At 41.1% G+C, this 72089-nt stretch overlaps 1 pseudogene; it reads right to left on the bottom strand.

Moving 5' to 3' along the window:
- Positions 1-16490: 16490 nt before the first annotated feature.
- On the bottom strand, positions 16491-50720 carry LOC139015805 (periodic tryptophan protein 1 homolog; annotated as a pseudogene).
- Between the last annotated feature and the right edge of the window lie 21369 nt (positions 50721-72089).

Genomic DNA, 72089 nt, shown 5'->3' with positions numbered 1-72089 from the left:
CATTTTAATTTTTTTTCCCTTTTACCATTCTTTGTTTCTTTACTACATTTCACTTCTCTATATTCAAAGACTTCCATGTTATTTGACATGGAATGTTAAGAGTTACTGTGATGAAAAAGTATCTTGGTAATATGACAAAATTAGATGTTCAGATCCCTGATATTAAGGAGTAGAAAAAAATTGGTAGGGTATCTAAGTAGTGCATTAAAAAGAAGGAGAAGGAGAAGGAGAAGGGGTGGAAGAAGAAGAAGAGAAGAAAAAGAAGAAGATGAAAAGGAAGAAGAAGAAAAACAGAAAAAGAGAGAAATTACTTGTAAAACTGCCATGGACGAGGGGTTGGGAAGAAAATCAATTACTCATTGAAGGTGACACAGGAGAATTAATGACATGAATTCATAGCTTCTCACCATAAAGCTGAATAATGACACAGACACTTAGACTTGGGAATTAGAAGGGAAAAGGTGCATGTAAGGTTCTTCTATTTATACCTGATTGAGATATGAAAAGAAAATGAGAAATGGGATTACTAAAGAAAAATTCCAGACAGTTAAGCAATTTTAGAAATGATTCATTTTAAGATATGGCCATCAATTATTTATGAGGGTTAATAAATAGATTTATAAGCAGAGGTACATGAATTTTAGAAATACATAAATGCCCTACAAATTATTTACAACCTTAACAACTCATAACACATGTAGTACTGCTGAAAACACCACTTACTTGACTTTAAAATGTGCCCCATAAACTATAAAAGAACTGGTTACAGAGCATCAGCCATTTGTAATGAGCTGTGAAATATTTAACATCAACTAAGTGTGTTTTTACTAGCGCTGAGCCGTTGACTCATTTTATAAAATTCCTAGTGCCTAATGATTTGTTTGTAGGTTAAAATAACTAATGATTATAACATCAGAGATATAATTCTGAAATAGAATATAACTTGGATTTAGTACATGCAGTTTATTATCAAGCATCCAAAATATATTAAAAAAATACAATTGCCAGAAATAACTTATAGCACCTATTATTTTTATCCCCATTGGTATCCAGCTCTTCATATTTACTTCTTTCCTTTAATCATTACGTTTAGGTAATCTCCTAACATGCCTTTCATTGGTACATCCTTTCCCATTCTTTGTGCCTATTTGTTCTACTTCTTTAGTCATTTCCCCAAAATCTTTTGGTTCCCAAAGGGAGACATTTTTCTATTACGTGTGGCAGTGAACAAATAGAAACATTCCTTCCTTACCCTGGTTTCTGGAATGAATGGCGACAATCACAGAGTCCCTGTCATCATCTCAGAGACTCTGTCTGTCACGATTCTCATTCTGGTTGGTGCCTTATTATGTCTTAACTCATCCACAATTCACCTCTCCAAATCACAATGTCTAGAAATACCTGTAAGTTGATGATAATAATTTTAGATCAAAACCGAAACTGATTGTGTCTCATGCCCTAGTAGCCGAGGAAATAAAGGTTTGGAGGCTGATAGTAATCTGTCTTTAAAATGCCATGACATCACATTCTGTTCAGATTTTGTTTCATTCCTCAGTTTAGGCTAAGTTATGCTGCAGGAACAAAACAAAATCACGAAGTTGCTGAACTAACTATTGGCTTCCTTCTCGTTCATTCTACAGGCTGGATGTAAGTGGTCAGAGGGCTCTGCTCTGCAGATTGACTCAAACACCAGGGTCCCCAGACACTGGAAAGAAGAGAGCCTGGAACCAGAGATGAAGCTGTAGGTAGGTTCATCAGTTTCTGTTTATATTCATGTTTAAGGCCTTTCCCTAATCCTTGTAAATTTTACAATTTTTAACATGTAAAATGATAGCATAGTTGAAAAGTTAAACCTACATTAAATGAGATATGCCCCAAAAAGCCCCACACATTGTAGATCACCATTTTCATTGATTTTTATTTTATCCTTGCATTCCTTCTTTCAAAATAATAATAATAATAATCCCTTCTCTCTTTCAGGAAATGTAACGTAATTCATTCTATTTTTTCCTCTTCATGTACCCAGGACATTACACCATGTTGACTCTCGGAGGTCTCCTCATCTTATTTCTGCAGCTGCACAATTCTCTGCCGTGAGAATGCACTGTGTCTTTTCATCTGATCCCCTCTGTATGGTGACGCAGGCTGGTTCTCATATTTCACTGGTATATGATGCTGCAATGAATATCTTCTGAATATTTGTTTCCACGTTGTGTGAGGTATATCTTTAGGGTAATCTCCTAGAAGTGGGGTTAGAGAGTCAAATGGTATATATATATGTAGTTCTGTTAGTTATTGCCAAATTCTCCCCTCCAGGGGTCACACCATTTTGCATTCTCCCAACAATGGATAAAGTTTCTGTTTTCCTGTAATTTTGCCAAAGTATATAGTCAAGCATTTTATTTTATGTTTTTTTTTTTGTTTTGGGTTTTTTTTTTTGGGGGGGGGGGGCGGGTTGGTCAATTTGATGATTGAGAAAGATTTTATTATCATTGCCTTCATTCTGAACATATCAGAACATCATTTCATATATTTAGAGAACACAAGCTATTTTTCTGTGAACTCTGTTCATGTCTTTTGCCCATTTCTCAAAAGGATTTGGTTATATTTCCTCATGTATCAGAATCCTTTATATATTAGGACCATATATATTCTCAAATGTCTTCTTCTGGTGTGTTGTTTGCCTTTGGCCTTCACTTATGGTGTGGTTTTATTACACAAACCACACATTTTTCTTCATTTTTATGTTGTCAAATGTATTTCTTTTTTTAAAAAAAATATATTTCTTTATTGATTTCAGAGAGGAAGGGAGAAAGAAAGAGAGATAGAAACATCAATGATGAGAGAGAATCATTGATTGGCTGCCTCCTGCACACCCGCTACTGGAGATTGAGCCTGCAACCCAGGCATGTGCCCTTTGCTGGAATTGAACCTGGGAACCTTCAGTCCACAGGCTGATGCTCCATCCACTGAGCTAAGCCGGCTAGGGCCAAACGTATTTCTTAATCATGTTAGGTGATGGCTCTGTGTTATCACAGTTGGTTGCTGCTAGGCTTCAGGTATTTTTTAAAAATATGTTTTTACTAATTTTTAGAGAGAGTGGAAGGGAAAGGGATAGAGAGATAGGAACATCAATGAGAGAGAAACATCATTGATTGGCTGCCTGCTGCACGCCCCCTACTGGGGATCCAGCCTGCAATCCCGGGCATGTGCCCTGATCAGGAATCAAACCGTAACCTCTTGGTTCTTCATTGATGTTCAACCACTGAGCAACAATGTCCAGGCAGTAAACTCAGTTTCTGCTCTTCCCTCCTTATTCCAGGGTCCAGACAGAAAGAGAAGCACATTCCTGGGTACACCTTTATTTCATACAGAAAATAGAAACTAGAGACCACTAATTGAATCCCACAGTTGCATTATCTACCATCCAAATGCCAAAACACACCAACACATGTCACTGTTACAAACCAAAAGTCAATGAAACAAGTCTTGTAACAGTAGGCAGGAAAGTAGAACCTTGTAAGAGGGAAGGTAAAAATAGCTGAAAAATTACCCTATGTAATGCCTCTATATAGTTCAATAATAAAATAGAAATAGTAGCAAATATATTAGCTTAATAATGTCTCAATTACAAATAAGCAGTGATTTTAGGAAACCTGAAGAATATAAAAGAGAGTAAGTAAGGAAGGAAATATGTATAAACTTGATAGCTAGTTATAAAGGCTATCAATGCTTTATGTATCTTCATGAGTTAATATTACACATTGTTGTTCAAAATATTATCAAATGCTGCTATTAGTAGATAAAATAAAATTTTTATAGTAAATAAGACTATATGTGTGGTATATTAAAAATATACTTTAGCCCTGGCCTGTGTTGCTCAGTGGTTGGAGTGTTGTCCCCTTCACCAAAGGGTTACAGGTCCAATTCCCAGTCAGGGCACATGTATCAGGCAACCAATTAATGTTTCTCTCTCTCTCTCTCTCTCTCTCTCCCTCTCTCTCTCTCTCTCCCTCTGTCCCTCTCTCCCTCTCTCTTCCTGTCTCTGTACAATCAATGAAAAGCATATCCTTGGGTGAGGATTAAAGTATATATATATATATATATATACTTTATCTAAGCAAAAATATGCCACACTTTATTTATTTTTGTTTTATCTTGAGACTTTTAAACTACTATTTCTGTTTTTAAATCTGGCTATGGAAGAAGACTTTTACATGACAGCTCATTTATTTCCTACAAAAGTCACCCAATTAAAGGACCTTTACAAACATTCGTATGCTATCAAATTTACATAATTTGACAGTTGGCTCAATTGAGAGCCTTTACTTTAAGAATGTCATCTTTGCTAGTTGCCTATTTTATTGTTTTACAATTATGCTTATCCTGCTGAAAGCTGTAGAAAGAATGACTCCAGAATCTTAGTCTGAATATGAGGCAATAAGACAAGTAGATGCTGAATTCATTAGTCTGCAGCTTTCCTGAGGACAGGCTTTTCGTATTCCCTACAATCTTGACAGAGAATAGACACTGAATAAATTTTGAAAGACTGCATTAATAAATAGTATCTCTCTCTTCATTGCTCACATTGACCAAAGAAAAACCCAGTTTCATACAAGTCACAGGCATGTTCTGAGGAATTTCTAACCTTTTCAATGAATATGATTTGAGAGTCTTTTATGAGACAGAAACTGTGCTATGTATCAGGCTGAATTGGCAGCAAAGACTTTTTAGCTGGCTATGGACAAATGCCTCCAATGAACAGATATTAGCAATATACTAGAGGCCCGGTGAACGAATTCGTGCACCAGTAGGGTCCCTCAGCCTGGCCTGCGGGATCGGCTCTCTGACATCCCCCGAGGGGTCCCAGATTGCGAGAGGGTGCAAGCCAGACCGAGGGCCCCCACCAGTGCATGATTGGGGCCAAGGAGGGATGCAGGAGGTTGGCCAGCTGGGGAGGGACCACGGGAGGGATCCAGAGTGTGTCTGGTCCATCTCTCTCAGTCCCGATCAGCCAGACCCCAGCAGCAAACTAACCTACCAATTGGAGCGTCTGCCCCTTGGTGGTCAGTGCACATCATAGCAAGTGGTTGAGCAGCCTTAGTGTATGATTAGCATATTACACTTTGATTGGTTGAACTGATGACCAGACTACCGGACCCTTAGCATATTAAGCTTTTATAATATAGGATATTCAGATGTAATATTTAGACAGGTTAGGCTAACCCGGATGTTCCCATTCTTGAATGCACATTAGTTCTGAACCCACATTAGACTAGCCTACACAGTATTTTTTAAAATATATTTTATTGATTTTTTTACAGAGAGGAAGGGATAGGGATAGAGAGTCAGAAGCATCAATGAGAGAGAAACATCAATCAGCTGCCTCCTGCACACCCCCCATTGGGAATGTGCCAGCAACCAAGGTACATGCCCTTGACCGGAATCGAACCTGGGACTCTTCAGTCTGCAGGCTGATGCTCTATCCAAACAGGTTAGAGCAACACACACAGTATGTTTTATAATGTCAATACTAGGCCCCACCCCCAGAAACGCTAATTTAGTTAGTCTGGAAGGGGGATTGTACATAGATGGTATCAAAAGCTCCCCAGATGATTCTAATATACCACCTTCATTCAGAGTCATTAATCTAGTTACTCCAGTACATTGCTACTATAATGTGGTTCTTAGAATAGCATCATTTCTCACATAAGAGGTTGTGAGAAAGGCAGAATCTCAAGGCTCATCTCAAACTTACTGTATTAGAATCAACATTTTGACAAGATCTTCCAGGAGATTTATATGCACATTAGAATTTAATAAGTGCTGTGCTCAGTGTATAAGGTATTATGACAAAATGATGTCTTGGGGATGGTGAGAAAAAGGAGTGGTGTGACACTGTCGTAGGTAGTCAGATAGGCATGAGCAGAGCAGGAACCATAGGTCAGGTTCAGAGGATCACTAGAGCAGGAGCCACAGGTGCCTAGCAACAGGCAAAACTCCAGCCCTTGCCTAACCACTCCCTTAAGCATTAACCCCTGGAGATGACATGTGGGCCTCTGCTGTGTTTCAGCTCCAGGCCCAGAGAAGCAGCAAAGTCAGATGGAGTAACACCATGGCTGACATCTGGACTGGCTGTGATGATTAATGAACCCTGTGCCCTGGCTCCAACCAGTCAGTCCCTGTAGACCATGACCCTGAGGGGGCATACCTGGAAAACTGAAAAAGATTCCATTGAGGTCTTCCCCTAAGACCTCCATATAAAAGCTCTTAAGTCAGGGACCCCTCACATCCTCTCTCTCTCTTTGCTCTCTCAGGCATCTCTCTGTCTCTCTCTCTCTCTGTCTCTCTCTCTCTCTATCCTAAGCTCCCAGAGCCCTTTTTTCCTCTCCGTAACTTGTATCCTGAGCCCGTTTCTTCTATGGCTCACTTCTTCTACCTCAGGGATAAGGCCCACAAAGCACCTAGCTCTGCAAGCAAACAGGGGTTTGCACCCATGAGACCTATGAGACTAAAGCAAACAAAGAGGCAGTTCTTTTTTTTTTTTTTTTCCTAAATGTATACATTTATTAAAACTTTGAAGACATTTAACAATTTATTAAAGCCAGAAATATAAATTCTTAACTCTAAAAACACAAAAATTCAAGTTCAAAGGCTTTAGAAAGAATCCCTTAAAGGGTTAGCACTACATTTTTGTTAGGCTGGTACTTGGAACAATTTTGATATCATTTTGAAATGAAATTTTTGGACTGGAACCCGGATTCTTTGTCCGCCAGAACTGAAGAATGAATCCACGGACAGAAAGTGGTATAGCAAAGGTGGAGATTTATTGAAGAACAAGTACAGACTCCCACATGGGGAGGGGGAAAGGATCCCACCAACTTTCTGTTTTTATGGTTTATAAAGGCTTCAAGTCTCTGTGTCCTGATATCCCCTTTGATTGGTCACTATAGCAACTCCTGAACTCAAAGGTCAAACACCACATGGGACATGTGATGCTCTCCTCCCTCATTGTCCTCTTCTTTCTTCTTATTTTGGGCTTTCTTTCTTCTTATTTTGTAAATATAGACTTTTTGGGCTATTTCCAGTTCCCTTGTCTTATGTAAATACAACAGTGGCTGCTCCCTGCACCTGGCTTCCTTGTGTTATGGAGATGTACCTTCTCCCAATCTGTAGCCCTGTGTTTTTCCATGGACCCCAATTCTAAAAATTCCCTAAGCCTGCCTATATTCCCCTAAAATTCCTGTTTCAATTTCACCTCTGACCCATTGCCGTGATAAACTGACAGGCAGTAGCACATGAAATTGTAGAGAGATGAGAGTCTCATATTTGTATTTGTGTAAATGTAGCAAATAGCACCAGGTTTCCCATTTAACAAACTGCCCTTTCTTTTACAATTCTTTGGAGCAATAAGCCTTTACCTTTTCATTATCCCCAATCAGAGAAGAGCCACTCAGGTGCCTTTGTCCTAACACACCTTTAAGTATTTGTCAGGAGTTAAAACCCTGGCTGAACTATCCTTTATAAGGATGCAGGTAAAAATGTCTCAGACAGTGCTTACTCTGTTCTTTCACATGTCACATTCACTTGGCTGGTCACAGGTAGGCAGGTAGAAATTGATTAAACATTTTGCAACCATGATTTTATCCACAAGTAGGTTAAAATTATTAGTAAAAGGCATGACGTCAGAACCTGAACCAGCAGTCTGCCCCAAGGTGGCTGTTCAGGTATGAAGCTGTAACAAAAGCCATCCCAGCCGCCTTGTGCCTCCATCCCATCCAGGTACCGTGTTTCCCCATGAGCCAACCACACCAGAAGGTCACCAGTGAAAGGGCGAGGGCTATGCCCTCCATCTTGCCTGTATCCTCCATGTTGGGGCCACGTGCGGCCTTCTTCCCGGAAGCCCAGGCCTCTGCAGGCCACGCCCGGGATTTTAAACTAAGCAATGACAATCAAGGGAAGTGTGCGCCATAGATATGACCACATCCTGTGTAACAGGACCCGGCTTGCGCCTGGCCAATCGGCAGAGCACAGTCCTTTCTCCTCCCCTTACTCCGACCCCCCCCTATATAACTGGTCTCTGGGCGGGGTTGGCTCTCTTGGCCACTTGGCTAGCCGATGTGTCGGTGAGTCTGGTGGATGGAGAGCTCAAGTTAGCTTGAAATACAGATTCTTATGCTTTTGCATCGGATTGGATGGCTCCCTGATGTGGTTTCTTGGGAATCTTGAAATCTGGGCATAACAACCAGGCTCTGGCAGTCCTGGTCAACAGTGGCATCCCATGCCTTAAGTGCCTGCGTGTGGCCTGGTGGCGATCTCTCCAGGAAGACACAAGTGCCACCAAGTTGAACCAGTTGGGGTCTGTGCCGTCTGGAACTAGCCACTCCATCTGGTCCACCATCTTCTCGATGCAGTTTCTCTGCCTTTCAGACCAGGAGTACGGGGTACCCAGCCATGAATGAGCAGCCAGGGAGCACATTGAAAGGAGTTTTGGAGGTAAATAGAAATTTTTAGGGGGAAATAGGCAGGTTTAGAAAAATTTTAGAAATTAAGGGCCCCATGGAAAAAACACAGGGCTACAGAGCTGGGAGAGGGACATTTCCATAACACAAGGGAGCCAGGTGCAGTTATATTTCCATAAGACAAGGGAGCAACAACAGTTACATTTACATAAGATAAGGGAACTGGGAGTAACAAAAGGCCTAGATCTACAAAATAAAGAGAAGGAAGAAAGCCCAGAAGGAATGGGAGAACAATGAGGGAGGAGGGCCTGGCATGTCCCATGTGAGGTTTGACCTTTGCTCTCAGGAGTTGCTATATAGTGACCAAATCAAAAGGGGGGGGGGGGGGCGGGCGTAGCTGGTTTGGCTCAGTGGATAGAGCGTCGACCTGCAGACTGAAAGGTCCCCGGTTCGATTCTGGTCAAGGGCATGTACCTTGGTTGCGGGCACATCCCTAGTAGGGGGTGTGCAGGAGGCAGCTGATAGATGTTTCTAACTTTCTATCCCTCTCTCTTCCTCTCTGTAAAAAATCAATAAAATATATATTTTTAAAAAAAGTGGGGGATGATCATGGCCGATCAGAGGGCATTTCAGGACACAGGGACTTGCAGCCTTTATAAACTGTGGAAGAAGGGACTGGTGGGGGTGGAACTCTTTCCTGTGGGAGTCTGCACTGTGAGATTCTTTCTCCTTCCCCACGTGGGAGTCTGTACTTGTTCTTCAGTAAATGTTCACCTTTTCTATACCATCTTCTGTCCTTGGATTCATTCTTTAACTCCGAGAGACAAAGAATCCAGGGAACCATCCTGCCCAGGGCAATGCCATGTGATCCAGCCCCCAAATCCTGTATCAAGATCACAGGGACATTGGGTGTGGCTGGGCCTCGGGGCAGGCCTCCAGGTGCAGTGCTCCAGGAACTTGGTCAGCAGCCTTAGGGTGCACAACCTCAACTCGTCCTCCATGGCCAGTCTCCTCCTAGAGAGCACCTCAGAGGCCTCCAGATGTGACTCAGATCAGATGCCTCCCCCTGGGTGGTCCTGGATGGCCCGGGAAAGCACACGAGGCTCCCACACGGAGCCCCGCGCCTCTGTGGCCGCTTCTGCGCTGAGCCTTGCACCAAGAGGCAGTTCTTAATGGTGAGCGCACAGCTGTCCTCCCTAGGCTCAGCATGGAGAGAACAGACACAAATGCCTATCTTCCATCTTTCTATAATGCGGATTCATCTGATACTTCATAAGCAGCTCTTTAAGGGTCTGGCTTCCAATTTGAGCAGACATCTAAGGGCTGGCTGTGACCCTCCCGAGAGACTGAGGTACTAGCAGACGTTTCCTCCACCTTATCTGTCTAGCCTGCTCTCACAATAAAACCAAGTGATCCGTATCTCCCTGAAAGGAGTTTGTAACACACAAGCTGGTGCTTCAGCTTTTGCAGGTGATGTGTGAGGAACTGTCACCCAGCTCACCTGCATCTGATAGCAAAGCAGCTTTCATTCATGAGTCGTACAAGATTATAGGGGACAGGGGACGCAGTTCAAAACACGTTGGCTCTCTCCCTGGGCTCCTAAAGGCAAACAGGCCCATCCCTCAGTCTCTCCATGAAAGGGATCTATCTGCATACTTTACAAGTTGCTGCCTGATGGTCTGGCTGCTAATTTAACTGTGACCCTCCTATGAGACTGAAGAGATCAATGGATATTTTCCTCCCTATCTCCACCCAGCTCATTGCAACAATAATAGCAAGTTGCCAGTATGTCCCTGGTGTGAGCTTCACATGTCTGATGCCCCAGCTTTTCCAGTTGCCACAGAAGGAATGGGCCCCAAGCCACCTATCTCAGGTAGTCATCAGGGCTTGCATTCACAAGCTCCACAGAAATACTTGTATTAGCAATAGTACCTCCATATCCATTAATAGTATTTATGTAATGACTAATTTTTTGAATCAAAAGACATAGAGTGCCTAAATGGATAAAACAAAACAAAACCCAGTCATATGCTGCCTACAAGCGACTCACTTCAGCTTTAAAAACACATACATACATGAGAAGGGATGGAAAAAATATTTCATGCAAATGAAAATCCAAAGAAAGCAGGGGTAGCTATACAGCTATACTTATATCAGATAAAATAGACTTCAAGTCAAAGACTATAGTAGGATACAAGGGAAGTCACTATATGATGATAAAGGCATCAATTAATCAAGAGTGTGTAATGTATGTAAACATCTACGCACCTAATATAAGAACATCCTATATAATAAAAGCCTAATATGCAAATTGTCCCCTCCGGCGGTTGTTCGACCTGGAGTTAAACCACCAGGAGACCAAGAGTTTGACCGCTCACTGATGTGCGCTGACCACCAGGGGGCGGCGTGGAACATGGCAGGTGTTGGCATCGCTCACTGCGACCTCTTGCCGGCTACCTGGAGTGGGGTGATGGGGACAGAGGTGCAGTGAGAATGTGAGGTGTCCGCTGAGCTCGCTCTCACCCCCCTGCTACCCTCCCCAGGGATGCCAGGGCTCGCATGCCAGGGAAACCCCAGCTCTCAGGTGCCAGGTGCCCACGAGGAGCCCGCCTTCTGGGTGAGAAGGGTCGCAGCCACCATGAGTGCAGGGGCTGGTCGAGCTCATTGTGGGTTCATGCAAGAGCTGGTCTGCGAGGCCGGCTGGGAGAGAGCATGCTGCCAGCCCGGGGTCCTGTGCGGCCCATGCTGTGCCCTGGCCCGTGGCGTCTGGCCACGCTCACCACATCTCCAAGTGGGGACTCAGATGCTGTGACTCAGGCAGAAGGGGGTAGGCATGGCGGCCTGGGGCCCCAGGTTCTGCCCAGGGCCCAGAGGTCAGCTGAGACCTGCCCTTCCACGACAGATGCTAGCACTTTGACCACTGGCCAGGCCTAGTGCACCGGGCCTCTAGTCTTAATATATAAAACATATATTAACAGAGCCAAAGGGAGATGTAACAGCAATAAAGTTTTTGCAGAGGACTCAATACCCAGTTTCATAACTGGATAGATCTTCCAGAGAGAGAATCAGCAATGATACTTATATTTACACTAGAGGCCCAATGCACGAAATTCGTGCAGGAGTAGGCCTTCCTTCCCCAGGCTGCCGGCACTGGCTTTCCTCCTGCTGCCAGCAGGCACCTGGGACCCGGGCTACCCTTGCAGCCCCAGCTTTGTCCAGAAGGTCATCCTGAAGGATGTCCGGTCTAATTAGCATATTACGCTTTTATTATTATAGATTACACATTATATTGAATGAATCTCCAAGACATATAGTGAAGAATGAAACTAACACTAGCAGAATGTACATTTTCTCAAGTGTATATAAAATATTCTCTAGGATAAATCATATGTTTGGCACAAAAATAAGTAGCAATAACTTTAATAAGATTGAAAACATATCTAACATCTTTTCCAATCACAATGGTATAAAACTAGAAATGAATTACACAGAAAAACAGGAAAATTAATAATTATGTAAAGATTAAACATTAACATTAAATAGCTAATAGTCAAAAAAGAAATCAATAGGTAAATAAAAAATATCTGAGATAATAAAATTGAAAACACAACATGCCAAAATTGGGATAGAATAAAAAAATTCTAAGAAATAAGTTTGCAGCAATATATGCTTACATTAAGAAAAAAATTTCTAATAACTTTATACATCAAGAACCTAGAAAAAGAAGCACAAAGCCGAAAGTTATTAGAAGGAAGGAAATAATAATATCAGAACAAAAACAAATAAAAGACAAAAAAGACAATATAATATTGATAAAAGAGAGCTGTTGTTTGAAAGATAAATAAAATAAATCTTTAGAGGACTCAAATAAAATTATAAATGAAAGAAAAAAAACACATTACAACTGATACCACAGAAATACAAAGAATCAAAAGACTTGATGAGCAATTATACACCAACAAATTGGGCAACGTAGAGAAAATGGATAAATTCTTAGAAACACACAACCTACATAAATGAATCATGAATAAATAGAAAATCTGAAAAGAACAATAAGAAGAAATAAGATGGGATTACTAAAAAAAGATAATACTGGACCAGATGATTTCAGAGGTGAATTGTACCAAACATTTAAAGAATTTATGCCAATACTCAAAGTCTTCCAAAAAAGTATAAGAGGAGAAAACAACCTTCATTCATGATAAAAAATCTCAACAATCTGTATATAGAGGTAGCATATGTCAACATAAAAAACCTAAAATATGACAGGCCCACAGCTAACATCACACTCAACAGTGAAAAGCCGATTTTTTTTTCTCTAAGTTCAAGAACAAGATAAGGATGCCCAATTTTATTTAACACAGTAATGGAAGTCCTAACCAGAGAAATTAAGAAAGAAAAATAAATAAATAAAAGCATCCAAATCAGAGGAGAAGCAGCAAAATTGTCTCTACTTATAGGTGACATTATATTATACAAGAGGCCCGGTGCACGAAATTTGTGCACTTGGTGGGGGGGGGGGGGGGGAGGGCGCGGTGGTGTCCCTCAGCCTGACCTGCCCCCTCTCACAGTCTGGGAGCCCTCAGGGGATGTCCGACCACATTGGAGGCTGGAGAGGCTCCCGCCACCGCCACTACTCTTGCCAGCCATGAGCCTGGCTTTTGGCTGAGAGGCGCTCCTCCTGTGGGAGCACACTGACCACCAGGGGGCAGCTCCTGTGTTGAGCGTCTGCCCCCTGGTGGTCAGTGCATGTCATAGCAACTGGTTGTTCTGCTGTTGGGATGAAACTGGCTCTCCGATATCCCCCAAGGGGTCCCAGATTGTGAGAGGGTGCAGGCCAGGCCAAGGGACCACTCTGGTACACGGTCAGGGCTGGGGAGGGATACAGGAGCTTGGCTAGCCGGGAAGGGACCACAGGAGGGCTCCAGGGTGTGTCCCGCTGATCTCGCTCAGTCCCAATAGGCCAGACCCCAGAAGCAAGCTAACCTACCAGTTGGAGCATCTGCCCCCTGGTGGTCAGTGCATATTATAGCGAGCAGTTGAGCAGCCTTAGCATATCATTAGCATATTATGCTTTGAATGGTTGAATGGCTGACCTGACAACCGGACACTTAGCTTATTAGGCTTTTATTATATAGGATAGAGAAAACCCTAAAGTCCACCAAAAGACTATTAGAATTAATAAACAAAATCAGTAAGTTGTAGGTTTCAAAATCAATATAAAAATCAGTTATGTTTTATACATTGACAACAAGCTATTAGAGAGAGAAATTAAGAACAATCGCAAACAATAGCATCAAAAATAATAAAATGCTAGGAATAATTTTAATGAAGGAGGTGAAAGATCTGTACACTGAAAATTATAAGAAATTGAGGAATAAAATTAAATTGAAAAAGACATAAGCAAATAAAAAGATATTAAAAGAAAATGTTATATATGTGCTCAATGGAATGTTACTTGGCCATAAAAATGAAATACTGCTTTTGATGACAACATGAATGGATCTTGAGAGTATTATCTAAGTGAAATAAGTCAGATGGAAGAGGACAATAAAATTATGGTTTCAAAAAAAAAATTATGGTTTCACTCACAACAAAATGTAACAAATGAACTAACAAAACCAAAACCAAACCAAACGTATAGATACAGAAAACATGATGGTGGGTGCCAGGGAGTAAAGAGGATGAGGGGAGCATGAATTGGTTAAAGGGGATTAAATATATGGTAAAGGAAGAAAACGAGACTTTTGGTTGTGAATACACAATAGAGTCTACAGATATCAAGTTATACAGTTGTATAAACAAAATGTATATAATGTTATGAACCAATGTTACTTCAATCAATTTAATTTTAAAGATGAAAGATACTTGGTGCCCATGTATTTGAAGAATTAATATTGTTAACATGTCCATACTACCCGAAGCAATCTACAGATCGAGTGCAATCCTTTTTCACATCCCAATGTCATTTTTTTCAGAGAAATAGAACAATGCTAAAATTTAAGTTGAAACAACCAAAAACACGAAAGGCCCTGAATAGTCAAAGCAATCTTGAGAAAGAAAAAAATGCTAGAGGCATCATACTTCTGGATTTCAAACTTTAGTAATCAACACATTAAAATATTGGCAGTAAAGCAGATACATATTACAATAGAACAGAATAGAAAGCACAGAGGAAAAACCTATGCACACTAAGTGGGACAAAAGTAGGTTTACAGTTGTGAGTATGCAACACATGAGTTTATTCTTGTATTAATATTTATTAATTATTGTATTATTTTCCATACAAACAATAGTAAATCTAATTTTGACCCACTCTGTATTTGGTCAACAGATTTTATTTCTTTTTTAAAAATGTATTTTTATTGATTTCAGAGAGGAAAGGAGAGGGAGAGATAAAAACATCAATGATGAGAATAATTGATCGGCTGCCTCTTGCACACCCACTTCTGGGGATTGAGCCTGCAACCTGGGCATGTGCTCTGATGGGGAATCAAACTGTGACCACCTGAGGTTGATGCTCAGCCACTGAGACACACCAGCCTGGCTCACTGAGGATTTATATGTTTATGTTCATCAGGAATATTGGCCTGTAATTTTCTTTACTGTGGTGTCCTTTTCTGATTTTGCCATAATTTAGGGTAATAAATGCTGGACTCATAAAATGAGTTTGGAATTATTCTTTCTTCTTCTTCTTTTTTTAAAGAAGAGTTTAAGGATTGGTATTAGTGATTATTTAAATGTTTGGTTGACTTAACTAGTGAAGCCATATGGTCTTAGACTTTTGTTGGGAGGTTTTTGATTCCTGATTCAATTTCTCTAGTACTAATCAGTCTATTCAGATTTTCTATTTCTTTGAAAAACTAGTAATTTTCCATGTCTTCTAGGTTATCCAATTTGTTGGGACATAATTTGTTCATAGTAGTCTTTTGTGATCCTTTGTATTTCTGTGGTATCACTTTGATTTTTGAGTTCTCTGAGTCTAAATATTGGTCAATTTTAGCTTTTCAAAAACACAGCTCTTATTTCATTGACCTTTTCTATTGTTTTTTTTTTTAGTCTCTATTTTTAATTTTTATTTTGATTTCTTTCTTGATCCATTGGTTGTTTGGTACATGATCTTTAATCTCCACATAGTTGTGAATTTTCCAGTTTTCTTGTAGTTGATTTCTAGTTTCATACTATTGGAAAAGATGTTATTAAGACTGCCAGCTGTCAGAGGGGAAAAGGTTTGGGGGCAGGGGAGGGCTCTGGATGGAAAAGTTGAAGGGATTAAGAAAAACAAAAAACACCTCATAGACACAGAAAACAGTATGGTGGTTACCAGAGGGAAAAGGGGGTGGGGGAGAGAAAAACTAAAATAAATGAATAAGTAAAGGTTTATTAAGACACATTTTGTGGTGTAGCATGATCTGTCCTGTAGAATTTTTCATGTGTGCTTGAGAAGAATGTGTATTATGCTCTTTTGGATGGAATGTGCTGTATATGTTAAGTCCACCTGGTCTAACAAGTTGTTGAAGGCCACTGTTTACAGTAGCACTGACTGAGAACACTGTTAAGTCATGAACATTAACTGGAGAACAGTCTGTTTGGAAAGTACACTCCATGGGGCTCCTGCCTCTGTTCGTGGCCTACTGTGCAATCTTGGCCAAATCATAACCCTTCCTGGCCTGGGCTGACCCATCTGTTAAAATTGCAGGATTTCCCTTTTTTAAAAAAATTACATAAATTAGAGCTAGTTTACAAGCTTAGGTTACCTGTGACAGATGGCATATTTAAGGAATTATTTTTTTTAAATATATTTTTTTATTACCCTTTCCAAGGAGACCTGCGACAGGAGTTTGTACACTGCACACTCAACGACAAGCATGCAGAGCGGCCCTGTTTTGCTGCCACCACAGCTGTGAAGAGGAAAGTCTGGTGTAGGAAGTCAATTTTGTTTCTGAAGCTCTATATGGAACAAATGTTAGGCCAGCTTTTCAAAACTCTGAGGTAAGGTAAACAAAACAGGAAATTGTATGAGCCTCATCAAGACTCCATTGGTGTATCTGAGCTCCAAAGGGCCACTCATAAATGAGTTGCTTGAATTACCAAGAACAAGCCCTTCTCATCTTCCAAATGCTTTATTTACTGTGCTTATATCCCAGACCTGGAGCCCTTCTTTCTGACCTCCAAAGGCATAAATAAATGGCAAATCAGGGCAACAGGCAGAACAAAAGAGAGCTCCCATGTTCATGTCCCTGCACTAAACCAGACTTGGCCTATCTCCCAATAGGTCCCAGATCTTCACCTATTTATCTGCTGACATGGTCACAAGACAATCCTTGATTTGACTGCTGAGATCAAGACCAGAGATTTCATCGTGTGCATTAAGTGTAAAAATTGGCTCATCTGAACGTGCATCCAAATGATATACAAAGCAGTCATCTGTACTGGCCAAAAAATGACAAGGTGAAAAGTGATTCCCCGTCACTCTCTCAATCTGCCCCCTGAATCGCCACATTCGAAGGCTTTCATCTGGACTTTGGCAATCATACAAAGCCACTGACTTATCAGATGACCCAGAAATCAGAGTCTATGCTTCAAATGGATGAAACTGTAGAGTCTGAACCTTGTCTGTGTGCACAGCAAGGCCAGCTGCTGGTTTCCCCAAGGACACATCCCACAGAATCACAGTGCTGTCAACTGATGTAATTGCCAGCACCTTTCTGATCAGCTGATTCCATGAATCGTCCAGGACAGCAACAGTTTACCCTTCTGCTGAGGAACTTCAAAAAAAGAAAAAAAAAAAAATGGGCAAAGGACCTGAATAAACATCATTCTAATGAAGACATACAAATGGCCAACAACCATATGAAAATAAGGTGCTCAACGTTGCTAATCATCACTAATTATAAAACCACAGTGAGATTCCCCTCACAGCTGATAAAATATCTATTATCAAATGGACGAGAGCTAACAAATACTGGTGAGGATGTGGAGCAGAGGGAAGCCTTGTGCACTGTGGATGGTAATGTGAACTGATCTGCAATATGAAGTTTCCTCAAAAAATTAAAAATAGAACTATGCACTTATGACTCAGTAATCCTACTTCTGGGAAAGATCCAAATGAAACAAAACCATTAAATGCAAGAGATTTTTGTATGCTCATATTCATCACATCATAATTTACAATAGCCAAGGTATGGAAACATCCTATGTTTCTGTTGATGAGTAAATGGATAAAAAATGAATGCATGTATAAATACATACATATATATGAAATGAATTTCATATATAAAATGAATACATATATAATATATACAAAAAATGAAATATTTTTCAGTCATGAGAAAGAAGAAAATCCTGCCATTTTTAACAACATGGATGAAACTGGAGGGCTTTACGTTAAGTGAAGTAAATCAGAGAGGGAAATAGAAATAACTGCATGGTATCACTTATAAGTGAAGAAAAAATTGACTCTTGATAATAGAAACAGAATAGAAAAGTGGTTGTGAGGGGTTTGGCTTGGGAGGAATAGGGAGAGATTGGTAAAAGGTACAACTTTCAGTTATAACAAGATGAATGAGTTTTGAGGATCTAATGTTTAACATGGTGACTGTAGATGATAACATTATTGTATAATTGAAATTTGCTAAGAGAGTATAAGTTAAATATCTCTCACACAGAGAAAAGGTAAACATGTGAGGTGATGGATGTGTTAATTAACCCTGTGGGGGGAATCCTTTCACACTGTATATATATTTTGAATCTTTACAGTGTACATTTTAAATATCTTACAATTTTATTCAACAATGTACCTCAATAAAGCTGAAAAATTGTGTTAATGAATCTTCTAAAAGGCCTTATCATATTTTTCCATTTCTTCTTCTTGAAAAATTTTTACTCTGCTGATTGAATATCATGAACAGCTTTTCCAGAATCCCTCCCTATTCATTCATTATCATACTGCTCTTAGATGTAAATTATAAATATAGTTGATATGCAAAGTATGCATTCAGAGTTTGCATTTATTTCTTTAGTGTAATGTTGCCAGGAAGAATAAAGTGGTTTTTTTTTATTCTGTTACCAGATACTGCAGGCAACTTTATTTTGATTCAATAGAAAATGTGAATTAAAGAGTTTTCTTGCTGCCAGCTTACAGAGCACACTATAGTGTATATGGATAATGAATTATAATGTACATCTGAAACTTACACAGTTTTATTAACAAATGTTACCTCAATTTAAAAACAAAGGCTATGAAGAATTTTGTTACTCTATTAGTAATCTGTAATACTTCAAGCATGGAATTCTTCAAGTTAAAACACTTTGGGAAATGTCTTTTTGATAATTATAATAATCACTCTACCAGTCAATGTACTATTAGTGTTCCCTCACTCTGTTATGTTATACTAGCATATAAATCTGATCTTGTTAACCTCCTACACAATATTTTTTCATGAACCCTCTCCCCCTCAGTCCCACCTCCCCGCCATGATGGGGCAATCTCTAAATTGATTACCTGAGAGGCACTGCCCTTCATGATCTGGCTGCTCCCCCTTTAGTACTTTATGCCCTTCCTCCTACTCTTTTTACTTTGAATTTCAACAATACTCAACTACCTGCCAGGTTTGTCCGTACATTGGTACATATTGTCTAAATGACACACTTCTATTTACCAGTTTAGGTGATCTTAAATACTTCCCTGAACTCAACATTGCCCCTCTCTTACTTCCTTCTCTTCTCTTCCCTCAGTACTTTGCAAAATATGTCTGAACTAGCAAATGCCTATTTGTTCACAGAATACATATGCATTGAGTGCCCCCTAATGCGACAGGTATCTGCATGTGTGAAGGTCTTTTCTTGCCACCAGCCCCTCAGGAACTCCAGAAGAGTTCAGTTGAGAAAAGAGTTCTCAACTCTGTCCGGAACCTGGATGCTTCATGTCTCATCTCCACTCCTTGTCTTCCAGTATTATATTGATGTTCTGTTCTGTTCTCTCCTGAGACTTTTCAACTCTGTTCCATTTAGTCCAAGCTTGAGCTTTGGATTCTTTCTAATTTCCCTCTTTGGAAATTAAAAACTCACCCAGTAACATATAATCTAGATTCTTGAATCCCAGCCTAGAAAAAGCACTAAAGGCTTCAAAAACAAAAAAAAGAAAGAAAAAATGGCAGAGTCTTCTATAGGCCATGTTTTTGGACATTATTTTCTTTCTGTAATCCATTTTGAAGGGAGGAATTATGTTTATGCCTGGCATAAAAAATACTGTACATCAAGCATGTCAAACTCATGACCCACAGTGAATACTTTTTTAAAAAAATGTATATTTTATTGATTATTTTACAGAGAGGAAGGGAGAGGGATAGAGAGTTAGAAACATCGATGAGAGAGAAACATTGATCAGCTGCCACCTGCACACTCCCTACTGGGGATGTGCCCGCAACCAAGGTATATGCCCTTGACCGGAATCGAACCTGGGACTCTTGAGTCCGCAGGCCGACACTCTACCCACTGAGCCAAACTGGTTAGGGCATCACAGTGAATACTTTTGTGGCCCAGCCAAGATAACGGTATGTAAGAAACTTTTTAATAAAAATTTTGTAACTTAATTTTTACAATATCCTGTTATATATAATTATTAATAACGAACTACAACATCTGCTAATGGCTGATTACTATAATCGTGTTGCATTCATTTCCCTTATGCACCTTACACGCAGGTGCACCATTTCTCCCCACTAATACTAGCAGCGAATATTTTAGCAGCCAATTGCCACACCGTTAGTCTTGGACTGACTTGTTTGGTGTGCACAATAGGAAATACATCGCTTTCGGAGAAGAGGAAAAATAGGTTTACTTGTGTTACGCTTATTAATTTGTGCAGTTATCAGTGTCTGGTAAGTTAATGTTCAAGAAAAAATTAATTTTTATTAAAATGTTCTATTATTTTTTGTTAACACTCACTCATTTATTTCAGCCCTTTGTATTCAGCATGTCTCTATTGAAATAAACCTACGTTTCTATGAAAATTGAAGCTTTTGTTTTTTTGTGGCCCACATCAACTTAAACCTTCTTTATGCGGCCCACGTTACCCTTTGAGTTTGACATGCTTGCTGTACATATGTAAACCTAATTAAATGTGTGAATAAATAATTTGTTATTGCTACCTTGTTCACTACAGGGTGGTTTTTGACAATGATATTCAACTCAATTTTCCCTCAAGTAGTTACGGTCTAGCAGAGTGCTTTTTAAATTGTACTCTGAGGAGTCCTCAGGGGGTGATGGAAGTATGCTGGGGGCAGTGGATGAAAGACAAGAAGGGCCAAGCAGGCAGGGCTCCAGGCTGCACAGAAAAGTCCCTAGTGTGCATTTTCTGCAATTGGACTGCTTCCAAATGTTTCAGCTGAATAAATGTTTCCAAGACTCCAAAATTTAAAAAAGAAAAACCCACATACACCAAAACCACTGACTCAAAGCTAGACAAGGGAGTGGCACCGGGTAACTTCCCATAGCACTTAGACCTGTTTCAATTGTACTTGAATACACTTCCTAAAACTTTTCTAAGTATGATACAACATTTTCCAACAAGACAAAGCATTACAGGCTTGGCAAAGTTGCTTCTACATCTTTAATGATGACAGACTTCCCACGGGCAAATTTGCATAACAAAAAGATTTATTTACCAGGCATCCCTTCACAGAGGAAATTCAATGATTTAATAATTCCATACCACTTTAACTCCTTGGCACCTAGAACTTGAAGTGTCCCCTGCCAGGAAGACAATTGCCAACAACAATGGACACCTTGGAAAGTGCTAATGCGAAAGGATTAGTAAGCTAGTGCAGACAAAATGAATTATGCTTAGCACTTACAGGTTTTCTGCGGGCAGTAGTAGGATAAATGAGGTATTATTAGTACTGTACATTTTGTGCCAGAGGCAATATCTAGCACTCCAGTGCTTTATACTTCTTGATTTGCCAGCCTCCACAGTAAGTTCTTCCAAGCTGATGCTGACAGAGCAAAGTAACACACTGAGAGAAAATCCTTTAAGTTCCTGTGTTCCTTGAAATAAAGAAAGATAAAAAAGAATCAAATAGAAATATACTTTGGATTAATTTTTTTACATAACTCTTATGGCTAATAATCACACCAAAAAATCAAAGGAAGTGGTTAGTCTGTCAAAAAGAACTTACGTATTTCAAAGGTACTTTTGATTTTACTTTATTCTTTTTTGCTTCTCATCACTGATAATTCACATATTGGAAACAAAGGGGGGGCCTCTCGGGATTTAAGGGAGTGATTTCACTTATGGTGTCAATATCTATAGCAGAGACAGTTTGCAGTTTTATGATCCTAAAGGAAAAGCAGCAAAATGTCATCTCTGCTCCTTCTAAATAGATGGCGTATTGACAGAAATGAACATGATTTGCCAACATTAGCACAGGAAGAATGTCCCCCTTCAGATCTCAGTACAGACAAGGAGCTTTAGAATGAGAACATCACATGTTTATGGCAGTTATGCTTTGATCCACTGAGACCTAAATTGATATGTCATACACTTTGCCTTTATTTATTTATTTTTTAAAGTATATTTTATTGATTTTTTACAGAGAGGAAGGGAGAGAGATAGAGAGTTAGAAACATCGATGAGAGAGAAATATCGATCAGCTGCCTCCTGCACATCTCCCACTGGGGATGTGCCCGCAACGCAGGTACATGCCCTTGACTGGAATCGAACCTGGGACCCTTCAGTCCACAGTCTGACGCTCTATCCACTGAGCCAAACCAGTTTTGGTACTTTGCCTTTATTAACGCATGTTATCACTCAGCTTCTTGTCCGGAAGTCACACCATCCTCCACTTTTTAAACTAGGCACAGTAGACTAGACAAGCATTTCATTAGTTTGAGAAATGTATTTGCCAGTAAATGTTTTTGTTGTTGTTGAAATATCGTCACCTGAGGATATTTTTTTATTGATTTTTAGAGAGAGTGGAAGGGAGGGAGAGAGAGAGAAACATTGATGTGAGAGAGACACATCGATTGGTTGCCTTCTGCATGCACCTTGGCCAGGGCCAGGGATAGAGCCTGCAACCTAGGTAAGTGCCCTTGACTGGAATTAAACCCGGGACCCTTCAGTCTGCAGGCCAACGCTCTATTGACTGAGTCAAACAAGCTAGGGTAGTAAATGTTTTTTATGCAAGAAAATAGACACCCCAAATATTTGAACATTAGACTATTGTAAACAGTACAAAGTATTTAAAAATTACCTCTGTCTTCAGGAGTACAGCATCTGCTACATCATCATTTTTAAAGTTGTGGCAGCAAATAATAAAATATTAAAGAATCAAGGTCTCACTTTCCCTTGGTATCTCTCAAGGTGTGATGTAAGCCTGCATGCAAAATAAAGGAAGTCATTGCTATTGGTCACTTGCAACAATAAAGGAATTTATTTATTTTTGCATCTATTTAGTTATTCACTCAGTACATAAACGGTCTACTAAGGGATAGCTAACTGTATTAGGTACTAAAGGCCCAAACAAACAAATCACGGTTTCTGCCTTTGAGAGGATGACAGTATTATGGGATAGATGCATGGAAAATAACATGAGTAACAAAATGATCACAGAAGCTAGGTCAGACGTGAACACTGGGTGCTATGGCCGCGGAAGCTAGAAGATAATCTGGTGAGTTCTTCAGTGATTTCCGTGCCCTAATGTTTCCAGTAGAATTTGAGAAGACTTGTGTTACCTTCATGATCCCCTGCTAGAATTCAGAGCCCACCCTGCATCTGACAATTCTTCAGCCACAAACCTTTTGTCCAAGATGCTTCATTCTGGCTGCCAACTGCCTGGAGAAACTGCATACTTGGGAAATTTATCTATTCAGTTTCCTTTATATTGAAGAGAATTTAAAGATTTCTTTAAAGTCACACCCTCTTTGTTACAGTTTTACAGAGTTTTCCTCACTTCTCCTTGTGTAGATACAATTTCTGTTTCCGCCGTCAAAATTGTAGTCCTCATGTAAACTGACGCTTGCAGCTCTACCACTTGCCTGTATTCTTCACACTCCTGATTCACGTGTCCGCTCATTAGAATGAAAAGGTGCACCAGTCCTGCACAAAATCAGAGCCTTCTTCTAAAGCAAGGACATGTCAGCATCAGAAGTTAGCTGTATTTCAAGAACCAATGATTTCCAGCTCCGATTTTAAGATATTGTAACAATAATAACCATTCTTGAAATATACTGTAGGGTAATTGTCATGCTAGTAGAACACTGTTATCAGAGACAAAACTTGCTAGAAAAATGTTTTGAGTTTTAATCACTTCACTTTGAAAGCATTCAAATGTTTTAAAAAAGCAAGTTTTGTCTCTTAGAAACTTTTCTCTCTTACTGTGAATTTGACTGTTTCAATCCCAGGAAATGCCAGCTCTCCCTTGGAGAGCATTAGTCATCACTTTCTTATTATCAAGCATCCTAGAACACAATCCCATACTGATTTGCTTCCTCTATATCTCATTTTACAATTTCTCCTCCTCACTATGCATTAGTGCATAGCAAGTTCCATAATGTGCTTTCTGCCTGCTCCTGTGGCTATCTCTTGCATATAGCAATTTAGAATTTCACATCAGGCCCAAACCACCATATCCCTCTTTGCAATAAGTTATTCAGGTAGACAAGAAAGCAAGTAGTATGGAGTTATATTTATGCTCCATTGAAAAGAGAGTGAAAGAAAGAAAAAAAGATGTGTTTTGGTTTAGTACCATCTAAATTGATAGTCATCAATCAATCATCAATTGCTCTTTAAGTCCATTTATTCATTAAAATAAATCATGAAAAAATGGAACAGATGTGAATCTCAGAGGTGGGGGAAGAGATTAACCAAATAGCTTATATGCATATATGTATTGCCCATGGACACAGACAATAGGTTGGTGAAGGCCTGGTGCAGGGCCAGAACCAGGAGGATGGGGAACAAGGGGAACAAAGGGGGTGGGTGGACATCTATAATATTCTCAACAATAAAGATAAAAAACCCCACCACTTTGGAGTAGCTACTATATGTCCATTACTGTGTAAGGAGCTGAATATATAGCAATGGATGTGAGGGATGTGATCCTTGGCTTCAGGGACCTTGCTATTTACTGGTGAGGGCGGCAATTGGGGGCCACAAGCCAGCAGGGGGGGCAGTTGGGGGGTAACCAGGCCAGCAGAGGGGGGCAATTGGAGGTGACCAGGCCAGCAGGGGATGGCAGTTGGGGGTGACCAGGCCAGCGGGGGGGGGGGGGGGGGGTAGTAAAAGGCAACCAGGCTGGCAGTGGGGGGGGAGGGCAGTTAGGGACGACCAGGCTGGTGGGATGGTGCAGTTGGGGGCAACCAGGCAGGCAGGCAGGTGAGCGATTAGGAGACAATGGTACAGGATTGTGAGAGGGATTTCCAACTGCTGGTTTATGCCCGATCCCCAGGATCAAGCCTAAAAAGGCAGTTGGATATCTCCCAAGGGGTTCCAGACTGCACTGGACGTCTAGTAAGAAAATAGAATTTCAAGTGGAAGGAATTTGAGTTATTTCTGAAAAGGGTTATAAAAGAAGGCTATAGACTTTCTATTCTTATATAGAGATAACAATACATTTTCAACTCCTTCTCTCAAAGGCTATCCTAATTACTCTTAAAATAATAAATTAATTTTAACAAAATTCTTATGATTTTAGAGTTCAAAGTATTATCATCATTTCATACTGTTTGCATCAAATAACAAATAAGAAAGAAATGTGAATACCTCAACTGAGCTCTATTTCAACTTAGGAAAGGAGAATTTATGAACACCAATGTGTAAGCTACCTTTAAATTTTTGAGTTGCCATCCAACTCAAAACAGCAAACAATAATTGAGCCACTATTATGCATTCAGGCCCCTGCCTGGGTCTGCAGAAATAATCAGTTGAATTGCCTCTATCTTATCTAAATAGAAGCACAGACTTATAAATCAACCACCTCTTCATCCCTCATCAAACTATTCCTTTTCTTCATTTTTATAATTCATATGCAGCTACTCTTTTAGTGTTTATTTTTTAATTGCAGTTTATTTTCCATATTATTCTGTATTAGTTGGGTGCTTAAAATATTGGGGATACCACCCTGTAAAGTACATGATTGTCTAACCACTATGCATTTATCTGAAATTAATATCCTATCTAATAAAGATAAAATATGCTAATTGACCCTCACACCATCACAAAGATGGTGGTGCCCACAGTCAATAAGGAAGAAATATACTAATTTATTGCCCCGCCCTCAAAGATGGCAGCACCCATAGCCACAAGATAGCGGCGCCCAGTCCCCTCATCCCCACCACATGCCTGCCTCTGGAGTCCCCCAGTCCCCTCAGCCCCCCAGCCACCCAGGGCCACTCTAGGCTCAGGTAACCAGGGCCGGCCAAGGCTTGCACTGCTGGCAGTGTCAGCAGCAGAGGTGTGATGGGGGTGTCGCCTTCCCCTGATTGCTGGGTCACCTCCAGCCCCTGAGAGCTCCCGGACTGTGAGAGGGGGCAGCCTGGGCTGAGGGACCCTCCCAACTCCAGTGCATGAATTTTCATGCACCGGGCCTCTAGTAGAATAATATTGACTAATGAGTGTGCTGTTACTCTTTTAGACTGATTAGAAATTTCAACATTTCATAGAGAAAGACATAGACTGATGAACAGGGACAGATCCATAGATAGAGAAACAGCGATCAGACTGTCAATCCCCAGAGGGAAAGTAGGGGAGGGAGGGGGTAAGGGGAAGAGATCAACCAAAGGACTTGTATGCATGCATATAAGCCAAACCAATGGACATGGACAACAGGGGAATGAGAGCATGAGTGGGGGGTAGAAGGGGGGGTTAATGGGGGGGATAAGGACACATTTGTAATACCTTAACCAATAAAGAATTTTTTTAAAAAAGAAATTTCAACATTTCATATTTCTTCATTACATTATATGTTTAAAAATTTAAGAATAAATTTGTATTCTGCCTCATAGTCTAAACCAGTTAAATATAAGGATCATGTCCAGGACTATTATGCATGCAATGTTTGTAAATTTACTTTTTTGAAAAACATTTTTTGGTAAAATACTTATTTACCTTTAGGCATTGAAATATTACACAATGTTTGTATTATTTATTAATATTTATTTGAAATATTACAATAATTTGATGATACAGGAGCTGTTATACCCACTTCACAGATGAGAAAACCTGAAGCTCAGAGTAGTCAGAGAGCTGAAGTCTTTTCACAATATTAATCCACCTGAAGGTGCCATAAAACCTTCTTACCCCTCTAAATACCCTTTTATACCATAATTCAATCTTTTGTAATTCCCTTTTTTCCCCTGCACATCATTCCTGATTATCTCTCAGGCTTCAGGAACAGAAACTGTGAGTTGGTTTTGCCAACTATCCCATAGAAACTCTGTTAAGATTATTATTAGATTGTTTCAAGTAAAAGCTGTCACTATAACATTTTATTGATGCTGCCTTTTGCCTACTTTGATCTCTTGAAATAGTTTTTCTTTATTGCAAAAATTATGAAAAAAATGTTCTTTAAGCTTATATATTTTCATAGGGAATTGAAAGGTATGATTGCTACTATTCATTTCACCAAATAAGTAATTGTTTTATTTTTAAAAAAATGATTTGGGGATCTAAACTGAGTATTTTCAAAATGTTACTAATTTTGCCTCTCTCCCTTCTGCTCAAATAAAATAAAATAAAAGACTAAGAGAAAGAAGCAAAGTAAAAGCTGCACCTTTGATTCTGAAAGGATCACACAAATGCAACTCTCAAAGCTGGTGTTTCTGTCTCCACATGACATTGCTAACTTTCTGAAACAATGTGGCTGTGAACTTTGAATACAGAGGGTTGGGTAACAGGTAGCAAATTATGAACATACTAGAGGCCCAGTGCGTGGCTTCATGCACCGGTGGGGTCCCTCAGTGTGGTCTGCGGGGATTGGGCCAAAACTGGCAGTCCAACACTGCCTACTGCTCCTGCCTGCTGTTCCTGCTCATCTCGGCCCCACTGTGCCTGCCACCGCCGCCACTCAGTAGGCTCACTGTGGTCTCCGGGCTGTGGTAGCCAGCCACGAGCCCTGCATCTGGCGCCCGTCCTGTATTGAGAGTCTGTCTCCTGCTGGTTAGTGCGCATCATAGCGACCGGTTGACCAGTCAAATGGTTGACCAGTCATTTAGGCTTTTATATGTATAGATGTGTCCTTCTGGACTCAACCTGAAAGCACAATTCAAACAATGAAGCATTATAGGAGTTCAAATGCAGAAAGCAACTTTTGATTCATTTAACACAATTTTCTCATTTCATAGATGCTGAAATTAGACACAGATAAACAAAATTATTTACTCAGGTCTTTATTTGCCAAAATACACGCCATACACAGATTTGCATAGATACTGATGCTTCTTGCATCTAATATCAATGTACATTCTATGCTGAAGTTTAGCTAAAGAATGAAGTTGGGCCTTAGCTGGTTTGGCTCAATGGATAGACTATTGGCCTATGGACTGAAAGGTCCCAGGTTTGATTCTGGTCAAAGGCACATATCTAAGTTGCAGGCTAGATCCCTGGCCCTGGTCAGGGTTTGTGTGAGAGGCAACCAATTGATATGTCTCTTTCCCATCAATGTTTCTCTGTGTGTCTCTCCTTCTCCCTTCCACTCTCTCTAAAAATCAATGGAAAAATATTCTTGGGTGAGGATTAAAAAGAATAGAGTTAGGAAATGAAATATTTTAAATTGTTCTTTAGAATTGTTCTTTAAAATCAATACACAGCATTTGTTGAGTGTGTACTATATCTAACTTTGTCAATTATATCAAGAAATTGCCAGCTATAGTAGTTCATGAAGTACATTACTTGCCATAACATTCTTAACTCAGGTGTTTAGAGTCAGCTTGGTTTCCTTCGTTTTTGCTGTCCAACTGCGATAAAAGGTATTATTGAAAACATTATATATCAAAGGTCATATTATGTCAAAACCATGAATTTCATTTCAGTTTCCAAAGGGGTTTTGTGTGGGTGTTTCACATTCATTAATTGCATTTGAGCCATGTTTTTAAAACTATTTTAGCCTTACCTGAGTGTCTTTCACATAGGTTCCCCAAGGACACTACAAATGAGCAGCAGTCACTTTCAAGTTTCAAAACAGATCTGCTAGACTGTCTAATGTGGTTTAAAGGTCCTCTAATCAAGATGATACAGAATTCATTGGACTTCTGAGTGGGCGATCACAGCATCCTTGGAGGTGGGTGTAATAAAGGAAAGAGGAAATAGGTCTTAGGGGAATGAGTTGCCAAAAACAGACTGTTTCTGTTCATGGAGTTTTAGCATTTCAGAAGTGGTAGGAAAATTTGCTGTCACTTACTTTACTTTATTTCCCTCTACATGTGAAGAAATTGATGCCAGGAGAGGGCAAGGGACATATTCCCCAGCACGCATCTAGGTAGAATAGAAGCAGGAATTAGAATCTAAGTATTCTGATTTTAATAATTATGGCTATATAAACATTGAATGCGCTTCTTTGTGAGACAATCTGTTATAATATATATCATCAGTTCATTTGTGATTATATCGAGTATAATTGCTTTTCTGAAAAGTGATACTCATCCCAAAATTAAACTAAACACAATTTACAGGAGAAATCTTTCATATATGAAGACGTTAACATCCATTCGTTTTTTCTTAACTGTTCCCTCCCTTTATATCCTGACCTATCTTACATATTTGAAGTTCACTTTATCATTTTGATTTGACTTAAACAAAGTGCAATGAAACCATTACCTCCCTTTCCCCTCCTCCTTTAAAACTGGGTTTTTCATTTAGATAGGAAAAAAACCCATTCATTTTAATTCACACTGATTCTAAACTCAAATAAAAACCTTAAGTCATTGAAGCACAAAATCTTTGGATTGAATGGGGCATTAACCATCATCTCATTGAATTACCCATTTATGCTTGAGTGTTCTCTACAATTTCCCCCTTGAAGTGGCTGCCCTTGCCTACATTTGAACAGTTCCAATGACAGGCTACATATTACCTCCCGAGAGAGCTTGCTTCATGTTCAAATAGTCCTAGCTGTTATTTCTTCCTTATATTGTGCTTAGATCCATGCACCAGGAGTATTCAAAAATTGGTCCTACTTTGCATTCCTGGGGCCATATAGCCATAAGCAATCCTTCAAATATTTATAGACAGCTCTTTTGCTCTCTCTCTGAATCTTTTCTACTCCAAACAAAAGTTGATTTTCCTCTACTGTTTTACACAATAAGGTTTAGGGTCATCCTTAACTCTATTGAGTACCTAATCTGTGTTTTCTGAAACAAACTCAATATTTTTACATCTTATTTCAAGTACTGTATAAAGAATTAAAAACTGTTTCCACAGATATAGCTGGCTAGTGCCAAATAGTCTACTTAATACATAGATAGCAAGCTGGAGAGCATTATGCTAAGTGAAATAAGCCAGCCAATGAAAGAAAAATACCACATGACCTCACTCATTTATGGATAATAAAGACCATTATAAACTGATGAACAAAAATAGATACAGAGGCAGAGCAGCATTGAACAGACTGTCAAACTACAGCGGGAAGGCAGGGGAGGGTTGTGGGGCGGGAGGGGGGCGGGAGGACTTGTATGCATGCATATAAGCACAACCAATGGACACAAGACACTGGGGGGTAGGGGAGGCTGGGGGATTATCAAGGGGGGGAAAAAGGAGACATGTAATACTCTTTGTAATACTTTAAGCAATAAAACAAAATTTAATCAATCAATCAATCAATCAATCAATAAAAGAGGAATCTAAGTTCACTATTTTTTTTATTTCCTTCTAGCAACTCATATTCAACTTGCTAATGGCTAAATCCCTCATCTTTTTTTTTTTTTTTTTTGATGTGCTACTGCTAACTTGAATCGCTATTAGAATTTCAGAACCAAGTATCAATTCACTTTAAATTTTGCTTTCTTAAATTTGATCCTTGAGTTTTGCTTGCCATGTTTTTTTTTTTTTTTTTGGTCCTGATTTGGTCCTCAGCATATTTATTATTTCTTCCACTTGGTTTTGTCAAACAGTCATATGAACATATCTTTAATTTATTTATTTACTAAGTCATTGCTTTAAAAAGAATAAAAGTAAGACTATGACAGGGGTAATAGTTTAAATTTCTGCAGAATGTACCCAGATAATTTTCTTGTCTATAATCTCATTCACCGATCACATGGACCTTTCTTTAAGTAAAATATAGTGTGGAAACACAACAATTAAAGTAGATAAAAGCAGACCTGATCTAGTTGAAAATCTGTTCATATAAATGTGCGAGCAGGCTTATGTGTGTGTGTGTGTGTGTGTGTGTGTGTGTGTGTGTTCCCGTGCACATGCGTGTACACACACACACACACACACACTCTAATTTCTGTCTTCTTTGGGTCAGTGACTCTCTAAAGTACTTACACAAAATATCTAGAGAAATTCATAACATAATTTGAATTATCAGAATAATTACATTTTGAAAATATTATCTTATAAGCAATGATTCCAATCTGTATTCATTTGCATACAATATTATCACGAGATACTAACATATGCCCAATAAAAATGAAGTTATGTTATATATGCTGCCCCAAATTTGTCTTTAAATAAATGAATGTTAATAAATTCCCAGTGGAATTTTATTTTCAAATTGATAAAATAGTTTAAAGTTGATGTGAAGAAATTTCACATACTTATACAAGAAAATTTTGAAAACAAATTTTTTTCAAAATTCCTATTTGGATATCAGTAAACAAAATGAGTAACACTGATATCCAAACAGATATAACTATTTTTATATACCTTTCTACACAGGGAAACATAATAGATTATGTGCTAAATGGTGTAATAATTGGAAATCAATTTGGAAAAATTAATTTAGATATTACACCAAAATAAATTCCAAATGAAATTAATATTTTTCTATATAAATACCATTAAGTTGCTAGAATTAAACATAAGTGAATGTTTATATCGTATCCTCTTTTTCTTTTAATCCTCACCCAAGGAGTGAGGATATTTTTCCATTGATTTTTAGAGAGAATGGAAGGGAGGTGAGAGTGGGAGAGAGAGAGAGAGAGAGAGAGAGAAACATCCATGTGAGAGAGAAACATTAATTTCTTGCCTCCCACTTGCATCCTGAACAGGGGTAGGGATTGGAACTGCAACCCAAGTACATGCCCTTGACTGGGAATCAAACTGACACCCTCTGGTGCACAGACTGATGCTCCAACCACTGAGTGACACCCATCAGGGCTTTTATAGCATCTTTAATGCATTAGTTCCATGGCAGAAACCACAAATTATGTGACTAACTTAAAAGTCAGAGTTGAGCCCTGGCCGGTGTGACTCAGTTGGTTGGAGCACTGCCCCATACACCAAAAGGTTGTGGCTTTGGTACCCTGTTAGGCCACATACCTAGGTGGTGGGTTCAATCTCTGGTTGGGGTGCTGATGGGAGCCAACCGATTGATGTTTCTGTCTCACATTAATATTTTTCTTCCTCTTCCTTCCTCTCTCTCCAAAAAAATAAATAAATATATCCTCAGGTGAGGATTAATTTTTTTAAATCAGATTTGAGAAAATGGAACAAAGTTTAAAAGAAAATTACATAAAAGAACAATATAAAAATGATATAAGTTTCATATAACAATAAAATAATTTCTAAAAAAATTTCTCAAATCATACGAGAAAATTAACAGAGGAACATGAATAGGCAATTCATTTTTTAAAAAAAAAAACCCTACAAATGAGCAATAAACCAGAGAATCATCAATCTTTTTGTAATTGAGATGACAAGAAGATAGATTTTTCCATAACTTGTGTTGCCTAATTTTTGAAGGATTACTAATACCAGGATTGATGTGTCAGAAAATGGGTATATTTTTTCTCTCTAGATGGATATAATCAATTAACTTTTGGATGAGGACAATTTGAAAACAAGTTTATGTCAATTTTGCAATATCCATACAATGAATAATAAAAGTGATTAAGAGGGATGTAGGTTCATAATCATTGACTTGGAAAGATATTTATAATATATGCAGAATGATAAAAACAAACTGGAAAAAAAGGTAGATTGTATTCCACTTCAGTTAAAAAAACACACATAAAAACAAAATATGTGTCTGCTTTTACCTATTTAGTCAAATTAGCTCCAGGGTTTGCCTTTTCTATCCCATTCTTCACAATTACTGAAAAATTCATAACAATTTTCTAAGTGCAGTTATAAATAAGAAATATTTTATTACTTTGGGATGTAAATTATCAATAAAAACAAAGTACTTGAAGAAGCTAAATGCTGATATTCATTCAATATGTTTTGTAAAATACTAAATTTGTTAAAACTATACATGAAGCATTATCAATAGTGTTGAATTCTGGCAAGAACTAGAAAACCATAAACACTGAAAATTTCTAGCTTGCCTCACCTGATGATAGTTTTTCCTTATACCTGACTTCAGTAACATGAAGAATCACACATCACTATTTTTTTGTTATTTCATCCTAATATATAAAGAGCCAGGTGCCGTCACGACCGAACGGATGACTAATCACCAAGAAGTACATGGAGCACCTCTCCGTCCTCCACCCGGGCCCCCGAGGTGCTCACCATGGGGGGGGGGGGGGGTACTCGGGACTGTTGAGCGGCAGCAGTGATGGCGGTGGGCTGCTTTGCGGGGCGACAGCGAGCTTAGCAGAGCAGTCACCAGGCAGCAGTGAATTTTGCAGAGCACTCGTGGGGCGGGGGGAGCTTCTCGGAGCATCCTGGGGCAGGGAGCTTCATGTAGCATCGCAGGGAGGCAGAGGCCAGTGACGGAGGCCAGGCTAGGCCTAGGGCCCCTAACCGCGCACAATTTCGTGGCCACTGGGCCTCTAGTATAGAAATAATATTACTATTCTTAAAGTATTTACTATATATCAGGTACTCTGATATTGGAAGAATTAACTTATTTCCTCATTTTATTATAAACTTTACATATATTACCTCAGTTCAATTATTCACAGTAACTGATTTTATATGTTTTTTTATCTTTAATTATTTATTTCAAATGTTTTTATTAATTTTTAAAGAGTGGAAGGGAAAGGGATAGAGAGATAGAAACTTCAATAAGAGGCAAACATTCTTGTTTGGCTGCCTCCTGCACGCCCCTACTGGGGATCAAGTCAGCAACCTGAGAATGTTTCCTAACCTGGAATTGAACTGTGACCTCTTGGTTCCTAGCTCGAGGCTCAACCACTGAGCCACACTGGCGGGGCAATCTTTATTTATTTCTAATGTGAAAAGATGATTAGAGGGATTAAGTAATTTTCTCAAGGACAATCACACAAATATATAAAGAACAGAAGATTAGAAGTCCAGTGTTTCATTCTCTCAATCTTAGGGCTCTTCCTCACATACTATGCTGTGTTGCAAGACTCACTGTATGTAAGAGAACTTACAAAGAAAGAGACAATTGTGGGGTCATTTATCACACAAATAAAATAATATGAGCTCTATAATAAGGAAGGAAAATATTTAAACTAAGAACATCCATAAAATGGAAATTTGTTGCAATTGAGAACCAAAAATTGCTTAGAATTTCTGTCTTGGGGAAAAACAAAGAGATATCTGAGTCTTATTATCTAATAAAAGAAAGCAAACTAATTTATCCAATCCACATGAGCAGCAACCTGCCTTCAAGAGAGCACTAACCTGAGAATGAACTGTGTTCTACATGCACTTTTTCCTGTTTTGTGGCACCCTAGGTGAATAAACTAAACTTTGCACAATATTTAAGTTCCAAAATAAACATTGTGTATGCATCTCTAACTAGCATTTATATCTAACATTTCAATCACACTCTGATTTAAGAGGAAAATATTACACCTAAAACTCATAAATGAACGGTTACATTTACCATGGGTTCATTAGGTTAAAAACACATTCCTGGTGTTTTGTAGAATTTCAATGACTATTTTGTTAAAAACTATAGGATAATGGTTAAAACCATGAGCTTTATCATATGAAGGATCTGTTCACATTTCAAATCTACTGCTCCTTATGTGGGCAAATCTACTCACTAGACTATAAGCCCATAAAAGCATTCTTTACCACTGATAACCAGGGATTCATATAGTGCTTATATAGTTGGCTGCTCAGAAAAAGGAAAAAGTGATGAATAAGTGAATTTATTTCTCTAAACCAAAATGTGGCAAAAAGAACCTACATCCTAAAGTTGTTGCAAGAATGAGATCAGCCATTACCCACAAAGGGCTTAATAAAGTGCCTGGCAGAAAGCTGTAATTTAACAAATAGAAACTACCTGCATTAACATTATGCAACTCATTATAATTAGGCATTATAATTATCATTGTACTCCCCAGAATTCTCAGACAAACCTAAGAAAAGAACTCTGAAAAAGATTATGAGGATACTCTATACCTCCTATATATTATGTAATTGTGTGGTCCCTAAATTATTGATACATATTTCTTCTTTCATTTTTCAACATCAAGGTCATAGAACTATGAGCATATATACCTTAGATTGGTAAACATCACTGCTTATTTCTGAGAATTTGCCCTTATTGTACAGTCCATCTGGAGTGCAACTTTTGTTTCCACATTTCATTTGGATAATAACTGTATGAGTGTACACACCTACTGTGTCTTTGCATTCTTGTCATTTGACACCTTTTTCTGATCACAAATTGCTTGCAATTCTTTCCCTTCTTTTTAAAAAGAACCCAAAACAAAAAACACAAGACAAAGCCAAAAAAGCTACCCATAAATGTACATCATTATTTTCTTTCTTCCTGAGAACCAGCATGTGAAAACTACAAAGAAAATCTCTGTAGCCTCAACCTCAAGAAATTTAGCATCACCCTTGGGTAATTGCATATATAATTTCTCCTTTCTCCAATTTCAAAAGAATCCAAATAAAAATTCAACATCAACAAACAGCCTACCAAAATAGCTTGCCTTTTAAATTTTATGAGTATCATGGTAGGTGCAAGTGTAATTGTAGCCTTTTCTCTATGACATAGAAATAAAATGTATTGAAAGATGTTGCTGTCACTGCTGTTTGTTCACTAGAATGAGTATAGTATCCTGATATGACCTATCATATATATATATATATATATAATATCTGTATATATATAGATATATACACTGAGTGGCCAGATTATTACGACCACCTGACGTTTGTAGGCAAATTAGCTATAATTTCATGCTGAAGTTGCTAGAGGGCCAGACCATTATAAATAGGGAAGCAGGTTGTTTACCACGATAGTAGAAGTGATTTTTTTTTCTGAAGATATGGGTAAACACCGCAATTTAACAGCCTTTGAACATGGGATATATATTATTATGAGTGGCCAGATTATTTTGACCACCCCAGCAGTACTTCGTTTAGCCACCTTTTGCCTTCAATACTGCAGTGATTCTTCTTGGCATTGACTCCACAAGATGTTGAAAGGTGATGCGAGGAATCTGACACCATGCCTGATGAATAGCACTGTCCAGTTCTGTGAGATTTAATGGTTGTGCAACCAGCGGCCTGATGGCTCTTTTAACTTCGTCCCACAAATGCTCAATTGGATTGAGATCTGGTGATTGTGGGTTGCCACCTAAGCAAGGTAAAGTCTCCCTCATGTTCTTGAAACCACTCCTGCACAATACGAGCACCGTGGCATGGAGCATTGTCTTGTTGGAAGAAGCCATCTCCATTGGGATACACCATCAACATGATAGGATGAACTTGAACAGCAATGATACTTAGGTATGTTGTGCTATTCAGACATTGTTCCACATGAATTAAAGGGCCCAAATCACGCCAGGAAAACATGCCCCAAACCATAACACTGCCCCTCCAGCTTGAAGGTTTGTACTCATGCATGTGGGGTGCATGCTTTCATGCTGTTTCCGTCAAATTCTCACTCTGCCATCTGCATGATGCAACTGGATACGTGATTCATCAGACCGCATGACTTTTTTCCCAATGCTCGACTATCCAATCCTTGTGTTCCTGTGAGAATTGGAGACATTTTATCTTAGTAACTGCAGACAGCAAAGGTGTTCGAACAGGCCTTCGGCTTCCATATTCCATATGATGCAGTGTATGCTAATTTGCCTACAAACGTCATGTGGTCATGATAATCTGGCCACTCACATTCAAATATATCACACGTTCAAAGGCTGTTAAACCGAGGTGTTTACCCATATCTTCAGAAAAAATCACTTCTATTGTCGTGGTAAACAACCTGCTACCCTATTTATAATGGTCTGGCCCTCTAGCAACTTCAGAGCGGAAATTATAGCTAATTTGCCTACAAACGTCAGGTGGTCATAATAATCTGGCCACTCAGTGTATATGATATGTATATAATTTGAATCACAGAATATTGGGAGAGAAGAGGACTTCAGTCTAGCAACTTATTTGATAGGTAGATGTCTTGGATTGGGTTCCAGCGAGTGATGTATTAGGAAGCATGTTCAGCAGGACTAGTAAGGAAATAGTAGAAGCAAGACAGGGAATAAGTCAAGAAGGGGTTTGATTTCAGGCAAAGTCCTAGCCTCAGCCTGAACATAGAGCGGAGCTTTGAAGTGAATCTAACAGGCAGTGTATTCCGATTGGAAAGAAAGGGGCTGAGTCCGCACACTCCTGCATGAAGGAGGCTTTTAGTCTTTGGCTAAGAGCCACTATGGGGACACGTTCATTCCTACACACTTTTGACTCTGCATTTTTCCAGCAAAAAGTGTCCTATCTAGTAAGGAGCAGCAGAGGTGTAGTTCCTTAGAAGTGAAAGATCACAGATGTATGGAAGAAGCATACAGAACCAGTAGAGGGATCCAAGGGGGTCTGCCTGGGGCACTGATAGAATCACATACAAGAAAGTGGAATCCAGGAAACTATGTAATACGCCCAAAGACACAGTGCTAACCATTGGAAGAATCTAAATCACTTGACTCAAAATCCAGGACATGCTTGTGTTGGTTTAAAGCAAGTAGGATACCAAGCCAGGATAATTCCAATGAATTTACATAAAGACAGATTTGTTAGTTTATAACCTGTATTGCAATCCCCCATAGGCAAGAGGAGTTTTAAATTATCATTGTGGACCCTTCTGCTGCCAATGATATTTACAGTTCTAATTCCTTTTGACTTTTAAGGACTTAGTTGAGTAAACATTCAACCTTTGTTTTAGGAGAGATTGTTTTCATAAAAAAAAAAAAAAAAAGAAAACACAAAAAAACATCTAGGGAATACAATAAAAATGTCAGTAATCTGACAAATCAGTTTGCTAAATTCATAAACAGAACTTAAAATTATGGATCTCTTCAAATTTATTTTCACACTAGAAGCCCAGTGCATGAATTCATGCATGGGTGGGGTCCATTGGCCCGGCTGGTGAACGAAGCCTATTGGGAGGGCCAGCCAGTAGTGGGGAGGGACCACAGGAGATTGGGAGGTGGGGGGAAGGGCCATGGGAGGTTGGCTGTGGGAGTGCACTGACCACCGAGGGGCAGCTCCTGCGTTCAGCATCTGCCCCCTGGTGGTCAGTGCGCATCACAGTGATCATAGTGACTGGTCGACTGGTTGTTCAGGTCATTCCAGTCATTCCAGTCATTCAGTCTTAACAGTCTATATATATATATATATTTTAGGGGCCTGGTGCACAAAATTTGTGCACTGGGGGGGGGCCCTCAGCTCAGCCTGCCCCTCAGGGGATATCCTACTGACAGCTTAGACCCACTCTGTACTCCCCTTGGGGAGCGGGCCTAAGCCGCAGTCTGGCCTCCCTTTGTGGGAGGCCACCAGGCTGATCAGGGGAAGGCACCAGTCCCATCCCCTTCTGCTGCAGCCACTGCCAGTCACTGCAGCCACCAAGATTTTTTCATCAACACGGACTCCAGTCCCTTCACCATGAAAAAATGACAACTTTCTTTAGGCATTTTCAAGATGTGTCTTTCATAGGATATGACATTTCTTTATTATTTTTTTTTATCCTCACCTGAGGATATGTTTCCATTGATTTTTAGAGAATGTGGAAGAGAAAAGTAAGGACAGAGAGAAACATCAAAGTGAGAGGAACACTTTGATTGGTTGCCTCCTGTATGAGCCCTGACCTGGGCCCCGGTCAGGGAGGAGCCTGCAACCTAGGTACATGCCCTTGATCAGAATTGAACCCAGACCCTGAGGTCAGCAGGCCGAGGCATTATCCACTGAGCCAAACTGGCTAGGGCAGGATTTGACATTTCTTAGCCCTCCAGCAGCAGACCTTGTTTTTTTCACCAGGAGTGAGGTAGAAAAACCCTAGGGCACCTTCTTGGATTCTTATTACCCAAGTTACTAAGAATATTACCAGTGGCATACAGGGAGCTTAGCCAATGAGCGGTCAGAAAAGGTGTCTCCTCTGTAGTTCACACGGATCACCGGCTCAGCCCCCCGCCCAGGCCTGACACCTAGGCCAGAGGTGTCGACCCCCACCTCCCTCTGATCGCCGGCTCATACGCCTCATGCCCAGGCCTGATGCCTCTGGCCCAGGCGTTAGGCCGGGGCAGAGGACCCCAAGACCCCTCCAATCACCGGCTCCACCCCCTACCCAGGCCTGACGCCTCTGACCAAGGCTTTAGGCTTGGGCAGGGTCCCTCCCGCTGCTCTGATGGCTGGCTCTGCCCCTGCCCCAGAGCCCCCTGGCTCAGGAGCATCCTACACTGCTCAGGGCCCACACGGGGCCTACCTCGGAGTGACCTGGGTGCCGATGATGTTCCCAGGACCCAGGCTGCTAGGCACCTATTTATGCAAATTAACTGCCATCTTTGTTGGGTTAATTTGCATACTCATTTGATTGGCTGGTGAGCGTAGCAGAGTGACACCAATTTGCATGTTTCTCTTTTATTTATATACTAGTGGCCCAGTGCACAAAAATTTGTGCACTTGGGGGGCATCCCTCAGCCCAGCCTGCCCCCTCTAACAGTCTGGGAGCCCTCACAGGATGTCCTACTGATGTCCCTGTGAGGAGCTGGCCTAAGCCGAAGTCTGGCCTCCCTCTGTGGAAGGCAACTGGCCGATCAGGTATATAGATACTTTCTGAAGGCAGCACAGACTCCTTCCTTATTTCTTTCCTCTGCGGTTAGAGAATAGGGGACTAAAAGGTGGACACAGAACTGTGGCCGGGCCTGGGGCTCTTGTAGGCAGCAGAAAGAAGGAGAGGGCTGGGGAAATTCTAGACATGGTTTTCTTCAATTGTCCTCCCTTCATCCGGGCCCCTTGCTCTATTCTCCCCTTGTTGTGGTGGACGCTTGGGCCTCAGACTGACAGGAGCCCAGCGACGGTGAAGTTCAGCCCCCTCACTTCTCAGCTGAACATGCAACCACCTCACATTCCAAGTGGAGCTGTTTTCAAGTGGCTACAGTGCTGGCAATTCATGCCTCCCGGCCTTTCCCCTCTGGGGTTTCCTCGGGTCAATTGCAAACTTCACCGAGACACCGAAGCAACTGTGCCCTGGTACTTCTGCACCGGCCCCTGCCCGGGCCCACACCAGGAGGATCCCAGCTGAGGTCCCCTCCCTGCACCCAGTGCTCTCCTCCCTGTTCTACTACTGAGGGAAGGGAACAGCTCACCTTCTCTGGACCCTGCCAACCTGGCAGGCTGAGGCACAGGCCAGGCGGTGCAGCCGAGGGTGCTGGTGGCTGCTAGCCTTCTCCCCCTCCCTGAAGCGTGGGGTGGGGTTGCAGCAGCTCACAGCCGCCCCTGGGCACCATGCATGGAGATACCACTCTCCACTGAGCCACCGTCTGCCCAGGACCTGTGGGGGTTGGGGTGGCCTCGGGCTCCCACTGGCCCCACTGTAGCCAGACTTGGCTTGGCCAGCCACCCCCACTGCCGGAGGGCTGTGCATGCCCCATGGGCCTCATTGCCCTCATGAATCCCCGTGGTCTGGCGATCCCATCCCAGGAAGTGGCCATCCTGATTGCCATAGCTCACTCTCCGGTGCAGTTGGGCCTGCCCAGCAAGCATGTAGGCAGGAGCTGGGCCTCTGAGGGGAAGGAGGAGGGATGTGGGCCAGGGCAGAAGTGGGGAACTTGGTGGTGTAAACACAGCCCCTCCCCCACTTCGTGCCGGCCCCTCGCTGCACTGCATTCCCCAACCACTGGGTGCCTCTGCCCAGCACTGTGCTCTCGGGCCTGGGGTGGGGATGAGGGACCTGGAACTGCGGCCTGAAGGCAGCCCTCGCTGGCCTGAATCACAGTGGTTGATCAGGGAGGGATGCGGGGTGCCAAATTCGTCTCTCTCTCTCTCTCTCTCTCTCTCTCTCTCTCTCTCTCTCAGAGGGCCCCGTGTCTGGGCTGGCAGGTGGGGCTCAGGCCCCGCTCACCATTGTATTGCTGCCTGCTCTGTTGCTGCTGAGGCGGTGGCGGGGACTGCTGACCTGGCCCAGGCCCCTGGCCAGCCTCCTGCGCCTGGACCCCAAGCAGCAGCGGAGCTTCCAGCAGCCAAAGCAGCAGCAGCAGCCAGCTGGGGGGCGGCGGAGGTGGTGGCCAGAGTCCCAGCTCCCCTCTGCCATGGCCCCGCTGGGAGCGCCCTGGCACAAAGTTCCCAGCTTCCGGCGCCGGCGGCTGGGGACTTCTTAGGTGCCTCCTCCTCCCCACCGCCCTCGCTTCATGAATCGCAAGTTTCCCCAGAGGCAGCGGCTGCAGGACGCAAAGCAAGAGTCAGAGGAGCAGGCTGAGTGTGGCTCGGCCTGGACAGAGAGCACCGGGGCAGAGGAGATCTCCCCGGCGGCAGGGGGAGTCGCTGCCCCCTGGGGAGATCTCCTCCGCGTGCTGCGGTGCCCTCCATCAAGCCCGAGCCAGAGCCGCGCTTGGCCCACCCCCCTGTCTCCCGCTCTGGGTCCTGCAGCCGTTGCCTCCGCGGAAAATTGGGATTCATGAAGCTCGGACAGCTGGGAGAGCGGGGTGGCTCCAGTGCTCCAGGGTTGCCTCCTGCCTTCCTGGCCCTGGGCTGGATGGCTCCTGGTGGGCGGCGGGGCTCATGCTAAGGCAAGCAATGCGGCCGATTCCCCGCCCACCCCCGGGTCGCACATAGGAGTGGGCCCCCTGTCTCTGGTAGGCAGTGGAAGTGATCAGCACCGCTTGCCTTGGCCCCAGCCCCCACCCACCCCCGGATCACACATGGGAGTGAGCCCCCTGTCTCTGGTAGGCGGGGGAAGCAATCGGCACCGCTTGCCTTGGCCCCAGCCCCTGCCTGCCTGTGGATCGCACAGGGGAGTGGGCCCCGAGTCTCCGGTGGGCGGGAGAGGGCTCCGGTGTAGTGATCAGCACGCTTGCCTTACCCCCAGCCCCCGCTAGCCCCGATGGTTCATGGGGGCTGGATGGCGGCTTGCGCTGCCCCTGCCGGCAATATGCAAATTAGCCGCCATCTTGGTTGGCGGTTAACCGCCATCTTTGCTGACAGCTAATTTGCATATTGCCTGTGATTAGCCAATGGGAAGGGTAGCGGTCGTACACCAATTACCATGTTTCTCTTTTATTAGATAGGATATATATACATATATACATATATATATTATATATAGATTATATATAGACTATATATAGACTAGTGGTGGCCCGGTGCATGAAATTTGTGCAGGGGGGTGGTTCCCTCAGCCCAGCCTGCACCCTCTCCAATCAGGGACCCCCTTGGGTGATGTCCCTCTGATGACATCCCTCTCAAAATCTGGGACCACTGGCTCCTGACCGCTCACCTGCCTGCCTGCCTGATTGCTCCTAACTGCTCTCCCCTGCCAGCCTGATCTCGCCCAGTCTCTGTCTCTCTTTGTTTTTCTCAGCAGTCTTCCAGGCCTCACTGCCTCCCTGTCTCCCTCTTCCTCTTTCCTGGCTTGGAGGGGGTGGGGCCAGTGGGCCACTCCACCTTCTGCCTACCCGCCCTTCCATCCAGGCCTCTTCGAGCCCAGTCTGTTTTGTTTCCTCATTCTGAGAGAGGCTCCAAGAGAGAGCTGAGAGGGAGAGAAAGAAAGGGAGAAAAGGCTGTGAGCTGGTAGGTACTGTGTGTGTGTGTGCATGAGTGCGGTTGTGAGTGTGAGTGCCAGCCCCACATCCCCTGTCCCTGTCTCTGTTGCCACAACTCCCCACCCACCAGAGCCTGCTGTGCATGCAGCCTGGGCGTTAGGTCAAGTCTCCGGTTGTTGTGGATGTGACAGACCCAGGGTTTTTATATATTAGGACAACAGCATACTATTTTTCTAACATACACATTTATGCTAGTTCATTTTTAAAAATATATTTTATTGATATTTTACAGAGAGGAAGGGAGAGGGATAGAGAGTCAGAAACATCAATGAGAGAGAAACATTGATCAGCTGCCTCCCACACAACCCCTACTGGGGATGTGCCCACAACCAATGTACATGCCCTTGACCGGAATTAAACCTGGGATCCTTCAGTCCGCAGGCCAAAGCTCCATCCACTAAGCCAAATGGGTTAGGGCAATGCTAGCTCATTTTTACTCAGTAACCCAAAATGTAAAATTGCTGCATATATTTATGCCAGAAAAGACTGTTATGAACGAAACTCGGTAGATTTTTAGCATCTGGGAAAGAACTGTGTCTTAGATAGCTATCATATCTGGGCTTACATTTGATAACATGTAATGAACACCTGCCCCGTGTTCCTGGTTTGCAAAAAATAATAGTGAAATTGGTAGTGATGCAATCATTTTTATCTTTCCTTAAAAATAATTTGTATTACCCAGTTGGTGTGGTCCAGTGGTTGAGTAGTCTGCCCATGAACCAGGAGGTCACTGTCTGACTCCCCTATTGCAGGCTCAATCCCCAGTAGGGGGTGTGCAGGAGGCAGCCAATCAATGATTCTCTCTCATCATTGCTATGTCTTATCTCTCTCTCCCTCTTCCTTCTTCTCTTTGATATCAATAAAAATTTATTTTATAAAAATAATTTGTAGCCCTAACTGGTTTGGCTCAGTGGATAGAGCGTCAGCCTGCGGACTCAAGGGTCCCAGGTTCGATTCCGGTCAAGGGCATGTACCTTGGTTGCAGGCACATCCCCGGTGGGGAGTGTGCAGGAGGCAGCTGATTGATATTTCTCTCTCATTGATGTTTCTGGCTCTCTATCCCTCTCCCTTCCTCTTTGTAAAAAATCAATAAAATGTATTTTTTAAAAAATAATAATTTGTAGAACATTTTGCTAAAAAATTTTTAAAAATCTAAATTAAGCAACCAGGCTGAAAATAGAGGATATAATTACAGAGGTATATTAAAGGTTGTTCAAAAAGTTGTTATTTCCTTGTTTCATGAGTAGATTTCCATTCTTTGTATACTTAAAGAAAAAAAAGGAAATAAAACATGATAAGTAGGAAACTACTTCCCTTCTCTTTGTTTATGAAGAAAGAAAAATGAGAAACCCTCTGCTATGAGGACAGATATTATACAACAGGATGCATATCTCTTCACCAGGAGGGTGGAAGTTGGTTTGACAATTGCTAATAGAATTATTTTAATAACATATAAGAACACAAGAAGTCTTCACAAACTTATGTTATGTTTTGCCTGAGACTTATGAGAGCAATTGAAATGAAATGTGAAAGGTATAAAAATTATGATGAACACTTGGCAAAGAGGTTTTGCACAGTAGGCTTTTAACCAAGTACACTGAATCTGCAAAGGTTTCCCTTTTATAAATACAAATGCAAGGTCAATTTTTGATAATACATAATAAATAATGTTTTTGATTGATTTTTTCTATGATTATTTTTTCTGACTCTTATTTAGCTTGTTATTTCCCCTTCTCTCAAGCTTTCCATTCAGCAGTGAACCTTAGAAACCCAAACACTTAATTAGCTACCTCTTATGCTATCAAACTCCTGAGACAAATGAAGATAGTGCTGCAATTTAAGAGTGGAGGCATATTTAGCATTACATTTTTTTCCTTCTCTTTATGTTTTAGTTCTGTTTCCACTCCCCCACCCCCACCCCACCGGCAGCAAGCCTGCCTATATGTTGATGGAGATTAAAAACTAGAAACAGTCCTGATCAAACCTTATCTAGTTATCTCCACCCCTTCATCAATATGATTTGATGTAAAATTAAGTGATTTACCAGAATTTTAGACACACACACACACACACACACACACAAAGTGCAAATTCAAAACCCTTTTCCAAGACCAATACAAATAAAGTTTTATCAATAGTCTTTTGAGATATTTAATACCACTGTTTTCCTGATTAATATTGATAATGGAGATTTGATTATATTTATGTATACCATGCAGGTAGTGCCTTTTAGCAACAAAATACTGTATATTAATTCCTTGAGAGGTAAAATATTCTACAAGTAAAAGTATCTGGAGCACTTTATTTATCTACAGTTGGGACACCAGATTATAAATAGTATAAGTGGGCATGCACTACTGCTTAAGAAGTGAATGTTTAGAAGTAAATAAGATTAAACTTTTTTTCTGTTAGAAACCCTACAGTGTTATTTTTTGAATCAGGATTTCTCTTCATATCCTAAAAATATTTTAGAGTCTTCCTATTTTATGTAAGAACATAGTCTCTGTGAAAGTTTATTGAAGATATTCATCTCTTTTTAATGAGTTCCCTATTTGAGATAATTATATTTTGTGCCAAAAATCTAAGTGTCCCCTAAGTGGAAATAAACAAAATAAAAAATATTTTGTGATGATTAGGTGAATGGAACACCATTTCCACAGCAAAGAGGTAACAAAGAACCAAGTTTGAAATCCATTCAGATCAGCATTACTGGGGCTCCATAGTGTGCTGTTGCTCCATTTTATTCCATCAATTACCTACACCAAAGAAAAACTTCACCCTCACTTGAAGAAAAACAGTCTGCTAAAGATTGTTAAAAATTTCCATTTTTTTTAAAAAGAACTTTCAAGGAAGGAAGTTGAATAAGAAGGGACAGAATATATCCTATATAATAAAGAGGTAATATGGAAATTGATCCTCACACCCTCACAATATGGCTGCCTATGACCAGGCTGTCAGGGGGGTTAGTGAAGGACAACCAAATGACTGAACAGTAGGCTGCGAGGGGCGACCAGGCCAGTAGGGGGGTTAGTGAATGACGACCAAATGACTGAACAGTAGGCTGCGTGGAGCAACCCAGGCTGGCAGGGGGGTTAGGGAGGGATGACCATACAACTGAACAGCAGACTGCATGCGGTGACTAGGCCAGCAGGAGGGGGGGCAGTTGGGGTCAACCAGACTGGCAGGGGGGCAGTAAGAGGCGACCAGGCCAGTGGGGGGGGGGCAGTTAGGAGTGACCAGGTTGATGGGGGGTGTAGTTGGGGGTGACCAGGCCAGCAGGGGGGGGACAGTTGGGGCCAATCAGGCTGGCATGCAGAGGCAGTGAGGGGAGATCAGTCCAGCACAGGAGGAAGTTGGGGGTGACCAGGCAGGCAGGCAGGTGAGAGGGATGTCTGACTGCTGGTTTAGGCCCAGGATCGGGCCAAAACCAGCAGTCGGACATCCCCTGAGGGGTCCTGGATTAGAGAGGGTGCAGGCTGGGCTGAGGGGACTCCCCCCCTCCCCGCCCCTGTGCACGAATTTCTGATATTAAAATATTTCTTCTAATTACTTTCCTTTCAATGTGCATGAATTTGTGCACCAGGCCTCCAGTAAAATCATAATGAAAGAGAAAAGTGATAACAAAGAGCTTAGGGAAATGGTACGAAGTGGAAAGGAGTTAATCTATTGAGCTGTGCTATAGTAATATTAAAAATAAATGAAATATTTTGCTTCACTCATGATACTATCTTCAGAAACTCTTCCAAACACACAGCAATTGCAACCACCATTTAAAAAGAGTTAAAACATCACAGTAAATATTTCAAATTTTCTATTAAAATTGTCATGATGCAATTTCTAGTCACACATGATTCTTGACAAACCTGTCTCATTTTCATAGGAGAGTTATTTTGTCTTGGTTTAATTTTATATTGCTTAAATTTCATATTTTTAGCTTAAGTTGTTTAGTTAATAGATTATCTCAACAGCACATGTACATTTTACTTCAATGTATTACTGGGATTCACAAAGCTTATGGCTTTCAGAGACAATTTTTTCATTACCTAAAAATAATTCCATGCTGTGATAATGATTGTAATTATCACTCAATACCTAATAATACAGAATTCTTCTGTAGTTACACTTATCTTGACATATTAGTCCCTTCTAACAACCGCTGAAGTCTGTCACAGCACAGTATTAACACTAGAAGAATTTGTTTTGCAGTAGTTCCCCAGAACAACTCCAATGTAACACTTTCATTCAGTGAGAGTTCACTAAGTTCTTATACTAATTAAGAAAAGAAATCCCAACAATTTCATGAGGAGGACGTGTGGGCAAAGTACCAGGATAGAGGAATTTCCACGTTAATATAATGAACTCAGAAACAAAAACTTGGGAAATAAGAATATAAATTCCAGGAAGAAGAATCTTTGAAAGACTTTAGATATGTGACATGCTGTCGAGTAGACTATTAGGTTTTACTGAAGACTAGCCATCCTGGAGGAAGGGAAATACTCAACTACAGGCCCCCCCTTTTTTTTTCTTTTAAAAAGAGAGAGAGAGGAAGGGAGTGGGGGGTGGGGGAGAGGGAAATATTGATGTGAGAGAGAAATATCAATTGGCTGCCTCCAGCACACACCCCAACCCAGGATTGAGCCTGAAATCTAGGCATGTGCCTTGACCCCAAATTGAACCAGCGACCTTTCAGAGCACTGGAGGATCCTCAACCAACTGAGCCACATCGGCCAGGGCTCAGATGCATCCCTTCTAGTTTCCCTTCTCATGATGGGCAGCAGGTGACTGAGAAGCTCTTGTGAAGGTCACTGACCAGGGTCACACCTGACTAGAGGGCTTGGATCTGAGTAGAGGATTATAGATAATTCCTCTCCCCCTCCACCTAATCTTCACATAGGGTTTCTAATAACAGGATTAGAGTTGAAAAACTGCAACCCTCGGACCCTATTTAACAAAGGGTTGCTAGGGAAACCCAAAGACAATAGAGACAAAAACAAGGACACTGAGGGTAATCTTAGCATCTGATGCTGCAGCTACAGCAAACAATAAACACGGTCTAATTCCTAGCCAGAGATACATAAATCTCACCCTAAAGTTATTTTCCTCCAGTTTCTTTTACTCAGTACATCGTGTATGAATTTCAAGCATAGATTACAAGTCATGCTAAAAGACTAAGAAAACCTTGAAGAGATAATGCAAGCATCAGTTTAACTTCAGCTATGGCTGAGATATTCAAATTATGAGACTTGGAATTTTTTAAAAATATATTTTTATTGATTTCAAAGAGGAATGGAGAGGGAGAGAAAGATAGAAGCCTTAATTTTGAGAGAATCATTGATCGTCTGCCTCCTGCATGCCCCCTACTGGGGATTGAGCTCTCAAACCAGGCATGTGCGTTGACCAGGAATCTAACAGTGACCTCCTGGTTCCTGGGTTGATGACAACCACTGAGCCATGCAGGCCAGGTGAGACTTGAAATTTTTTTTAAAAATCATGATTAAATTCTTAGAGATCTCATGAAAAAAGTGGGCAACATGAAAGAACAGATGCATAATAAAAACAGAGAGATAGAAACTCTAAGAAAAATCAAAAGGCAATTTTAGAAATAAAAATAATGTAATAGATATTGTAATAACTATATATCGTGTCAGGTGGGTGCATGGTTTATTGGGGGGGTCATTTTATAAGTTATATAAATATCTAACCACTATGTTGTGCACCCAAAACTAATATAATATTCTCTGTCAGCTGTAATTAAACTAAAAATAATCAAAAAACAAACAAAAAATACAACATAATAGAAATGAAGAAGCTTAGATGTGCTTGTAGGTAGATTGGATCTCACCAAGGAAATAATCAGTGAGCTTAAGGCGAGGTTAATAGAAACTTAAACTAAAAAGCAAAGAGAAAAAGGAAGAAAAAAAAAAGCAAGGGAACTCTGGGACAATACCAAAAGATGCATCGCACATGCAATGATGTGCCAGAAAGAGAAGGAAACAGAAAAAAATGTTAAAGTCTTTTCCAAAATTAATGACAAGCAAAACCACAGATCCAGGATATGTAAAGAATTAAAAGCTTGATAAGTGTAATTTGGAAATCATAGCTGACATACTACATTAAAACTTCAGATAATTAAAGATAAAGAGAAAAACCTTGAAACAAAGCCAGGTTGGGGGGAATGGATAGAAGATAGAGGGACAAGGAACAGAGTTACATCCAACATACAAGCCAGGGGCCAGGGGGATGAGATATTCAAAGTGCTGGGCGATTAAACAAAGTAGAACGACATACCCAGCAGAATTATCACTCAAAAGTGAGGGACAGCCTAGTCGGGGAGCTTAGTTGCAGGTTCAATTTCCAGTCAGGGCACATACCTAGGTTGTGGTTTCAATTTTCGATTTGGTCACATATGGAAGGCAAATGATCAATGTTTCTCACATTGATGTTTCTCTCTCTCTCTCCCTCCCTTTCACCCTCCCTCCCTCTCTAGAAAAATCAAGGAAAGCATATCCTTAGGTGAAAATTAAGGAAAAAAAGTGAAGGAAAAATACTTTGTCTTACTCACTTCTCTGTATCCAGACTTTGTACCCAGGCAAGCTTGCAGGATTTTGGTGGAAAAGATATATTGTCATTTTTAATAATTTCAAAAGAATGGAAAGAAAGCTGAACACTGCAATTTCAAAAATTCAATATACTCTTATTTTAATCAAAGCTAAAATATATGTCAAAATATGACATCTGGGATCTTATGTCATAAAGAATGTTCAAAAATTCCTCTGCTTAGAGAACAGACTATTCTGAAATGTAAATATGCAACCTACAAGTATATTGATCTTAAATAAAGCATGTTGATTAATCAAAAGTCCATGCCTGTCTCTCATTTTCAATAATAGCTGCCTGATAATCAGTGAGGTCAAAGGAATGGTTGCCCCAAAGATGAAGAAGTCAGAAAATCATTACACAGAATATGTTCTTGTCTTTTTATGCTCATTTTTTCACCATTTCAGTCATAGCTCCATGAGCTTCAAAACAAAATTATGAAAAGCTAAATAGAGGATGCACACTGCAAACTGGTTAAAAACTGCACCCACCATAAAGCAAAATCTATCTATGCTGCAGAATGTGGCTACAAAGTATAGAAAAATAATTATGCACTTGAAGGAAATATGTGATCACAATTTGTTTCTCTTTCTAGCTAAGTTGGACAGATTCACAAGACACTGAAATGAATATTTCAGCAATCATTTCTTCCAATCTCTAATCAGAGTCCAATCTGTTCTTGGAGAAAAAGCCCCTGGCTTACATTTTTTAAATCTTTGCAAAACTGTTTTACACCCACATTGTTTTCCTTAATAGCTCCATCCTCTTAACTGCTAACGTTTTATGTGTGTTTATGTGAGGCGTGGAGTGCATTGTGCATTATGCATCCTGCTCTTAGCTCTAGGGCATCAGGGGCAGTGCTCCGTGAATACAAGGGCACCCATTGAAAGTTTATGGATGATTCTGCATCTTTCCTCCAAATTAGTAATGATTTTTCAAGCTGAAAATAAAAGATTCCAGCATGAAAAGAAGAAACATTATGAAAAGGAGACAAAAGTAAAATTGTTTCCCCAGGCCTTCTGTTCCAAAAATAAATCACCATTTATTTTATCTTGATTTAGATTTTTATTTCAGTCACTTTTCAACTATTGTTTTTCTGTGCTCACCTCATAAACCTCAGAAGGTGTGTCATTCCCAATCCTCTCTCCCTTCTGGTATGAGATACTTGAGCTTAGTCTTCAAAAGCCTCCTTCCTGGTCTCCTTGCGCCTCTCCTTGCCCCGTAGTGAATCCTTCACACAGCTGCCAGAGTAATTCTTACATGCAAGGCCTTCCACAGCTCTATGTCTTAGCACACACCTTCGAAAGTCCTAGGAGCCCTTCCCCAATCCTTACCCTCCTCTCACCTCTTTCTTCTCTTCTTCTGCTCCTCTTCACTCTCCTGCTCCATCACTCCAGCCTTTGCTGATTCTAGAGCACACTGGACACAATACTGTCGCAGGGCCTTTGCACCCTCTGCCAGCAAATCTCTACCAACCAACCCTATGTGGATAATTCCCCCACTTCTTTGAGGTATTTGCACAAATGTCACCATCCCCATGATACCTACCTTGAACACTTTAGTTAAAGTAGCCACCCCTACAATTATACTTTTGGCATTCCAAACTATGATCTTATTATCTTATTTATTTTATTTGTTTGATTTTTTTTATTATTGGTGTTCCCCAGCTATATTTAAGATTCACAAGGACAAGAATCTTTGGATTCTAGAATACTGCCCAGCACATACTGGGCACACTGCATGTTTGCTGAATCATATAGCTGAGTTTCTTGACATCTTTCCCACCTACCTACTCTCCAGCACTACTCTTCCTGCTAAATCTTTTCCCAAACACACACTCTCACAGATGATATTTTTTTAAAAAGTATTTAAATATTTTAAATTCTTGTTACATGTATACTTTTGATAAATTTTAACTGTTTAGTTGATGATCATAATAATAGATAACACAAGTAAAGTACTTTTTTTCAAATGAGCAACAAAGCATAAACCAATGTAAAATACTCACAGTTCACATTTCTAACCACTGTACTTCTTCTGATAAGAACCTGAGATCAACAACCCTTTTAAAAAGTAGAATCCAGCCCTGACTGGTTTGGCTCAGTGAATAGAGCGTTGGCCTGCAGACTGAAAGGTCCCAGGTTTGATTCTGGCCAAGGGCATGTACCTTGGTTGCGGGCACATCCCCAGTAGGAGGTGTGCAGGAGGCAGCTGATTGATGTTTCTCTCTCATCAATGTTTCTAACTCTCTATCCCTCTCTCTTCCTCTCTGTGAAAAATCAATAAAATATATTTTAAAAAAATAGAATCCATCATCAATCAAGGCTAAGAAAACTGTGCCTTTAAAAAACATGAAATCAAATAGAATTAAGCTGGCCTATTTTGCTCTACCATATATTTAAGCTTTTTGTGAATATTAATTTCTGATATTTCTTTGGTTCTGAAAAAATGGTGGCATTGAGTCTTCCTGTCCTGTACCAGGCAGCAGTCTTTCTTCACTGTCATCAATTGTCAGAGACCTGTCGGTGTTGTAATACTAATGACAGACTCGCATACTTTTGCTTCGTCTGGGTATGTCAGGTTTAGTTTCCCATGTTGCTGATTATCTAATTTTCATTTGTATACATAATGGAGATGTTGTGGTGATGTGATGTGCAGAATACCCAATGCTAACTTGTTACTCATTTGGGGACTTAAGAGCATTCAAATAAATAGCAGTTGGAGTTTCTGAAATATTTTTTGAATGTCCCGGCAATATGTTGCTTGGTCCATTCACCCCCCACAGCTCATGTAGTGGAGATAGCAATTCACATTAAGAAATATAAATCTCAATTTCTTTCAGCCTATACATTCTAGATTTTACTCCCAGACAAAAAGCACACTCTTTACTCTTCAGAAAGCAGGAAGTCATTCTTAGTCTACTTTTGATTGGCACTAGACTTGCAGCAGACATATCACTCCCTAAACCTCCAGGAGCAAATAATACCGCATTGTTGGAGAGAACACTGGGATTTGTCATGTCTCTTTGTAGTTGTCAACTTTAGCATAATCATATCTTGCATGCTTTCTACTGTTCTGAAGATATTCCGAAAATCTTACTGATTCTCCAAATGTTACATAAAAGAAAGTAGGATGCACAAAGGCCAAATGATTTCCATAAAGTCAACCAGCAGGCAATTGCATGTTAGGGACCCAACCCTGATGCCAGATTTTTAAAATATCACTGTAAATGCTGCCCAGTATACATGCACAGTCATTCCCATGATAAAACATGAATTCAATGAACAGTCTCAAGTGCAGTCTATGCTTCCATCTGCATTTACTTAACATTGTCTCTTATGCATCTCACTGTTACTTCTGGTTGTCCCAGGCTTTCACATACAGCCCCCAAAAAACTCATACCCATCTGGCGTAGAGATCTCCTGTCAGCCTGCACTGAGTGACGTCATGCCCACTGAGCAGGGCACCACCTCCTCCCGTGCTCAGCTAATGCTTCAACATCACTACTCATCAGGAAAATGCAAATCAGAATCTCAATAAGATATCACCTCACACTCACTGGAATGGCTGTTATTTAAAAAAAAAATGTTGGTCAAGATGTGAAGAAATTGGAACTCTTCCCCTGCTGGAGTGGCTCAGTTGCTGGAGTGTTGCCCTGTGCACTGAAAGGTTGCCGGTTCGATTCTGGTCAGGGCATGTATGGAAGGTAACCAATTGCATTGACGTTTTTCTCTCTCTCCCTCTTCCTCTCTCTAAGCATGTCCTCAGGTGAGGATTAATTTAAAAAGAAGAAGAAAAGAAATTGAAACTCTATATTGTTGGAGGGAATATAAAATTATATAGATACTCTGGCAAAAGTTATGGTAGTTATGCAAAACATTGCACATAGATTACAATTTGATTCAGCAATTCCACTTCTGGGTATGAATAAAACATATCTGAAAGCAGAAATCTGAACAGATATTTGTACATCAATATTCATATCAACATTATTCACACTAACCAAAAAAGTGCTAACAACAAGGATGTCCCTCAGTGAATGAGTAGAATAACAAATGTGGTATATACATACACTGAAATATTTTATAACCTTAAAAAATCATGAAATTCTGATGCATGTTACAACATGGAAGAACTTTAAATATGTACATTATACTCAGTTAAATAAGCCAGACACAAAAGGACAAGTATTGTATGAGTCCACTTGTATGAGGTACCTAAACTTGTCAAATTCATAGAGACAAGAAGTAGAATAGTGATTACCAGAGATGCCAGAAGGTGGGTAGGGGAGCATAGAGTTAGTATTTAATGAGTAAAGAATTTGAGTTTTGGAAGATATAAAAAACCAAGTTCTGGTGATGGATAGTGGTGATGGTTGCACAACCATGTGAGTGCATTTAATGCCCTTGAACAGGATGCTTAATATGGTCACCATGATACATTGTATGTATTTTTTTGAAAATTAAAAAATATATATAAAATGTATCACGTTTTAATTTAAAACACTCAAATGAATGCATTTTGTGATTGGTAACCATTGTATTTATTACTTTAGTTTCCATTTGTTCAAAATTCCTTAACATGGCCTATAAGCCCTTATTCTCTCATGTCAATCTCATCCGTGTCCCTTTAAACTTACTTCTGGGCCCCTGTCAAAGGCATCTTGTCGCAGTCACTAGAACATATCTTTGGTTTGTCATGGCCTTTGCATATGTTCTTCCTTCTAATCTAGAGGTACTACTCTCCTATATTTGGATTTTTGTATTTTTACTAGAAATGCAATATCTATACTAATAAAAGGGTAGTATGCTAATTAGACTGGACATATTCTGAATGACCATCTAGATGTCCTTCCAGACAAAGCTGCAGCAGCTGCCTGAGGATCAGGCAAGCTGCAGATGGTGGCTGTTGCTGCCCAGGGCCAGCCCAAGGCTCAGGAAAGCCGGAGATGGCAGCTGTGAGTTCAGGGAAGCTGGGAATGGCAGCTTCCCAGCTGCCCAAGGCCAGCCCGGAGGCTCAGGCTAGCCAGGGATGGCGGCTTTCCAGCTGCCCTGGGCTGGCCCGAGGCGCAGGCTAGCAGCCAATGGTGGCTGCCCAGAGACCAGAGGCTCAGTTAGGGGCTGATCAGGCCAGCAGGGGAGCTGTGAGGGGCATCAGGCTGGCAGGAAGGCAAGTGGTTAGGAGCCAGCAGTCCAGGATTGCAAGAGGATAATGTCCAATTGGTTTAGGCCCAATCCCTGTGGGCCTAAACCAGCAGTCGGACATTCCCCAAGGGGTCCGGATTGCAGAGGGTGCAGGCCAGGCTGAGGACTACCCTCCATGCATGAATTTCATGCACTGGGCCTCTAGTAGATATATAAAACTTTTTAGAAAATTTACAAAAATCTACGCAATTTTATTAAATATATGTCTGAAATTTGATTTTTACACCCTACCTTATGTTCTTTAGTTCTTTCCATGGCTGAGATTCTTCATTTAAAAAACCCAAGAAACACTTCTATATAGACTTTTATTACAGTAATACACTATAATTAATTTATCTCCATACTGAGGAAAATTCACTTACTTTTCCTCCAGGAAATTATTTTTGTTTCCAGGAGAACTTCTGAAAGAGTTTGTAAAACACCACATACAGAAAACATTGATGGATATTAGAATAAAATATGAGCATCTTCAATTTTATTATTTTGTCAAATTGAGTTTCGTGGTGGTTATAGTTTACAATCTCTTGAGCAACATGCTTCTTTGCATACATCCTTGCTAGCAACTAGCATTATACATTTTTAATTTTTTTTTCAGTTTTAAAGGAGATACATTTTGTATTATTGTTAACCTAATTTATATGATGCAGCTTAATAGTTATAGAGAGCATCTTTTAATATGTTTATCTACCTTTGGGGTTCTTATTATACAAATTGATTGTTCAAAATCTTGCTCCATTTTGTAAATCAATTGATTTTATTTTATTATGTTTTAGGAGTTCTTTGTATATTCTGATTTAAAATGTTCTATTGCTTGTGTGTATAAATATCTTGGAAAATCTGTCACTTATATTTCTACTATTTATAACATTTTTGCTAAAATAGTTTTAAAGGTTTAATCCAGGGGACCTCAAACTTTTTAAACAGGGGGACAGTTCACTGTCCCTTAGACCGTTGGAGGGCCAGACTATAGTTTAAAAAAAAAACAACTATGAACAAATTCCTATGCACACTGCACATATCTTATTTTGAAGTAAAAAAACAAAATGGGTACAAATACAATATTTGTATTTGCATGTGGCCCACGGGCCGTAGTTTGAGGACCCTTGGTTTAATCTATACATATTTGTACATACTTATACATGTAGCTTGTGTTCGTTGGTTTATTTAAGAAATCCTTCTGTATGATAAGTTTAAAATATTTCGTTATATTTGTGTAAGAGTGTGAAATTTTAACATTTTATATAGAGTGAGGTAGACAATTTTTTCCCATATGGCTATCCAATTGTCACAATGCTATTTTTAAGGGATCTGTATTCTTCTCTAATATGATATACTTCTTCCCTAATTACCTGGTTCCCAAATATGCATAGGTTTGTATCTAGGTTCTCTCTTGTATCCCTTTGATCTGTTCATCTAGTTCTGCAACATGTCGTAGTATTTTAAATTATTTTACTTTAATTGTGGTATGCCATAAAAAAAATTCTTGCTCATATTTTTTCTTCATTGCCTTGAATATTTTTTATCATTTACTCTTCAGTGACTATTTAAAATCTAATTCTCTATCTTCTGTTAGTTGCAATAATTTCATAAATCTCCTTGATTTTGTATACAATTTTTTTAGTTGTGAATAATGACAATTTTCTCTCGGCCTTATTTTATTTGACTTGTTCAACCTTCCAGTAAAGTGAGGACTAGGAATGGAAAAAAAAAAACAAAACTATTTTTTTTTTTGTTTTTCTTGTCACTAACTTTAAAGTAATCAGTCTAATACTTCATCATCAAAAATAATATATTTCATCAGTTTAATTTAGATATTTCTTATCAAGTCATAGAAATTCTGTCCTAGTACTTTGTTAACACTTTTTGTCATAGAATATGTTATATTTTATTAAAACAACTCTTTTTCTCATGTATTTCTTTTCCTCTTTAATTTGATATTATAATGAATTGCTTTTTTTTTTTAATATTTTAATAATTTTTATTTCTTAAAGTATTACAAAGAGTACTACATATGTCTCCTTTTTTCCCCCCCTTGACATTCACCCGGCCCCTATCCCCCGCCCCCCCCCGCCCCGTGTCTTGTGTCCATTGGTTAATCTTATATGCATGCATATAAGTCCTTCAGTTGGTCTCTTAATCCCCGCCCGCAACCCTCCCCAGGCTTCCCACTGTAGTTTAACATTCTGTTCAATGTTGCTCTGCTTCTGTATCTACCCCTGTTCATCAGTCCATACTGGTCTCCTTTATTTATCCCAACCTCACTGGAGTAGTCTCAACCTCACCAGGGCCGTCTGAGCCTCACCAGGGCCGTTTCAACCTCACCGGGGCCATCCCTACCTCACGGGGGCCGTTTCAACCTCACCGGGGTCGTCCCTACCTCACGGGGGCCGTTTCAACCTCACCGCGGTTGTGCCTAGTACACGGGGGCCGTTTCAACCTCACCGGGGTCGTCCCTACCACACCGGGGCCGTTTCAACCTGACCGGGGTTGTCCCTACCACACCGGGGCCGTTTCGACCTGACCGGGGTTGTCCCTACCACACCGGGGCCGTTTCAACCTGACCAGGGTCGTCCCTACCTCACGGGGGCCGTTTCAACCTCACCGGGGTTGTCCCTACCACACCGGGGCTGTTTCGACCTCACCGGGGTTGTCCCTACAACACCGGGGCCATTTCGACCTGACCAGGGTCGTCCCTACCTCACGGGGGCCGTTTCAACCTCACCGGGGTCGTCCCTACCACACCGGGGCCGTTTCGACCTGACTGGGGTCGTCCCTACCTCACGGGGGCTGTTTCAACCTCACCGGGGTCATCCCTACCTCACGGGAGCCGTTTCAACCTGACCGGGGTTGTCCCTACCACACTGGGGCCGTTTCGACCTGACCAGGGTCGTCCCTACCTCACGGGTGCCGTTTCAACCTCACCGGGGTTGTCCCTACCACACCGGGGCTGTTTCAACCTGACCGGGGTTGTCCCTACCACACCGGGGCCATTTCGACCTGACCAGGGTCGTCCCTACCTCACGGGGGCCGTTTCAACCTCACCGGGGTTGTCCCTACCACACCGGGGCCGTTTCGACCTGACTGGGGTCGTCCCTACTTCACGGGGGCCGTTTCAACCTCACCGGGGTCGTCCCTACCACACCGGGGCCGTTTCGACCTGACTGGGGTCGTCCCTACCTCACGGGGGCCGTTTCAACCTCACCGGGGTTGTCCCTACCACACCGGGGCCGTTTCGACCTGACCAGGGTCGTCCCTACCTCACGGGGGCCGTTTCAACCTCACCGGGGTCGTCCCTACCACACTGGGGCTGTGTCAACCTGACCGGGATTGTCCCTACCACACCGGGGCCGTTTCGACCTCACCGGGGTTGTCCCTATCACACTGGGGCCGTTTCGACCTGACTGGGGTCGTCCCTACCTCACGGGGGCCGTTTCAACCTCACCGGGGTCGTCCCTACCTCACGGGGGCCGTTTCAACCTCTCCGGGGTCATCCCTACCTCACGGGGGCCGTTTCAACCTGACCGGGGTTGTCCCTACCACACCGGGGCCGTTTCGACCTGACCAGGGTCGTCCCTACCTCACGGGGGCCGTTTCAACCTCACCGGGGTCGTCCCTACCACACCGGGGCAGTTTCGACCTGACTGGGGTCGTCCCTACCTCACGGGGGCCGTTTCGACCTGACCAGGGTCGTCCCTACCTCACGGGGGCCGTTTCAACCTCACCGGGGTTGTCCCTACCACACCGGGGCCGTTTTGACCTGACCAGGGTCGACCCTACCACACCGGGACCGTTTCAACCTCACCAGGGCCATCCCGACCTCACCGGGGCCATCCCAGCCTTACCGGGGAAACAGGAAGTTTGGCCCTCTGTCCCCTGCCGGCGGCTCCCCACCAGACAAAATCTCCAGGCGTTCCTGGTGGTTGAACATCCAGCACTCCTGCCCTCCACCAAGTGCACAGACTGCCTGTCTGCTGTCCCCCAACGCCCCACAAGAGACTGGGACCAGTGGGCATGTTTGTGCGCTTGCTGGTACAACAGTTCCACAGTGCCGGCCGAGTCAGGCCCAGCCCTGGCCGGCCCCGGACCCGACTCTGCCCCCCGATTGTGTCCCTCCCAGATGCAAGGAGCTGAAATCTGCAGCCTGCTGGGATGGGCTCTGTACTTGGTGCCTCTGCACATCCTACTCAGTCTCAATGCGCTTCTTTCTATGCGAGGAGTTGAAATCTGCAGTTTGTTGGGTTGGGCTCTGTACTTGGTGTCACATCCTACTCAGTCTCAATGTTCTTTCTCTCCTTCCAGTTGTAGAGCTTCCACTGGGCCAACTTTCTCATGGTTCTGTATGATAGATGTTTGTCTGGTATTTGGTAGTTTCGATGTTGTTGTGTGAGGTAGCACGCACAGGTCTCTTCCTTATGCCGCCATCCTGGTTCTCCTGGGTCTGCTTCTTGAGTGTGTCTCCCATGGCTGCGAGCAGTTGAAGTCTGCAATTTGTTGGGATAGGCTGCAAAAGCGCAGGTGGGTCTTTTTGTGCACCTGGCACAGCTTGGATGGGGATGTAAATTGATTAGGGCTGAGTCTCAGGGAGTCGCCATGGCGGAGCAAATAGCACTGGCTGAGTCTCCGCGGCCCCTTGAATCTCTGCCAGGGCTTTGTGTCCTCCAGTGCCGGCGAGCAGCTGTGCAACAGAGTCTCCCTCGCTTTCTGATGGCTGCAAGGCCGTGCTGCCTCTCCCCATAGGGTCTGGTGCCTCATGATCCCGCCTGAACCAGCTCAGTGGATTTGAAAGTTTGCAGAAGTAAAGGCGTTTCTACTTGTGAGTCTGGCACAGCCCAGATGGGAATGTAAATTGCGTAGGGCGGGGTCACAGGGAGTCGCCGGGGCGGAGACTCAGCGGCCCCTTGCCTATCCAGGACACCAGGACTTTGTGTCCCCCAGTGCCGGCGAGCAGCCGAGCGCCAGAGCCTCCCTCGCTTTCTGACCGCTGGAAGGCCTTGCCGTCTCTCGCCTTGGGGCCTGGGGCCTCAGAGACCTGCCCGAACCAGCTCAGTGGATTTGAGAGTTTGTAAAAGCACAGTCATTCTCTCTTGTGCCTCTGGCACAGCCCTGAGGGTAGGGCGGGGTCACAGGGAGTCGCCAGCATGGAGGAAATAGCGATGGCAGCGTCTCCGCGCCCCTCGCCTCCCCGGGACACCAGGACTTCTTGTCCCTCAGTGCCGGCGAGCAGCCGCGCGTCAGAGCTTCCCTCGCTCTCCGACCACTGCAAGGCCATGGCCGCCTCTCCCTGTGGGATCTGGGGCCTCAGAGACCCACCCCGAGCAAGCCCAGAGGATTCGAGGGTTCGTAAAAAACCGAGAATCCATTTGCAGCCCGCGTGGCGTGTGACTGTGTACCTCTGGTTTTGGTGCCTCCGTAGCTCCCACTCAGTCTCACTGCGCTTCTTTCTTTTCCTCCAGTTGTAGATCTCCCACTGGGCCAACTTCCCCATGGTTCTGAGTGGCGGTTGTTTACTTCATAGTTGATAGTTTCAATGATGCTGTGAGAGAGCAGCACACACAGGTCCGCTCCCTACGCCGCCATCTTGGTTCTCCAGGTTCAAATAACAGTTCTCTAATGAATTGCTTTAATAGAGTTTTCAAAATTAAGTCATCCTTGTAATTTGAGATAAATGGTTCTTGGATTTTTGTTGCATTGCTGAATTAAATTTTTTTCTATTTTATTTAGATTTATAACATCAATTTTTGTGCATAAAACTGGCACATGATTTTGGTTACTTGGATAATACTTAGGTATTGTCCTGGTCTGATTTTGAATCAGAGTAACATTAGGATTATAAAATGATCTGAGGAGCGTTCTAATAGAGCAGGATTATCTGTTTCTTTAAGATTTCATAGAATTTCCTGAGCCTGGTGGGTATTTTTTATAGTAGAGGTGTGGTAAAATATTAATGACTTATTCAATTTCTTTGATGATTTGAAACTCTTAGTTTTTGTTTGTTACTTTTTAAAACAATGTTACTGTCAAAATTTAAGTTGATACAAAATATATTCTTAACATGAGCAGGTAGGAGGCATACCATCTTCATCTTTCTTGTCTTTTAGCAACTTTGGTCCAGTTCATTAGTCCCCCTCCAGACTTTCGGCTCCTGCCTGCTGTTTTCCCTCTGGCTGCCCTGTGCACTCTCCATCCAGGTTCCTCCTCATTTATTGGACTTCTTCACCTGGAGTGCCCCAGTGATCAGCCCCATATCTTTTCAGTCCACACTCATGTACAGGTGGTTTCTTCTGGCCTCAAGCTGTTTTATCTCTTGCTCAGACCTTTTCCCTGAAGCCCAGACCCATATATCCAACAGGCTACTTTAAATCTTCACCTGGATGTTCAATACACATCTCAAAGGTAAAATGTTCAAGCGGATGCCCTGATTTCCCCCATCTTCTCCCTCAGTTAATAGCAACTCCACATTCTTTGCAGCCTTGGGGAGAAACCTAGAGCCAAAGTTTCAAAATTTCATTAATAGTCATATTAACTATTTCTCCTAATAACAGAGCTAGTGAGTTTCATTTTGTCACATGTGTCACATGCTTAGAAATTGTAGCTCTAGAATGAATGTAAAAATAACTTATTTAATGAAAACATAATGATGGTAAATAATATTGGATCTCTTAAGGGCATTATGCCATAAATGGAAGAAAGTTAAATTGATGAAGATCATGGCTTTCCAAACTTTCTTAAACTGAAAATCACTTTATCCTTTTTACCACAACTCAACTGTAAGTATATACAGCTGTACTAATCAGGTTTCTCAAGAATCTGGATGAATAGGAGATGATATAGATAGATGATAGATAGATACAGAATAGATTAAAAAATATATATAGTATAAGTACATTAAAACCTTTAACTATATATTTATGTTATATTTGTAAATATATTTCATGTATTATACATATAATCTACACTAATAAAAGAGAAACATGGTAATTGGCGTACGACCACTACCCTTCCCATTGGCTAATCAGTGAGTATATGCAAATTAACTGTCATCCAAGATGGCGGCCGGCAGCCAGGCAGCTGGAAGCTAACAGGAGGCTTGCTTGCTGTGGACTCCAACGTTCCCCGCCGGCCTCTGAGCTTCAGTTGGAAACATAGTAACATTTATAGAAGATAAACAAAACTCCAGAAACCTCCTGTCAGTCAGCCGGGATCTCAGAGCTGGAGTCGCAACATTGTTTCGAATACAGAAAACAAAGGCCAGAAACCTGCTTTCAGCTGAGCCTCAGAGAGAAAGCCAGCTCTCAGCTCCAGTGACAGCCATTGAAGGTAAATAAATGCCAGAATAAAAAAAAAAGAAAAATAGGAGAGGTTTGGAGCTCCAGTCGCCCGCCAGCCTGAAAACGGCCCTCAGACCCTCACCCAGGCTGGCCAGGCACCCCAGTGGGGAGCCCCACCCTGAAGCAACAAGATGGCGGCTAATTTGCATACTGAAGGCGGGCGGCAGCAGGCAAGGCTGTCTGCGGTCTGGGACTCGGATCTGTGACCCTGCCAGGCAGGATCAGTGGAGCCACGAGGCCTCCCGGCACCGGGATCGGCGTGACAAGGGGCAATGCCCAAACGCCCTGATTACCCTGCAGCTCTGTGTGTGACAGGGGGCAGCGCCCCAACCCCCTGATCAGCCCTGCGGCTCTGTGGGTGACAGTGGTGGCACCCCAACCCCCTCACGGGCCCTGCTCTATGTGAGACGGGGTAGAGCCATACCTCCCCATCGGCCCTGCCCTGAGTGTGACAGGGTGTGGTGCCTCAACTACCCCCCCCCCCCACGGGCCCTGCTCTGTATGTGACAGGGGGTGGTGCCCCAGCTCCCCTATTGGCCCTACTCTGTGCGTGACAGGGGGCGGTGCCCCAGCTCCCCTATTGGTCCTACTCTGTGCGTGACAGGGGGGAGCTCCTCAACCCCCTGATGGTCCCTGCTCTGTGTGTGACAGGGGGCAGTGCCCCAACCCCCTGATCGGCCCTGCTCTGTGTGTGACAGGGTACGGAGCCCCAACCCCTTGATGGTTCCTGCTCTGTGCGTGACAGGGGGCAGCGCCCCAACCCCCTGATCGGCCCTGCTCTGTGCGTGGCAGGGGGTGGCGCCGCAACTTCCCTATCGACCCTGCCTTGAGTGTGACAGGGGGCGGTGCCCCAACCCCCCAATTGGCCCTATCCTGAGCGTGACTGAGGGTGGCATTGCAACCTCCCAATCCGTCCTGCTCTGTGCATGACAGGGGGCGGCGCCCCAACTCCCCAATTGGCCCTGCTCTGAGCCTGACCAGGGGCTGCACCTAGGGATTGGGCCTGCCCTCTGCCACCCAGGAGCAGGCCTAAGCCAGCAGGTCGTTATCTCCCGAGGGGTCCCAGACTGGGAGAGGGCACAGGATGGGCTGAGGGACTCCCTTTCCCCCCGAGTGCACAAATTTTTGTGCACCTGGCCTCTAGTTTATTATAAGAAAGTGGCTCACATGATAGTGGAGTTGGGTAAGTCTCAAGATCTGCTGGGTGAATTAGTGAGCTGGAGACTCAGGAAAACCAATAGTTAAGTTCCAGTCTGAGTCCAAAGGTCTGAGAAGAGAGACAATGATGTAGTTCCAGTTTGATGACGGTATACTAAAGACCCAGGAAAAAAAATGTTTCCGTTTGAGCCAGAAGGAAGGAAAAAGCCAATGCCCCAGTTTGAAGGCTACCAGACAAGAAGAATTTTCTCCTCAGGTTGTCTTTTTCCTCAGACTTCACGGCATGAAGCCTGCTGACATTAAGGAGAGCAATCTGCTTTACTCAGTCTCTTGATTAAAAGGCTAATGTCATTTGAAAACACCTTCACAGAAACACCCAGAATAATGTTTAACCAAATATCCAGGCATCTCAGGGCTAAATCAAGTTGACATATAAAATTAACCACCACAGTTGTTATTATAATCTCCATTTCAGCTCTATGGGTCTCATAGTGAGGAAACATACCTCCAAAATCTGAAATGGATTTTTTGCTTTAAATGTTACTACTATTATGGTTTTTCATCTTCTCGGTATTTTCACAAATACTTTAATACCATGTAATACTACTTGATTCTAAATGTAACCAGAAGCCTGAACTAGCATTTAGCAAATATTTTTTTAAAAATATTTTAGTATCCTATATAATAAAACCCTAATATGCAAATCGACGGAACTGCAGAATGACCAGTCCCTATGATGTGCACTGACCACTATGGGGCAGACACTTAATGCAGGAGCTGCCCCCTAGTGGTCAGTGCACTCCCATGGGGGGAGTGCTCCAGAGCCAGAAGCCAGGTGGGAACCCCTCCTGCCTCCGTGGCAGTGCTAAGGACCCCTCAAGGATGACCAAGGGGTCCTGGACTGTGAGAGGGCACAGGCGGGGCTGAGGGACCTCCCACCCCAGTGCACGAAATTCCTGCACTGGGCCTCTAGTATTCTAATAAAAAAGATGTGCTGAAAGAGTAAACATTTATGATATAGTCCTTGTTAATAGTATACCTATTACATTCCAATTGATCTTTAAATTTTGTGTCATTTATCAAAAGGCTAAAATAAGAATTAAGTGACTCATATATTAAGACGGGATCAATTACAAAGGACATTGAAGAATATATCTTTGGGTATTTTGTAATTGTAATTTTGAGCATTTCTCTATTTGTAGAAATTTTTTTATTTAGTTTAGAACAGAATGTTCTTATTTGTAAAGATTTTGACACAAAAAAAAAACAGTAAACAACCAGTTTTCAGACTTACAGGATTACTTTTATAAAATGTCTGTTAAATAAATGCCTTTGCTGCAATTCAGAGGAACCTTGATACCTTAAATAGATATTTGGTAAACACTTCACATTCTAAGTTCTTGAAGCAGCCCAGCATATTTTTATCTTCACCTTCTAAGCTCAGTAAATTCTTTCTTTATCAGTAAAGAAAAAGGAAAAGTCAGATGGGACATTACCTAAGTAAATAGCCTTGAATCGAAAGTACTCATAAACCTGAGGAACAATAGCAGCAAATGATCCTGTCAGATTTAAACATGTGTCTAGCTAGAGGACATTTGCTTACTTTCATTTCTAATAGTATATGACCCTTTATCTCATAGTATTTCTGGCAGAAAATAGCTTCAGTGTCTAAAGGAAAGGTATTGATCAAAGTTAGGCAAAAATCCTATAACAATAATTATAAATAACTAGAAACCCAGTGTTTCTTCTTACTTAAAGAAAATGCCATAATATTTGTGAACTAATTATGAGAATTCTCATAAGGAGTGACCTAATAATTTTTCCTTATATCCCAGAAAGCTTAAGAGAAATCTCAGAAACAGGGATATAATGTGTTTTAAACGAAATTACTACTATATTAATTTTCATGAACTTTTAAAGTCACCAAATAGAAGTAAAGGTTCAGATGCTGATGTCAAGCAAAGGGACTATGCCACACTATTTTCCCAAGTCGGATTCTTGTGTTTTTTGTTGTTCTTGTTAATCCTCACCCGAGGATATTTTTCCATCGATCTTTAGAGAGAGTGGAAGTGAGGGGGAAAGACAGAGAGAGAGAAACATCGATATGAGAGACATACATCAATTGGTTGCTTCCCATAAGCACCCTGACCAGGGCTGGGCATAGAGCCTGCAACCAAGGTACATGCCTTTGACTGGAATTGAACCTGGGACTCTTCAGTCCACAGGCCGACGATGGTCTATCCACTGAACCAAACCAGCCAGGCCTACGTCAGAATCTTAAATGGTACTTCAGCATGGTGATCCTCAACTTTTGGTGTGTTTAAATATCGCTTTGGAACTCTGTGGGGAGTGTTGGTGATGTATTTGTTGAACCTTGTAATCAGTCTAAAAGATAAAGCATAACTTTTTCTACTGCCCTCCACCCTATGGCAACCCTGACTACCATGGTCCCTCAGATATAAACACTCGCAAACACTCAACAACCTTGACATGCTTCTTGGCCCAAAGATTTGGACCAAAGATCTCTTCTAGATAAGGTGCTGAGTATTAAGATTCTTCTGGAAAAGGGATAGTGTGAAATTGATATCTAGGCCAGTGACCATGTATCTAGCGAATATGTTAAGATTTCTCACACATGATCAACTGAGTTAACCACATGATCAACTGAGTTAACACATACAGATCTCTCTGTATAGATGTGTTCTTATTATTATTATAAAAGAATGACATTTATCTGTTTAAATCACTCATTTCTTTCCTTTATTTTAGTTTAATCTAGTTCATTTTTTGATAAGAGCAAAGAACTTTCCATTGTGCTAAGCTGGTCTTTTCTCTCGACAGCCCTTCAAACTTAAAGCATCTTGGCTCTAAGTTTCACAATTGTCTTTTAGCACACTTTATACATCATTAAGACTGATTTTATTTTATTTTTTGTGATTATAATAATGCAGCCACATGATAAAAAAATCAAATAGAATTGGAAATCTTATTCAAGAATGTAAATTTCCCATGTCATCCATTCTTACACTTATTGCTGAGAGACAACTTATTGTACACATACTGATTTTTGTTCTTGGTATCCCCATAACTCACAATCATAGGCTTTCACTTCCACTTCTTGATTTATTAATTTTGAATTATTTATTACCCTCATGATTTGAAAAAGTATTTAATTTCACTTATGCTTTTACTTCATCCCAGTATTCTCTTCCCAGTGTTTCCTTTTTATACAATGATTTTAAATACAGATTATCAATAGCCATATACCCGGGGTATTCTGAAAATATTCCTGGTTTCAAATTCAAAAGCCCATCTACCTTTATATAAACAGTCAATTGCCTAAAACCATGCTACAAATTCATTTGCAAGATATTCATGAAGAGACCTTAAAAAAGGGTTTTAATCATTTTCTCACTTTGGGGATTCATTGCATATTTATCTTCCCTTACATCAGGCTAAACATCTATTTCCTTTCTTTAAAAAAGTAACAGTCATCTCAGAGCTGGTGGCTCCCAGACCTCTCCTTTGCAGCTACACTGAGCTAGATCGGCTCTTTCTTGCATTTCTTGTCTTCAGTTTTCTTGGCTTATTTTCTCCTTTTGCTAGAGAAGTACCTCTAATAACTTATAAAGTAAATGGTTAATATGAGATAAACTATCTAAATCTCTGAATGTTTGAATATTTTGTTTCACCTGATTGATGATTTTCCAGTGTATAGAACTTCACACAGATAATTATTGTCCCACAGAACACTAAAAATCCTATTGTCCATCGTTATGTAGTACTTATGGCCCCGTGCACAGATTCATGCACATGGAAAGGAAATTAATTAGAAGAAAGATTCTTGCAGTAATTATGTTACTGCAAAAAAATTACATCTCAAAATAGTTTATATAATATAGTATTATTAAATTAAAATACAATTGTTTTTCAATTACAGTTGACATTCAATATTATTTTAGATTAGTTTCAGGTGTACAACATAGTGGGTAGACAATTCTATACTTTACAAAGTGATCCCCCCAATATTTCCAGTACCCACCTGGCATTATACATAGTTATTACAATATTATTGACAGTATTCCCTATGCTATACTTTACATACCCATGACTATTTTGTAATTACTAATTTGTACACCTTAATCCCTTCACTTTTTATTTTTATTCTTTATTGATGAAGGTATTTCATATGTGTCCTTACCCCACCATCACCCCCCGACCCATAAAATACAAAATATTTTTAATATTGCTATTTGCCCTTTCTCTATAATAGAAGTGTCAGAGATAAAAGAAAATTAGTAAAATGTATATGAAAATAAAATATAAATTGATTAATAAATAAATAACTACATGATAAAAAAACAAAAACATGATATAAAAAACATTGATAAAAACAATGATTAGTAAATTGATTAATAAGTAAACAACATCATATAACAACAACAAAGACATGCTATAAAAACAACAAAAACATGATATAAAAACAAGTAGTTGGTCTTCAGATACATTCTGTCAATGACATTGGCTTCTTTTGGCTTCAGAGGTACATTTTGGGAATAGCTGCTTTTCAGACATATTCTGTTGACAATGTTGCTTTCTTTCAGACTTCAGAATGTCAACAAAAGCAACCAAATTTATGATCAACAATGACATATCGAAATAGATGTGTGCGATTGGCGCCAGCGAGAGCTTTATATGTATCATGCATGCGCGAGTCAACTTAGCCTTTTATATATGTAGATAAACTTGCTTAATTAGACCTGCTTTCTGATTTAACTAAATGTTTTCCAGCCCAGTGAAGCACTTCAACTTCTCTTTCAGGTAATTGTCAGCAACACAGCAGTAAATATCAACAAAAAGCAGATTATTATTGTAGATCACACAGGGAGAACAAAGGGTAAAATACTTAACTGCAGCAGTGTTTGACTATATTCTGTGCAATGAGAAAATCTGAAGCCATTTTCAATGTCCACCATTTGTTACTTCTTTTCAGTCGAGTCAAGTTTCTAAAGTTTCTAAATCTCTGTTTTCCAGCTAATAGAGAGAAAATAGGATTCCACCGAGTCTCTTATCTACCTACTCCAGGACTTCTGTGAGGATCAAATGAGATGAGGCCTGGGAAAACGCTTCATAGACATTTGGTTAAACTGTGAAATGTTTGCACCTGGCTATAAAGCAAGTTGTGTTCCTAGGCTGAAGAAACTCCAAGGAGGCTAGTCACCAGGGAGAGGAAGCTGGGCGTTGCTATGTGACATCATTACCTGGTGCCCACAGTGACCGTTTCTGGGCTGGGTTGGGCTGTGGGCCACATTTTATGCCACGGGGTCTCGGCAGTGTTGGCTGTGATTTGATGGGGTGTCACTCTGGGGTGGTGGCGGGGCCTATGTCCCACTTGGGGGAAGCCAAGTGTTGGTTTGTTGGTGCCAGGTCCACGGTGCTGTTTATTTTTAAATTGCAAGTGCACGTCATGGCAGCTCCTATGTTGAGCATCTGCCCCTGCTGGTCAGTGCACATCATAGTTACCAGTCGGACGGACGGACATTTAGGCATATATATATATATATTCCCTGTTGCAGACAAATGTTTGAAGTCAGTCTGTTTTCATTCCTTTTTTTAAAAAAATTATTATTTCTTTCCCCATGTTAGAAGTATTTGCCATCGTTTTTATTGCTGCTTTGGTAAAATTCACGATTAACTAAGTTTACCTGTGGTCATTTTTTTTTTCATTGTGTTAAATGGTTATTTGGTGAGCTTTTCCAACCTTTTCCAGTTCTAGAAAATAGTTTCTCCAGTTCTAGAAAATAGTTTTATAATTTTTCTGTGATTATTTTTCTTTCCTAATTTTGTAACTACATCTTTTCTGTTTATATGTTCAATCTACATGTCCTTTTGTTTCACATGATAAGAAAATATATTTTCAAAATGAAATTTTGAATTATCCACTTGAATTAACTTCTCCAAAAGAAACCTTAGCGTTATTCAGGCCAAAATTCATTAAGAAAGAAATTGCAGCTGTTTTTGTGTGGTGTGTTTGTTTTGCCAGAAAATCATTATCAATCACCTGTCATTTCAATGTAGGGGTGAGATGAGCATTATGGGCGCTGACTGCAACAGTTGTTTTCCTCACTGTTTTTTTGGTTTTTTTTTTTCAGAGCAAATTTTTATACTGGCCATACTTTCTGCTATAGTTGCTGACATTTAAAAAAAATTATTTTTATTTATTTCATAGAGGAGGTGAGAGAGAGAGAGAAAGAGAGAGAGAGAGAGAGAGAGAGAGAAATCAAAGATGAGAGAGAATCATTGCCTCCTGCATGCCCCCAGTTGGGGATAGAGCCAAAAACCTGGGCATTTTCCCTGACCAGGAATAAAACCAGGGGCCTCTTAGTTCATAGGTAGACCCTCAACCAGAGAGCCACACTGGTCGGGCACAGTTGCTGACTCTCAGTCTTCCGTGTTACATGGCAGGGCAAAGAATCCCCACCTTGTCTTTGCTCACACAAATCCCACTCAAATTGCAACTTGTCTCATCTGCCATCCATGACTATTTGGTATTAATTTTTACACAAATTTACTGGTAATTTTTATTTGGTGCTACTGAATTTTTACTTTTTTAAAATATATTTTTATTTATTTCAGAGAAGAAGGAAGAGGAAAAGAGAGATAGAAACATCAATAATGAGAGAGAATCATGGATTGGCTGCCTCCTGCATGTCTCCTACTGTTGATTGATCCCAAAACCCAGGCATGTGCCTTTGACTGTAATTGAACCGGGGACCCTTCAGTCCATAGGCCTAGCTGAGCCAAACCAGGTAAGGCCTGAATTATTATTTTGATTTAGCCTATAAACATTTATTTCAGTGAGGTATCAATAACAAAAAAAAGAAAAAAAAAAGATATGTATGTCCTATTTGCCACCATGAATTAGTTATTTTACAATATCTCTAATAATTTTTTAAAAATTACTGGGAATAGACTTAATTTTATTTTAGTCCATTTCTATTGTAAAAGTCAGGCTGCTTTTAAAAATTAATTAATAAGATTATCAAACATTATCAGGTTTCTAAAAGACGCCAGTCAATGTGGATGAAATATCTAAATGCAATATAAATCTCAATGTGTAAGGTAACAATTAGTTTTGGGAAAGAAACCCAATAAATATTTGGTAAATGAAATAATGATTGATTCTGGACAGCCACATTGGCAAGGTAATTACATTGTGACAATAAAGCTCTAAATTCAGAGATTTTAGTTGTGTTGTGGAAATGAATAAAAGTTAAAATCTGGCTTTCATTTATTCTGGCTCTGCCTCCTTCCCCATGGAATTAGGAATCTAACTCACTTCCTTAAATAAATACAAGCTCTCTGTTATGTAGGTGACAATACTGTCTTCTTTGTGATGTAGATGCTTCAGCTTTATAATCCTATCTAAGCCAGTCATTTCTTTGTGTTTTCTCCTATCACAAACATGAGCCCTTTCACTCCAGGTAATGAAAGAGTATATTTTATCTAAAAGTACTATGAGTTCCCAGGTCCCAGGAGGAGAGCACATTTGAATTTTCACAGTATTTGATTTTCTTAAGATGACAGAACCAGCTTTTGAAAAATTACATTATTTTGTGCAAAAACAATTTTGGTTAAATATATAAATTCAAATTTCCAATTTCTTACAAAATAAACAACCAATAAATTCATGTTTTATAAAATATTAATAATAAAACCCACAAAATAGCAAATTACTCTAGGAAATATTTGTAGTTTATTTACACTTCGGTTGATCCTGAGATTTAGAACTATGCTTGAAAATTCTAGTTCAAGTACATTTCAAATCCTATTTAATAAAAGGCTAATATGCAAATCAACTGAATGGTGGAACAGTCGCTATGATGCTCACTGACCACCAGGGGGCAGACCCTCAATGCAGGAGCTATCCCCTGGTGGTCAGTGAGCTCTCATAGGGGGAGCACCACTCAGCCAGAAGCTGGACATCCCCCAAGGGGCCCCTGACTGTGAGAGGGCACCACCGTACACGATGTTGTGGACTGGGCCTCTAGTTAATTATAAAGTTCTATAAAAGTTTGGGTTGCTTAGTTTACTTCCTGTATTATGCACTTTAATTCATATACCTCATAAATGTGAATAAAATATATCCAGATTATGATAATCCTGCAAATATTAATAAATAGATTTAAAGATTAAATATATGAATGCAACTTTAAAATTGTCAAAGTGATACCATTGTAATTAGCTAGTTATTAATGATAAGAAAGGAGCATAAGGAAGGCCAGTCATTATTGGCATGTCATTTGGTCAGCTTCACCAGGAAGCTGCAACCTCACACTCCCAAGGGAACTACTGGCCCATTCCCTGCAAAACACTGGTGGAAGGGATTCCCACAAAGAGGAGATGGGCACATGCGCAGTAAAGTTGGGGTGATGTAGGCAAGGTACTTGCTTGTCAATGTAGCCTGGGAACCATGGATTGGCTAGAGAGGGCAGGGCCAATGCAAGCCTGTGAAATTTGGGAAACCATAATCCCCTTGACAAAGAACCTCACTTGCTTGGCTCTCTGGTGCCTTTGGCTGTGTTGCAACCCATGTTCCCTTAATAGCTATGTGGCCCTGCATACCCCCCACACAGTGGACTAATGAACACGAATTAAGCTCGCATGATGCTGTATTGGACGGTGCAGACATGGAGTGGAAACTCTGGGCAAGAGCTTTAATTCTAGTCCTGTTGAAGCCATGGCTACACTTCTATGGGGGATGAAGGGAAATGGAACTTGGAAACTCAGAGGTATAATTCTACAGAATAAAGCTTTCTACAATACCTCACCCTCCTATGCGACTCTCAGAACATCTATTTCTCAGGATATCATAGGAAGCCCACTCCCACAAGCAACCAATGGGGATAAGGAGAGCTTCCCATTGACAACAAAAGCTTCAAGTTGATTTATTTAAGATGCTTCAGGTATAAGGTATATCCTATTTGTATAATGCTGACATAAATAATTACCTAACAGTACAGTCAATTTGGATCCAAACAGTGGATTTGGAATACTCTCCACTCCAAATCAAGCTATTAAAAGAGATCTGGCATCTCATTATCTAGAGTTAAGTACTAAGCTTTAAAATATTTTCACTGGTTTTAAAATAAGAATAAAATATAAGCATATTATTAAATATTAAAAATAGCTTTAAATAAATAACTGCTTTATGATAA

This window comes from Myotis yumanensis, unplaced genomic scaffold, assembly GCF_028538775.1.
Source record: "Myotis yumanensis isolate MYYU_CA2020_CCGP unplaced genomic scaffold, mMyoYum1.0.hap1 SCAF_8, whole genome shotgun sequence".
In the NCBI taxonomy this organism is placed as follows: Eukaryota; Metazoa; Chordata; class Mammalia; order Chiroptera; family Vespertilionidae; genus Myotis; species Myotis yumanensis.
The sequence above is the reverse complement of the archived record's forward strand: the minus strand, read 5'-3'. Positions and strand labels throughout refer to the sequence as shown.